This window comes from Hibiscus syriacus, unplaced genomic scaffold (assembly GCF_006381635.1).
Source record: "Hibiscus syriacus cultivar Baekdansim isolate YM2019G1 unplaced genomic scaffold, ASM638163v2 tig00111208_pilon, whole genome shotgun sequence".
NCBI classification, from domain to species: Eukaryota; Viridiplantae; Streptophyta; class Magnoliopsida; order Malvales; family Malvaceae; genus Hibiscus; species Hibiscus syriacus.
Window position 1 is genome coordinate 1995241 of NW_024063020.1, and position 55135 is coordinate 2050375.

The following is a 55135-nucleotide window of genomic DNA, read 5'->3' on the forward strand; positions in this document are numbered from 1 at the left end:
CTGCTCCAGCACGCTAGCCTCTCTCGAGGGCCTAGCCGCTACTCTGGCGAAGCCTGGCTATGGAGGAAGCCAAGAAAGGACAAAAGGGGAACTGTGGAGAAGAAGGTGTTGCAGCCACCTTTTCTAAAGATTTTAGGGTAGGTGAAAGCGGGATCTCTTAAATGGTGGGCATAATGTGCTATTTATAGTGGGGAATTTCTAGGGTTTAGTGCCCTTAAAATTCCACCAACTACCCTTCAATTCATGCCCATTTTGTGAGCAATATGGCAGCTGCAGTGGTCCAAAATCATTAACAGGGACAAGGGTTCACGTGAGGTGCTTTGGATAGCTGGCCATACGATATCAATAATTTTGTCTCTTACTGCGTCAGACTTGCAAGATAAAACTTGTCGCACTAAAAAATTCCTCACGACCATCATCTTCAGTTTCTTTGGCTCTCGCATAAAATTTTTCTCAGTAAATAACTTCTTCCTCGGTTATTTCCTATCACATGCATCATCATAACCAACACACAACCCTTCTCATCAGTAGCATCAGTTTTATAAAGAAAAACTAGCTGAGGCAAAACTTTTACACCGCATGCATGAAATGTCCTAAATGCAACTAAACTGCTATGGCAATGGCTTTTAGACAAACAATAACTTAAGTAAAAAAAACCTAAAATAGTCTTTTTACAGAGTTATTAGGTATCAATACTCAGGGTTCAATATTGATACTGAAGGTCAGTATCAGTACCAGCGGACAATTTTGGATTAACAATCTAATGGTTAGGGGATTAAACTTGAGGAGTCCAATAATATTAGTATATGAACATATAAAACTACAAGTGAATACAATAATTAATTTTAGAATAACTAAAACCAATAACAACTAGGATTACATAAAATTAGTCTGTTTGACACTCATGAAATAGCCAGGACACCCGGATCTCTTTAGCAGAACATGAAAGACAGTTGAATATCCCAATAAATGCCAAAGCAGTTCAATAGTTGACTGCACGCAGATACCCCAAGACTTGACGGAGTAAGTTGGTCAGGTTTATGTTTATGATTCAATTTGATATCTCACCCTAGTTATGTGAGGGTATCTTAGAAAGGTTAGAAGGGTGTGTGAGCTCTAAGATGCAAAACCCTCATTTGCACCATGATGCCTACTCAGCAGTTCATACAGTAGTTCCTATATTTATATACCTATACAAATTATATGCTCATATAGTGAATGGATATAGTATAGTATAGTATAATATATTTATTTTTGTGACATTGAGCTCGTAAGCTCAACATATGAAATGTGTTTTTGTACGCAAGTTCATATGTGACCAGTTCAGGAGTCTTATCGTCACCAGATATTCTAGCTCAACATAGATCATCAGAGTACGTCTTGATTTGTATTAGAGGGCATGTACTATTTATGGACCCTTATGTATTCAGTTGTAAGTCTTTTTGATTTAAACTTGTTATTGCATTATTTTGGTTATTTTGGGAGCTCCCCCGTACTTTTAAACTTAATCACTATGTTTTATTTTTTTTACTATGGATGGATTTTATCATATGGTTTTTAAATCAATTTTAAAGAAAAAATTTGGGTAGCCACATTGGTAGTCCCGTGTTGCATGTTAATCCATCGATCTTTGGGTCGTGCTGGATTAGGGTGTGTCAACAAATACACTATTACATCTAATATTTTTATTATCAATAATTTGATATGGAAGATCATAAGTTTTAAATTTTATATTATATTAGATTATTTTGATATTAACAAATTACTAACATTTTGTTACCAGACTTATTTATAAATTTTATACTTGTTCATATATACTACTTACAAGTCTCTAACAATTCATAAATAATGTTATTTTTAACACCCTAATCTAATACAACACACAGTCGACCGATTAGAATGCCACACGGGATCCCCAGAGTGACTAACCCAAAAATTTTCCTTTAATTACTTAATAAAACAAAGAATTTAAAAACATTTTCAAATAAGATAATTCAACACAAAATATATAAAGTTTACATCGGAGCTCCAAAAATAGTATATCAAATAATACAACCCAACATTTCAAAATAAAGGTACGACTTGAATATACAAAGGGTCTACAAATGATACATGCCCCTAAAAGAGATAACTCAAGATGTACTCTGCTTCACACTCGGTCTGGAATATTGTTGCTCAAAAGGCTCCTCGAATGCTCCTCCTAAATACCTGCGCATAGAAACAATTTTCAAACACTGAGCTCACTAGCCTAGTGCCACACTAACAACTAAATCATACTAAAAGTGTTCATCAAATGCTCATACTATTGAGTGCAATGCAATAATGAGTATAATCATATACTTCACTCTTTACTCTAGTGTAGACATCATTATGCGGCTGAGGGTTTTGCATCTCGGGGCCCACGTACCCTTCTAGTCTACCTAAGATATAGTCCGAAATCTCTACATTGGACACAACGCTCTCGACTAACCTACCCCTCGTGTGTGTTAGGCCTCGAGCCTTAGTTAGTTATTTAAACTACCTCGCGTGCTACATAAAGATATCCATATAATACTATTTCTCGACACCAATAACATTTACTAAAATAACTCAGGTATCATGATTGTTTCCTGAGCATCAACCAAGGCTAGTTTTATGTCACCCTAATTGATCTCGTTTATATTGTATTTGAACGTTACTCTTGTTTTGACTTGTAGTCTTATTTGAGAGTAATTATGGAGTTCTTGGGAAACCTCATTACTTCTTAAAATCCCTTTGAAATAATGCGCAAAAAAAGTACGTTGGTACCGATACTAGGCCTCTCGATATCAATACCAACCCTTGAGTATCAGTACTCTACCTAGGGTATCAGTACTCTACTACAAATTTTAACTTAAGGAAAAAGGGGTAGTATCAATACTCTTACACCAGTATCGATACTCCTAAGCTTAGGTATCCATACTATTCAGGGTATCAATACTAAATTTGGGTTCGATGTTTTAAAAATGACCTTGGTATTGATACTCTTATGGGGAGTATTAATACTCTACCCTTGGTATTGATACTTCCCTCAAATATCGATACCAAAAATGGACACTGGAAAAATGCTCTCTATAACACCCTAATCATATCCGACCCGAAGATCCATGGATTACAATGCCACATGGAACCACCAAAATGGTCAACTCTAAAATTTCTTTTCAAAATAGTTTAAAGCCATCAAAAACATCCACCATACCATATGTGGAATATAAATAAAGTTTACAAAGTACGAGAGTCCCTCAAATACGTATAAATACAATCCATGAGTTTGAAAATCAAAATAGAGTTGTGAATTGAATATACAATGTCCAAATAGAATACATGCCCTATACAAATACTAAAGACATACTTTGATAATCGGTCGATCTAAAATGGACAAATGTGATCCCTTATCAATCCTCTACTATTATACGCACAGTAACATATTCTATACGATGAGCTCACAAGCTCAGTGCCATGAAAATAACCATGTAATACTACATGCATTCATTTCATGGACATACTGAAGTGCTAAGTCATATACATGCAGAAGTACATAACAAATATGAGATAGGCCAAGTAGTGTGGTAGGAAGAATTTACATGCATCTCGGACAACACACTAACCTATCTAAAACGTGATAGCTTTGGGGTAAGAACTAGAATTTGCGTGCGTCAGAACTTATGCCCTCATTGTACCTCAATTCCTCGAGAGTCGAGGAGAGGTCCATAATTTATTGCATCGGAAGCTTACATCTCGTACCTAGTCGAGCATAGGGTACGGTTTTAAAAATTACATGCATCGAAATTCGTACCAATATGACACAAAATTTACGTGCATCGGATGCGTACCAAACAAACAATATTCAGATATTCACAAACAAAAGACGATCATCGCAATGCTAAAGTGACTTAGTGTCCTAGCCATATCCCAAGCACTATACAAAGACAAATCTTATGTCGTCCTATCATGCTTGACCTCTATGTGAGAATTGAGTTAATTTGTTTTCTTTCACTTTAATTTTATACTTAAGTCTTATACAAACTCAACCCACCTAATCCCGAGCACCCAAACAATTTAACCAAAAATTTTCAAAAATCACTGTGGGTATCGGTACTGCACCAACAATATCCATACACACCCCTTAGGGTATCGATATTCACCTGAGTACCAATACCAATTTTATTTATTTTTGAAAAATGCCTCGGTATCGATATTCTTATGGGGAGTATCGATACTCTACCCTGGGTATCAATACTCCCATGGGTATCAATACCAAATGTGGCTTCGATTTTTTAAAAAAGCCTCAGTATCAATACCAACCCTCCGAGTATCGATACTGGACCTCAAGTAACTATACTCCTTGAAGGGGTATCGATATTGCCCTTATAACATGCTTGATTTTTGGCCTTTCATGAAGAGCAATATCGATATTGTTCTTACAATACCGATATCAATGGACATGAGTGCTCTGCTTTGAGCACTAAATCATGCCCAAAACTCACCCATTGACTCCTCTAAGTCTATTAAACATTTTAGTCTTTTTTGACGTCTTAGAGGCCAAAAGGTATAAACTTTCATGCTTGAAATATACAAATATGAATTATGCCATGGATTTACTCCGACATGCTTTCATGAACTTAACATACCAAATATACACACAAAATGGCCTACATGTGGTAAAGATAAGTTAGAATCGTGTTACCTTGCAGCTTGGTGACTAAAACATTCTTGAATCACCCAATATTGAGCTTTTTCTTTCCCCTTGACTTGGAGCTCTCACCATTCTCTTACACTAATCAAAACCATGGGAAAATGAGTTATTAACTCATTCCAAAACTTAGGAAGGTGTTAAAACGATCCTACAACTCAAAACTCTCCCAAAAATGGATTAACTTCAAGATTCTATAACCTCTTAAAATATGTTTTTGGTTAACTTACCCAAATTTTGCAAAAGATGATTTAAAAGGAAACTTGAAATATGGAGATTGAAGTTCTTACCTAGGAAGACTTAATGGGGGATCATATTTCTCGAAGTTTTAATCTTTAACTCAACTTGGGAGATAAGATAATGGAGAAGAATAGAAGAAGAAGACAAGTCTGGTGCAGAAAAAGAGATGGGGGTGAAAACAGACGTGATATCATCCCAAATTAATGGGATTCAACGTCATATTTGAAAATTGGTCAAATTACTCTACAAACCCTTTTTTTTAAGCTGAGATTAAAAAAACCCTTTTTCAAAGCTTGTTGGGTTCACCGTTTGGGTCTAAAGCTTTATAAACTAAGGAAAATTATCTTAAGGTCCAAACGAATAAACTCGAAACTCTTAACCCATATTTTGGGGCGTTACAACTCTCTCCACCTAAGAAGAAACTTCGTCCTCAAAATTTTCCTGAATAGAATAGACGTGGATACTGAAGTTTCATATCCTCTTCAGGTTCCCATGTTGCCTCCTTAATGCTATGATTTCTCCATAAAACCTTTACTAAAGGTATCTTCTTGTTTTGAAGCTCCTTGATGTCTCTAGAAAGGATTTGGATTGGCTTATCCTCATAAGTCAGGTCTTGCCTCACTTCATCTTAATCAAAGGGAATAACATGGGATGAATTGAATTGGTATCTTTGGAGCATGGATACATGAAACGCGTTGTGGATGCGCTCTAACCCCGGAGGTAAAGCTAGTCAATGTGCCATTGGCCCAACTCTCTCCAAAATCTCATACGATCTGATGAATCTCAAAGTCAACTTACCATTACGTCCAAACTAAAGTACATTTTTCCACATGAAAACCTTTAGGAATACCTTGTCTCCCTCTACAAACAATATATCATTGCGCTTCAGATTGGTATAGACTTCTGTATGTCAGAGGCTTCTTTTAGACTACTTTGGATCAACTAAACTTTTTCTTCAGATTCTCACATCAAGTCGGATCCTACTATATTGTCCTTATCGGGTTTCATCCAACATAATGAAGTTATGCACTTCTGCCCATACAAGGCTTCATACGGAGTCATTTGAATACTTGCTTGGAAATTGGTTTTATATGCGAACTCCACCAAGGGTAAATGATCCTCCCAACTATCTTAAAGATCCAAAATGGCGCATTTAAGCATAACTTCCAAAATATGAATGACTCACTTGGACTGCTTGTCTGTCTAAGGATGAAAGACGGTGTTATAATGCAGCTTGGTGCCTAAAGCTCCATGTAATGATTTCCAAAACCAAAAAGTGAATTGCGGATCCCTATTGGATATGATTGAGATGAGAACTCCATGTAACATCACAATCTTGCAGATATAAAACTATGACAATCTCTCTAACATGAAGTCTATCTGAACCGAAATAAAATGAGCAGACTTGGTCAAACGGTCCATTATAACCCATCCCATGCCATGCTTGAATCTTGTCATTGGCAAACTAGTTACAAAGTTCATAATCACTCTTTCCCATTTCCACTGTGGAATCTGAATCGGTTGTAGAAATTCAGAGGGAACCTGATGTTTCACCTTGACTTGTTGGTATACTAAGCACTTGGCAACAAATTTGGACAATTCTCTCTTCACGTATGGCCCCCAATACAATGGTTGGAGCTCTTGGTACATCTTGTTGCTACCCTAATGAATGGAGAAAGGGCTAAAATACGCTTAATGAAGGATCTAGTCTCAAAGCTATCTGCTGGATGTCACATATAAATGCCTTCAAAAGTACAGTACTCATGTAACCCAAAACCTGGAGCTTCACCTCAGAGGACTTGCTCTACTCGGGCCATCAATTGGCTATCCAAACTTTGTAACCTCTTAACCTCACCCATTAACTCAGGCTCAACTCTTAACTCAGCCAAAAGACAACCCAAATCTGTCAAACTCAAACACGCTAGCAAAGTTCGCAACTCCACTACAATTGTTTTGCTTAAAGCGTCCATAACAATGTTCACTTTACTCGGATAGTAGTCAATCACACAATCTTAATCCTTCAAAAGTTCTACCCATCTTCACTGTCTCAAGTTCAACTCTTTCTAAGTAAGTAGGTACTTAAGGCTTTTGTGATCCATAAAGATGTGGCACTTCTCTCCAAACAAGTAGTGCCTACAAATCTTCAAGGTAAAAACCACTACGGCGAGTTCCAAGTCGTGAGTTGGGTAGTTCCGTTCATGAGGCTTGAGATAACAAGATGCATAGGCCAAAACATTACCCTCTTGCATCATAACACAACCTAACCTATTTAGAGATGTATCACTGAATATGGTGAAATCTTTACCCAATTTTGACTGGGTTAAAACAGGGGCTTGCGTAAGAATCTCTTTTAGCCGGTTAAAAATTTCTTGGTGCTTATCAGTCCAAACGAAAGGAACTCCGTTTTGAAATAACTTACTTAATGATGCCACAATCATGGAGAATTCCTTAACAAAATGATGGTAATACCCTACTACGCCTAAGAAACTATGCACCTTAGTGATATTCTTAGGTGGTTCCCACTCTAATACTACCTTAATCTTATAGGGATCCACTGAGATTCCAGTGGTTGCTACTACATGGCCCATAAATGCCACTTGGGTAAACCATAACTCAAAATTCCCAAACTTGGCATATATTTGATGCTCCCGAAGTGTCTGCAACATGATATAGAGGTACTGGTTATGTTCTTCCTTGGACTAAGAGTACACGAGAATGTCGTCGATAAAGACCACTAAAAACTTGTCCAAATAGGGATGGAAGACTCGGTTCATCAAATCCATGAATGCTTTCGGGGCATTGGTGAGTCCGAAAGGCATCACGAGTAACTCATAATATTTGTACCTTGTCTTGAAAGCGGTCTTGGCAATGTTGGCATCCTTAATTTTTAACTGGTAGTACCCTGACCTCAAATTGATCTTAGCGAACATACATGCGCCATTGACTTGGTCAAAAAAATCATCTATCCAAGGGAGAGGGTTGCGATTCTTGATGTTTATCTTGTTCAGTTGTTGATAGTTGATGCACAACTTTATCGACCTATCATTTTTCTATAAAAAAAAGGAATGACACTCCCCAAGGTGATACACTCAGTCTAATGAATCCCCTATTTAACAAATCTTGAATATGGTTCTTAAGTTCCTTAAACCATGTCAGTTCCATGTGACAGGGTACGATGAACATCGAAGTTGAGCCTAGCATAACCTCTATGCTAAACTTGATCTCACGGTCAGGCGGTAACCCTAACAATATTTCTGGGAATACGTTAAAGAATTCTCAAACAGTACAGATGTTCTCAAGCATCGGAACAGTGACTCACATATCTACCACATGAGCTAAGAAGGCTTTGAACCCCTGACTTAACAATCTATGAGCCTTGATTACCGAAACAACTTTGGTAGTATAACCCAAACTCTCACTGGTCATCATTACCTTGGTCACATTATCCTTGCGAAGCTTGAGTCATCTCTCCTTGCACCTCAAACTTCCATCATGCTCGATAAGTCAATCCATTCACAATATCACATCAAACTCGAGAAACATAAGCTCCACGGGGCAACGACAGTGAACCTTGTCCACTAAGACGTCTAATCCTAGGGAACTAGGTACTCTGACCCCTATTTCTAAATCCTCTGCTGAAATATTTCTCCATTGGACCAGATCGTAGCAAACATATTAGTAGGTGGAACCCGACTCTACCAAAGCAGTAACATGAATGGATAAAACTATAAAGATTCCTGAAATCAAATTAACATTGTCACACTCCTCTTGGGCTCTAACGATATATTGATATGAGGTCAATCTGGGATCTTGTACGGACTCTGATATGGTATTAACCCTACTGTACTACCCTAAACCTACTCTGACACTCCAAGAGGATCCTTGGCCTCGTTGTACAGATGGGGCAGACCTCTAAGATAATATGGGTGACAAGCTCTAAGCTTTGGGACAGTTGTTGACAAAATGGTCCAAGGACCTGTAGCTGAAGAAACCTCATATCGTTCAATAACACTCTCCAGGGAGTCTACGCTCACAAGTCGAGCACATTGGGTGAGATGGTGCCCTCATATTCAGAGCATTTTTCATACTTTAAATACATGCCATCTAAATTTTTCCAAAACAAACCAGATTATCCTATAGTTACTAACGAGTCAACCTTAATTGATGATATTCGTTTCTACTGCTACACTCCTTATTTAATTATCTCTTCTTGTACCTACGCGTGGAAGCAACACACGTTAAGTATTTATTTAGTGAGATACAATATTGTAAATTAATCTTTATGTATACATAAGTACGTCATGTATTAGTTAGTACTAAATCGTATATTCTTTAAGGATCCTATAATCCTCCTCAATTAATCCATATTCCATTCACAATTATCTATATTTTAGTATGCCATTCGTTTCTACTGCTACACTCCTTATTTAATTATCTCTTCTTGTACCTACGCGTGGAAGCAACACACGTTAAGTATTTATTTAGTGAGATACAATATTGTAAATTAATCTTTATGTATACATAAGTACGTCATATTTATTTAGTTAGTACTAAATCGTATATTCTTTAAGGATCCTATAATCCTCCTCAATTAATCCATATTCCATTCACAATTATCTTAATATTTTAGTATGCCTAGCATATCTATCTTTCTTTATATTTTTATTTTCTATTTATCTTTTTAGTCATGATTCTTTATTTTCATTGAGAGCGTCCATTCATACTTATAATGCAAAATTATGCATTTTCAATTATGACATCATTTTGTGCCGATAATACACCCATATGCATTTCATTTATGGCATCCTTTCATGCCTTTTATACTCTATTATACATTTCATTGATGACGTCATTCCATGCCTTTTATACATTATTATACATTTCATTTATGCCGTCCCTTCATGCCTTTTATACACTATTATACATTTCATTTATGGCGTCCATTCATGCCTTTTACACACAATTATACATTTCATTTATGGCGTCATTTCATGCCTTTTATACACTATTATACATTTAATTTATGGCATCCTTTCATGCATTTTATACACTATTATACATTTCAAAACCCATTTTCTATAATCTCTATTATTTTCCTCATCTCATAGTTTTAATCACATATAGTCCTTCCTTAAGCTTCTATCACGCTCAAGGCTTCAATAATTAACCAAAAATAAAAGGATAAACTATCAAATTGAAATCTCACTTTTTCTATAGGGGAAAGCTTTTCCACGGGAAAGAATAGAAAAGAGAGAGATAGCTTACTTTCCTCTTTTCCCCTTTTAAATCCCTAAAAGGGATATATTTTAATTTCAATGTCCCTCTTAAAAAACCAAAGTGCCATCTTTATTCATATTTCTATACAATTTAGTTCAAAACACTATTCTAAATCATTTTCTCATTTTTAGCATTTATTCAAATAAATCCCCAAACTTGAAATCTTTTCAATAAAGTCCCTTATCCAATATTTGGGGCATTACGATTCTCCCCCTTAAGAAAATTTATCCTCGAATTTAAAAACTTTATGTGTTTACCACAATACTACAACTAGAGGAATCATTTAGTTACACAATTTATGTATTTCTCTAGTCCATATTTGTATTATTTCTTTTTCGTAATTCAATTCTTATCGAATTTATATTTTCCCCATAACCCATTTTTTCATTCATGAATCAAGATTGATTGAAACAATTTAGAAGATACTTGATGTTCAACTATTCCTCTAAGAGTACGTCAGACATTTTGCAAAAATTTTTGTGATGTCTCTATTCAAATTAGGCCACTCAACTGACTCTTTAGATCTCAATACCTCTTGTTTCCACCTGAATGCATAGTCAACTGACTTAATGCTTCAACCAAATATCTTTTTAAATTCTTAATCATCAGAAATACAAAGTCTCCCACGATAATACGAACATCCGTCGAACCTGACCTCAAAAGTCATTAATCTCTTTATTTTCTACCTATATAATTATCATTAAGAAATTGTTCGTCTTTCCTGCCTCGGTTTCACTCTCTTCCATTCCACCAGTATCTTAGGCTTTTGTAATTAGCACCACTATAGTACCACTCACTATACATATTATGACGTCAATTCTTTTAAGGCAACTTGACTACTACCGACTCTAAATCATGCTTAGATAATTCCTCTTGGGAATCTTTGACTATATCGAGGCATATGCCATAATCTTACCTTTGTACATAAGCACCCTTCCTAAATTGTTGATAGATGCATCAGTAGAAACCACATAGATTTATCTGAAAAAGCATCTATCGATTCCCGATTTTGTGAAATTATTAAACAATTATACTTTAATTATTTGAGTTTCTATCACATTAGCTATAAAAGTTATATATATCTTCTGAACCTATACCCAATATAATCTTAACTCATCAAATGATAATTCTATGAGTTTCACCGAGAACATAACCCCTGGAATATTTATCAATTGTTTACTACCTGTCCAACTCACTTTTGTATTATGACCCACTAAGGTTTACTATTATCATCTCACTTGAGATTAAGTTAAATAGAATACTTTTATTTTTAAAATCTTTCATTTCCTCATTGAGGAAATCCGTGTAACTTTTCCAGATCCATTTAAAATATTCTCAAGCAATTGAAACATTTTCTCTCTCAACTATGAAAGTCTAGTTATCCACATCATTTAATAAGAAGACTTGGCAACCTTGTAGCAATAACTTCATAACAGTTAATGCTAAAAATTACATTAGTAACCAAATTTACTCTTAAACAAACTCATAATCACTTGATCCACTTATAATTCATCTTTCTATAGGCTTTTAGCAGTCAATGTATTTACCGCTTACTCCTTTCCTCTTACTCAAATTAACAACACTTTTAACAATTTAATGTTTCACTTAAAAATTTCTCAATTAATTAAGCTTACCTGAATAAATCTCGGAATCATCACTAGATTCAGAAATCTCCTCTGGATCCTCATCTGATTAAACTTCTCTTGTAAACCGTTCAAACTTTTCAATAGATTCCTAAAATGCAAAATCATCGTTAAACACTTAGGCATTCCTTCCATAAAATGGAGGAAAATCCCTAGCAGCTTCTACCCTTTTACGGCATGATACTGAAATCATGTCAGATTTACTTAGGTCGATTTTGATCTCGATCTTCTTTTCAATATCATCTACTTTCTTACCTTTGTACTTAGTTTCCGACATATATTAGAACATACATAAGAATAATGTTCAAGTTAATAAGGACTGACATCAATCACACTCTAATTGACACCCTATCAGTAACTTTGACAATCTTAATGGCATGTAATCCTTTTTCTCAATTCAATTAAACTCGATTTCGGTCGAGAATTGGCTAAACCTATATCTTTGATACCAATAAATGTAACACCCGTATCCCGTATACCTTTCCGTACACAAAATACATATGTCACATCACTTTTAAAATATTTTCTCTTTTAAAAACCCGTAAAATTTTGTTTCCAGATTTTCTTAAAACATAACATTTTTAAGATAAAGAAAAACACTAATTGGAATATGATGAGAGGTTCTACTTAAATACAATTCAGAGCATTTTTCATACTTTAATTACATGCTAGCTAAATCTTTCCAAAACAAACTAGATTGTCCTATAGTTGCTGACGAGTCAACCTTAATTGATGATATTCGTTGCTACTGCTACACTCTTTATTTTATTGTCTCTTCTTTTACCTACGCGTGAAAGCAACACACGCTAAGTATTTGCTTAGTGAGACATAATATTGTAAATTAATCTTTATGTATACATAAATATGTCATATTTATTTAGTTCATACTAAATCGTATATTCTTTAAGGATCCTATAATCCTCCTCAATTAAAATGTTTTCCATTCACAATTATCTTAATTATTTTTAGTATGACTAACATACCTATCTTTCTATATATTTTCCTTTTTCCACTTATCTCTTTAGTCATGATTCTTTATTTTCATTGAGAGCATCCATTCATACTTATAATGCACCATTATGCATTTTCAATTATGGCATCATTTCGTGCCAATAATACACCCATATGCATTTTATTTATGGCATCCTTTCATGTCTTTTATACGCTATTATACATTTCATTGATGACGTCATTTCATGCCTTTTATACATTATTATACATTTCATTTATGGCGTCATTTCATGCCTTTTATACAATATTATGCATTTCATTTATGGCATCATTTCATGCCTTTTATACACTATTAGACATTTCAAAACCTATTTTCTATAATCTCTATTATTTCCCTTATCTCATAGTTTTAATCACATCTAATCCTTCCTTAAGCTTCTATTATGCTCAAGGCTTCAATAACTAACCAAAAAATAAAAGGATAAACCATCAAATTGAAATCTCACCTTTGTTATGGGGGAGAGCTTTTCCACGAGAAAAAAAGAGAAAATTGAGATATAGCTTACTTTCCTCTTTGTCCCCCTTTTAAATCCCTAATAGGGATATATTTTAATTTCAATTTCCCTCTTAAAAGATCAAAGTGCCCTCTTTATTCATCTCTCTATACAATTTAGTTCAAAACACTATTTCAAATCATTTTCTCATCTTTTAGCATTTATTCAAATAAATCCCCAAATTTGAAATCTTTTCAATAAAGTCCCTTATCCAATATTTAGGGCATTACAATCTACCTAAGGCTCAAGGTTAAATCACGAAAAAAGTTTACCTCGTTGACACCAGTGTGCTCAGGCATCTCATGCTCGAAATCGGGGGCATACTCGTCACCGAAATCCCTAACCAATGAGGCACGACTCTCCTCGTGGCTCTCATGACCAGGGACGTCATCATCAAACATAATCAAATCCTACAAATAAAAGAAATTAGAGGTCATTATTTTCGTCCTAGAATCTTAAGTATTCTTAACACTCTAGGGGCATGTACTCACACAATTACTTATTGACTTTGACCCGTGAATCCTAAGAACGACTAAACTTAGATGCTTTGATACCACTAAATGTAACACCCTAATACAGTCTGAATCAAAGATTCATGGATTATGATGTCACACAAAACCACCGAAATAGCCAACCCAAAAATTTCTTTTCAAAACATTTTAAAGCCATCGAAAACATCCACAATACCATATGGAGAATAGAAATAATGTTTACAAAAGTACGAAAGTCCCTCAAATACGTACAAATACAATTCATGAGTTTGAAAATCAAAATATAGTTATGACTTGAATATACAAGGTCCATATAGAATACATGCCTTCTACAAATACACAAGACATATTATGATAATTTACCGGTATGAAATGGAAAGATGTGATAGGCTCCCTCAACGATCCTTTACTAACCTACGCACGGAAACACATTCCATACACTAAGCTCACAAGCTCAGTGCCATGAAAATAACCATGCAATCCTACACACATTCATTTCATGAACATGCTGAAGTGCTAAGTCATAGATGTAAAAGTATATAACAAACATAAGATAGGCCAAGTAGCGTGGTTGGAGGAATTTGTGTGCATCTCAGACAACACACAAACCTATCCAAAACATGATAGTTTCGGGGTAAGAATTGAAATTTACATGCATCAAAACTTATGACCCTTAGTCTACCTCGAATCCTCAAAAGGTCAGAGCGAGGTCAGAAATTTACGTGCATCGGAAGCTCATATCCCGTACCTAGTCGAGCATAAGGTACGATTCTGAAATTTACGTACATCAAAATCCATACCGATACGACCCAAAATTTACTTGCATTAGATGCATACCAAACAAACAATATCCATATATTCACAAACAAGAGACAATCGTCATAATTCTAGAGTGACTCGGTGTCTTAGTCGTTTCCTAAACAGCATACGAAGGTAAATCTTATGTCGTCCTATCATGCTTTGTATCCAGGTAAGAATTAGGTTAATTTGTTTGCTTTCACATGCATTTAAAACTTAAGGCTTATACGAACTCAACCCACCTAATCCTGAGCACCCAAACAATTTAACCAAAATTACCCAAAAATCACTGTGGGTATCGATACTGCACCAACAGTATCGATACTCAACCCAAAGGTTATCGATACTCACCTGAGTACCGATACCAATTTTAACTTCAATGTTTGAAAAATTTCTCGATATGGATACTCCTATAGGGAATATCGATACTCATGGGAGTATCGATACCAATTTTGGCTTTGATATTTTCAAAAATACCTCAATATCAAAACCAACACTTTAAATATCGATACTGGACCCCAAGTATCGATACTCTTTGAAGGGGTATTGATAATGCCTTATAACATGCTTATTTTTTTGCCTTTCATGAAGAATAGTATTGGTACTGTTCTTACAGTACTGATACCGACGGACTTAGGTTCTTTGTTTTGAGCACGAAATCATGCCCAAAACTCACCCATTGACTCCCCTAAGTCTATTAAACAATTTTAGAGTCTTATTTGACGTCTTAGAGGGCAAAAGGTATCAACTTTCATGCTTGAAACACACAAATACGAATTATGCCGTGGATTTACTCTAGCATGCTTTCATGAACTTAACATACCAAATATGCACACAAGATGACCTACATGTGGTAAGGATAAGTTAGAATCGTGTTACCTTGAAGTTTGGTGACTAAAACGTTCTTGAATCACCCAAGAGTGATCTTTTCCTTTCCCCTTACCTTAGAAAGGTGTTAAAACGATCTTACAACTAAAAAATCTCCCAAAAATGGATTAAACTTCAAGATTCCATAAACCTCTCTAAAACTCATTTTTTGTTAACTTACCCAAACTTTGCAAAAGATGGCTTAAAAAGAAGCTTGAAAGATGAAGATTAAAGTTCTTACCTTGGAAGACTTAATGGGGGATTAGATTTATCAAAGTTTCAACCTTTAACTCAACCTGGGAGATAAAAAAATGGAGAAATAGTGAGGAAGAAGAAAAGTTTGGTGGAGAAAAAGAGATGGGTAAAAGCATACGTGATATCATTCCAAATTAATGAGATTTAGCCTTATGTTTGAAAAATTGTCAAATTACTCTACAAGTTCATCCTCTCTTAAGCTGTGTCGACACCGTTTTTTGCCCAGGCGGGGAAAGGCCATTACCGACTTGGGGTTTTTCTTTGAAAAAGAATTTTGAAATGTAAGGAATCGCCACCAATCATTTAAGATGCGATTGGGAAACCATAGAAACCAAGTGATTTTAATAAAACAATTTATTTTTATCAAAATACCAAGTTTTACGGTCTGCGAAAATCCATAAATCAGGTTCAGGAGTCGGTTACGTATGGGGAAGGATTAGCACCCCAACAAGAACCCAAAAAATGGTACCTAGTTGATTACCCTATATTTAGAATTGGAAATTTTAAGTTCGAACTTTATTTAATTTAAAAATCATTACGGATGCAAAGCTAAAAAGAGTATTTGTTTATTAAGGCCAATATCATTCGCCCCTAGAACAAATTTGGGAGATCAACTATTGTGACCAGACATTGTCTTAATTTTAGAAATCATGATGTTATCTTGAAAAGGATGTCGACCTATTTCGGGAATCACCAGTAGTTACCCTCTGAGCATATTTGCGGGAGATATACCATTAATTCCCTTATAAGTGAATATTGCCTTAGGTTTGAAAATAAAATACAATCAGACAAATTGTTATTCATCCTAATTAAGCTAAGGGTAAATTAAGGTTTTTTCTAGCTTAAAGCGTCAAATTATGAATATTAAGAAACTTAGAAGCTCAAACCTAAAAATATAGGCTGTAATATTAACCCTATTTGATTTTTATATTAGTTATTGAATCGAATAGCCGAGATGGTCCCTTGAGCATTTAGGTGAGGGCCAACTCGAATTATTCCCTAAATTAAAAGAATAGTTTGAAATCTAATCTAAAATAGAGGTTAAATTTAAATTAATTTTAAGATTCGAATAATTAAATTGGAACCTCGAGAAAAAATGAGGACCAATTAAGAATTCTCCTAATTCAAGGACTAAATCTAAAATAAAAGTAATATAGATGGTGACTAAAATATTAAAACATAAATCAAAACAAGTTCAATTTAAAAGACAAATGACCTAACAAGGGCTAAGTTAAAAGGAATTTAAAATTGAAGGCCAAAATAAAAAAAAACATTTAACGAATATAAAAGGACTAAATTGCATAAACATTAAATTACCAAGCTAAAAAAGAAAATATGTTAGACATACAATAAAGGCTAAATTAAACAAAATTGAAATTTAAAAGGCTAAATCTAAATAAAATAAAAAATAGTTTAGGGACTAAAATACAAAAACACTTGGAAACTAAAGGAACTAAAAGGTAATTATACATTTTTATTTAAGCCTAAAATAACTTGTTTAACTAGAAAAGGAAAAATTACAAAATCAGTCCACATAAATTAAAATAAAATTAAAAGGTCACTACACATTACCGAAATGTAAAATCACACCTAACTTATAGAGACTAAAAAATAATTTTACCAAAAAAATATAACATGCATAAAAATGGAAAAATCACAAAAACAGTCCTTACATGTAACTAACATGAAAAAAAATACGTAAAGTAGGGGGACTAAATAGTAATTAAACCAAAAATTACAAAGTATAAACATAAATGGGTAAATTATGAAAAAGGTCCTTGTAAGTGGCTATTTTGTAAAAACATGGGTAAGTTAGGGGGACCTAAGTATAATTTCCCTTAACTTATTTTATAAATACTAACCTTTGATTTTTTTTCATTTGAAACAAAACACAAAAAACAAAAACAAAAACAAAAAAATGGACAAAAACTCTCCCATTTCTCATCGGTCAGCCCACTATCGGCCACCCTAAACCCCTCCTGCCACTATCCGATCACCGCACACAATGATTGAAAAACCCAAAATGACCCTAAAGACTAAAAAATGAGATCTATCCACCTAGGGCCTTGTTTAGGGCTAAAAATGGCCAAAAAAGGGCCCATAAACTACCCGAAACCCCTCGACTTCCCCAGACTCTGGCAACCCGAAGACGCTTCTCCTCGACTCAAAGGTAAACACTAAAAACACTCTCTATTTATTGCTTTGTTTGAAAACCAGAAAAAAAGTTTTTGTTACCCCTGGGAAAACTAAAAACACTTTCTATTGATATTCGATTCTTGCAAAAGAAAAAAAAGAAAAAAAGATTGATTAATACTCAAAAATAAAAAAAAACAATAACCTTGAGATTGTTTATTACTTCGAATGGGTGAAGAACCGAGAGTTTACAAGATTTTGGTTTGGGATTTTTATACCCATTTACAGAGGAAAAAAAATGAAATGATTGCTTTATCTTTTGATTGTTGTTTCTGCAGGAGTGGTGCAGAGTGCTGGTGGAAGTGGCATGTTGGAGCTGCCTTCGGGTATTGGGGCAGAGAAATGTGGCCACTGATTGGGGTGTTTGGGTGGCTACCCTAGGGGTTAGAGTTAGATTCGGGTCGGATCGGGGTCTGGTTGGGTTTTCGGTCTGGAGGCCCGGTTTGTGTTTTGTATGGGGTTTGATTTTATTATATTTTTGGTCTGGGCTTGAGGCCCGGTTGTAAATTAAGATAAAAAATGACAATCACAAGTTGAGATTAAAAATACCCTTTTTCAAAGCTTATTGGGATCACCACAAGCCCAAATCAAACCCGTTTGGGTCTAAAGCTTCATAAACTAAGGAAATTTTATCTTAAGACCCAAACGAATAAACCTAAAACTCATAACCCGTATTTTGGGGCGTTATAGTCTTGATACCAACCTATGGGTTTCGAAACCAAGATCCATTTTCAATACTCTTATAATGAGTATCGATATTATCTATATAAAACTCCATTGTTTTCTTTCCTCTCATACGAACAGTATCGGTATTGTTCTTTTAGTACTGATACTCATGCTCAAAATTACCCTGTTTGGGCACGAAATTAATGCTCAAACTCACCCAAAATATTCTATTGAGGTTTCCATACATTATTAAAGTTTTATGTGATATCAAGGGTCATAATAAGGGCTTTAAAACATGCTTAAACGCCAAAACATGAAATGTTCCATGATATGCCATATCATGCTTCATAACTCAACTCTCTAGCTATAAGATATTTAAATGACTCACAAATGGTATGATGAAGTTGTGAATGTGTTACCTTTATGTCTTAGCTGCTGGAAACTAATATGAATCAACCAAGGATCAATTTCTCTTTTCCTCTAGCTTTTGAGCTCTCCCCCACTTCCTTCACTAATAAAAGCAAGAAAATGAATTACTAACTCAACTAGGTGTTTGGGTTGACGTTAAGAACACTTCCTATAACTTGATTACACTAAAATAAGCTAGAATCACTTGATTCTCTTAAACCTTCCTAAAATCCTTTTTGGATCCTATGACTAAAAAACTTGAAATGTAGGGCTTAAATTGAAGCTTGAATGATGAATATTAATAATTTTACTTTTGTTAAACTAAACTTGAAATTCTTAAAGCTTTCATCTTTGCACAACTTTAGAGAGGAAAAAGAAGAAGAAAAGAGGAAGAGTGCTTGGTGAGAAAATAGGTAGGGGCCAACGTGATATCACCCTTAATTAAGGGTTTTTAGCTTTTGAAATGAACAACGAGTTAATTACACTTTTAGTCTTCATCTTTTTACTTTAATAATAAAATCATCCCAATCCTCTATCAATTGGGCCAAACTCAAGCCCAAATTTTAAATCAACTTGGTCAAGCTATACTATAATTCTATTGAGCTCGATTTCTAAGTCTCGGGTTAGCTCGAACTACTAACCTGGGATTTGGGGCGTTACAATTTTCCTGATAAATGTAAGAGATTGTCTGACTAAATAGTAAGAAGTCTCATGTTTCTTGTAATGTCTAGAGTGTTAGTAATAATACTATTGTAAAATAACATAATTAATATTGATTATCATAAATAATAGGATAAACTACGTGTTTAGTATCTAAACTATCAATTTAGCCCACTTTAGCATCTAAACTTTCATTTTTTTTTAAAAAATCACACCTAACGTTTACTTTTTGTTTTATTTTAGTACCTTGTCATTAAAAACTTAACTACACCTACTCTTTGATGTTGGTTAACCATTCATTTTATACATCCTTAGTGCACAATAATACTTAAGCTACAGGGCCAACCATATATTATTTAGGCAGCATAACCGACCATATATCAATAATACGGCAGAGCTGACCATATAATAAAACTAATACAATTGCACTAAGAACTTAAAAACAACTAAAGCTTAACCGAGAAGCTAAAGAGAAAAGAACATTTTATTGATACAAAATACAATTACATTATTACTCACTTATTTCATTACTTGTTTCTTTTTTACCTTTAAGCTCTTTTTCTCTAGCTCACACTTTTGACACTCTTTTTCTATTTTTTCACTCTTACTATAATGGTAAAATTCATTTTTTTCATTCTTACTATAATGGTAAAACTCACCTTTTTTCACTCTTACTATAATGGTAAAACTCACCTTTTTTTTTAAAGATGGTAAAACTTACCCTTATTTATATTGACCATTTGATTATTAACGCATGTAAACATCTTAGTCATTTAACAATATAAATTAATATTTAGATTCTTCTAATAGATAATTCTAAATTTAATATTAAATATTATAAATATCAAGATTTTTTTATGAATACTTCTACACATCTATAATTTTCATATTATTCTAGAGTATGTATATTAAATGACCTAGAATTTACATTGTACTTTAACACTTATCAATTTAGACATACATTCTGCGAGAAAAAGGGTAATGTGTATTCAAATTTGAGTTAAATGTGTTGTAGTCACCAGCTCTTTCCAATTTGTTGAAAGGAAAATTAAATATTCTTTTTTTCTCTAAATTAGAGAAGTACTTGGGAAGGAAGTCAAGTAGGATGAAGGTTAATGATATTAAATAGTTGAAATCATTTGATTGATTATTGATTATGTTAAAAGAATATTATTATAACACATTAAAAATTTATGTTGACACAAATTTAAATCATTTTGATATTTAAATAATTGATACTATAAAGTAAGTAATATTTTGAATAACTGAATATATTGGAGAGTTATCTCGTTTAGAACTAACATAATGATGTCAAAACCGAATAACTAATAATCGAAAAGACTGATAAATGGAGGTTCCTTAAGGGACAATTAGGAATTCATTAATAATAGTTAGTATTTGCCGTAAATGAATCGAGTCGGATTCGAGTATTATTGAGTTTGACCGGCTCGAAAAGTTTAAAGTTGGGCACAACTTGATTTGAAAACTCATGAGTTTAAAATTGTTAAACTCGATTTGAACTCGAAATTAAAAATTAAAGTTTGACACTTAAAATTTTCAAGCTCAACTCCAGCTTGAAATATTCTCAGACTTAGCCTGATTGAAGCTCAAACTTAATTTGATTCAAGCTCGAACTCAAGTTCGAACATGAACATTAATTACATGAAAGCTTTATATTGTATTTTTTTAAAAATAACATATAAATATTAATATTATTAATAATTTAATTTATTTTTAAATTTATAAAAGCTGATGGTTAAATTTTAAATTGTGTGATAATTTTATAATTTTTTTATAGTCAAGGGATTCAATAAATTTACTCTATAATTCAGGGATCATTTATTTATTTTTACCCGTGATTTTATTAGGATTTAGGTCATGGGAGGAGCGTGTAAAACTACTGTTTTAGATTTTAGTATACTTAAAGAATAAATATTACGAATTCGAATGCAATTCAAACAATCTTAAACTAGGACAGCGTCTCTGCTCCCAAATAAATAAACCCGTTGGGTTTTACCCGACTCGAAATTCTTGATGGAAGATGATAGTGCCGTTGGCGTTGGCGGTGGCGGTGAGCCCTCGAGAGTGGTCGCACCGAAGGTGATGAAGGCTGGTGACCGCCAGGTTTTCACGGTTGAGCTCCGGCCAGGAGAGACAACGTTTGTTTCGTGGAGGAAGCTTGCCAAAGACGCCAACCGAACCCATGGATCTTCCCCCGCTGCCGCTACTGCATCTCTGGTGGCGGCGTCAGCACCCAAGCCGCCGCCGAATGCCCATCCTAACCTCCATTCTCGCATCGCTCCAGTTAGAACCGCCTATTCAACCCCAATTTTACTTTTATAATTTATGTCCTTTATTTTAAATGTTCTTAATAGGCATCATGGCTCTAACTTTGACTTAGTAGTTTTGTGGTAAATTATTTAATAAATTGCCCTTGAATTTTATGGTATATTTGAATGCGATTGTATTGCTTGTCTGCATAGAAACCATTGGAAACTGGAAGAAAACCTGGTAACTGCTTTTAGTATCGTCTGACTGCTTAGAAAATATGGGAAAGTGGAAGAAAATCTGGTAATTGCTTTTTTGTCCCTTTTTACCTGTTCTTAATCATGTTTGACGTTATTCAGGGAGAAACAGCTGAACAAGAAGCGAAAGATGAGCCAGCCCCAAATCGTTTCAGTGCTGTTATTGAGAAGATTGAACGTCTTTACATGGTATTGCATGTTCTATTGTGTTTGCTAGAATTGTGAGTTTCACTTTTAATATGATAATGTGAAATTTTTTTTCAGGGTAAAGATAGCAGTGACGAGGAAGAACTGGATGAAACTCCAGATGATGATCAGTATGATACAGAAGACTCTTTTATTGATGATGCAGAGCTGGTAAGTACTAAATTTTATTACTTCTAGTTTTAAGCAACTGTAGTTTGTGCTATTCTTATCATAACAAGGGGTGTGGAATGTATTTTTATTGTTTTATAACATTGATTCGTTGGTCGTTATGCAGGATGAGTATTTTGAAGTTGATAATTCAGCAATAAAACATGATGGATTCTTTGTTAATAGGGGAAAGTTGGAAAGAATGTGAGTTTCTTTTAACTGTTTTCGTTCGTCTTCTTGTTCACCGATTGGTGACAGCTTTTGTAATGATCCTGTTTAGATGCCTATAAATATGCATCCTATGGCATACCAGGAACAACCATACACCATACATCCCTTATTGGTTAACGTTTGGTTAATTAATGAGTTATTTTCTCCTAAATAGGCAGAAATTTGGGTTGAAGGTCAAAACAAAATGGGATTCACAGTTCGGCTTTCAACTTTGGTTCCTGATATCACAAATGTTACTATTTTAGTGGTTGTCAAGGACCCCTTGCCCCTTTTATATCATATTTATTTTATGTTTCTTTATAATTGGAATATAGGTGAAGCATTATTTTACCTTACCAAATTCTAGCCTTTTACTGTTGAAAGTTCATTCTTAGTGGATTTCTTCTAAGTTCCCTTCCCTGATTTGTTTTGCTTCTTTTCCTTATTTTTTCAAGAAATGAACCTCCTGTGGTACCTAATGAACGGCCCAAGAAAAGGCAAAGAAAAGAAGCTGCAAAACTTACCACTGAGAGCGGCAATGGTCATTTGTTAAATAAACATGTGAAGGCAGCAAAGATGATGTCAGGGAGGGCTGAACCATCTCCTCTAAAGAATAATTCTAAATGTTCTCAGAATTTGACTGCATTAGAAGAAAAATACAGGGATGTAAAAGGTCAGAATCAATCATCAGTCTCTGGTGTTCCTTCCAAAAAGAAGTCTTCTGTGACAAGACTGGCATTGGATACTTTTTCAAATTTGAATGATCCAAATGGTGGCACTTCTTTACCTTTGGCGGATGTCATGGATATTGAAAGCTTAAATATGGGATTTCTGCAGTCAGAAAGTGTTGTCGGTAACAACTTGAAAGATGTAACTGGATCCTCTGATGTTTTGCATAAGAAATACCATGATAAAAGTGCTGTCACTCAATCCAAACCTCAACATGGAAAACTAAGAAGCAATGTTGATAAGCTTGAACAATCGGTTAGAACAAGAGAAAACAATGGCATTCTTGAATTGCCAGACATTAATGTTTCTGAAGGCATACATGCTGTGCGTACAGCAGTAAGTTATTATATTTAATCTTAAACTTCTGTTTTAATCATTTGTTCCATTTCTCAAACTTTCCATTGGCTGTTTTTTGTTAGTCGTGATTAGTAGCTGCCCAACCTAGTTAAGAGTTTTGAAACTAAGACAGTTTATGTTAGTGACAACCTATAATATCTGAAACACTAGGAATTAAGTAGCTTTATGTGTATGCATTACAGTAATAGAAGTCTCTAATATAGACACACGTGATATCTATTCAACAGAAAGATATTAGTATATACAGAGACAATAGAAACAGTTCTGAGTTAATTTGTTCTAGTCCCTCAAATTTATTTTTAATGTGTGTGGACTACTGGAAACACCCTGGAACGTTCAGATATGCCTTAAACTTCTCTTTGTGAGTGTGTGCACATCTGTGTGTTTTGCAAGAGACTAAAGTAGAAGGCTAGAAGCTACGTGTTTTTTCCAAATTATTTTCCATCAGAGAGACACGAGAAATTAGTTTTGCATTAGATATTAACGCTTTCATATTGAACTTGGTTTTATGTGCAATATGCCTTGCAGAAATCTTCACATATGATGAAAAAGGATGGTTCTACTCTTAGGCCCAAAAGTTTCGTGCTTGAAAAGGCCATTAGAGAGCTAGAGAAGATAGTTGCAGAAGGTAAGTGTATACGAGTCTTGTTCAATATAACCATGAATAATTCCTTCTAATGTAATATTGTTTTTCCTTCATGTCTAAAATTTCACAGCTAGGCCGCCTGCTATGGAAAATCAAGAGGGTGATGCAATTAAGAGGAGATTGCCTAAAGAAATAAAGCTCAAGCTTTCTAAAGTTGCTAGATTAGCGGTATGGGACTGTTTTTCACATTTTTATGTCTTGTAAAGTAACTCATTTTCAGATTGTCATTTTTTTCCCAATGGCGTGATGCCTTCAGGATAGATTTAAGTTTTACCAATTTCATTTTGATATTTGTGGCAGGCAAGCCAGGGGAAAGTTTCCACGGAGTTACTGAATCGCCTGATGAGCATCCTTGGTCATTTAATACAGCTAAGAACCCTTAAGGTATCAGGCACCTACAATTTTTCAGTCACGATTCAAGAATTTTGCACTTAATCAAGTTCATAAAGGGCTTGGAATATTATCATTTGTTGCATGTCAACATACCAATAACACTCAAATCTAGAATATTTTCTGTTAAATCTCCCTTTCTACTGACATAGCTGTTGCTTTTAATTCATGTGATGTAGTTTCTTTTATTTTGATGAAGAAACTTTTCCTTGTATTGGACTACTTGTGACCTTTGGAACTGCAATTATGGTGGCTCTCAAATGTTAGTGCATATATTTTGGTTCTTGAATCGTGCAAATAAATTTGCGTGATCTTGAAGCATATTTTTGCTTGTCGTTAAAATCCAAGTTCTGTATGGAACCTATTTTAGAGCAATACTGCCTGAGAGATTATTTGTTGGTTGTCAAATATGTGACGAAGTTTTCTGGCTTTTGGAAGAGTTCCCATGCTTTATCATCTTCATGATTTGAAATGCAGCACTGGTAAAAGAATTAATGAACCGAGACTGTGTTAACATTTTGTGCATTGCTTTTCTTATATATTTTATTTATGAAAGATTAGACCTGATTTTTGCTCTCAATATTCATTTCCGATAAATTCGTTAAATCAAATTGGGTCATCTTTCTCAATTACTCATTTGCGAATTTGGGACAATATTTTGGATGCAGAGGAACCTCAAAATCATGATTAATATGGATGTGTCACCAACAGCAAAGCAAGAAAAAGCTGCTAGATTTCAACTGATCAAGAAGGAAGTCTCTGAGATGATAAAAGCGAGACTTTCTTCTTTTGAGACAAAGGTTTGTTTTACTCTCTCCCCCCTCACCCCTTGTTATTCTGTTTTTTTTTTTTTTTACTTTCTCTTAGTTTTTCCCAACTCAACAAACTTTATCTTTTTGCCTCCTCATTGTGATGAAATATAGCTTTTACTCGGCTTTGCTTAAGATTAAAAGCAAAAAAAAAAAAAATCCCTACACTGTTCCGCATAGAGCCTGCACCCACATTCTCACCCTATGCTATTGTACTTCATTTTGTATGCTTATTTCCCTGTGAATTTTCTCTAGATACTTCGTTGTTGATTCCATGACTATTCTTCTCTCTCCTATCTAGTATATAAAGGTCATGGAATTTCATCTTGCTCATAACAAGTACTCTATATTATCTATGGAAATTGGTATATTTTTTAATGAAAAAATGCATATTTCCCAGATATTGGAACAGCAACCCAGAGCTTCTGATGATTTTCAAGAACTTGGTTCTGAAGAAAGAGTTTTCAGAAAAAAAATTAGCATGGACGCACCATTGGAGAACAAGATTTGTGAACTTTATGACCTCCATGTCGATGTATTCGCATGTCCCATATTTACAAATTCATCTTTGTTGGGAAAATCTTATTCATATTTATCTTATCTTCACTTTTCTATCGTTTATCTGCTGCAGGGATTAGATGAAGATGCTGGTCCACAAATCAGAAAGCTTTATGTAGAGGTTAGGCACTAATCAATTCTTTCTCTACGAACTCACACCTTCAATTAACAATGAAAGACAAAATTTGTAATGAATTCTTATTCTTCTGTCTTTCCCTACTTCCCCTTTCTTTTTTCTTTTGTACCCTTCACTTGAACGACTACGCCATCTTCCCCTTCGATCACATTTATACCTAAAAGATGCCTTCAATTTCTCGTTGCTCAACAGAATTCATAGATTTTATCCTACATTGTCACTATTGTTCTTTTTCAAATAATTTGAATCAATCTTGTGAAGTTATTCAACGCATTTCCTGTGTTAACCTTAAATGGATCTCTCGTTATTTAATTTGATCATTTTCCTTTTGCTTTTAGTTGGTGATAAAGCTATATTGGTTATTGTTCTTTATGCTTGGTTATGGTTCTACGTTGTCCGATATATTATATCATCTTACATTCAGAGTACATCTTTGAACAGCTTGCACAGCTGTGGCCAAATGGTATGATGGACAACCATGAGATTAAGCGTTCAATTTGTAGGGCAAAGGAAAGACGGAGAGCAAGGTACAATAGACGTAAGGTATGTACTCTTCTCAGCATTTCACCATTGTTATGATACCACATTTTTATCATTGTTTATATGTTTCCAAATTAAGTGGCAAGTCTTATGCAGACTGAATGCAATCCATCACGAAAAGTTTTAGCTTCGAAGTTTTGTTAGGCTTGGCTATTGAGAATCTTTCTTTTCCAAACATTTAGTTCAACCTAGCCCTTGTTTGCAGTTATTCTTAGGGTTTCAGATTCAGATGAACCAGAAGTTTTGATTGCCATTTTCGACGGATCTCCGATTTATTGATTGTTGATACCATTCTCATCAGATTGATTGACGTTTGCTTATTTGTGTTCTTCTTTGTCTTCTTTAAAGGATCAGGAGAAAATCAAGATGAAAAAGATGTTGGAACCAGGGGTGGAGGAGGGCGTTCGAGAGGACTCTGCCTCAAGTGCACATTCACAGCACACACAGGAGAGGTCGGCTGGTGATCCCGGTACTCGAGCTTTACTTTCAACTAACAAGTCACTTTCAAACACAACAGCAGCTGCCGTCCGGGTTCCGAGTCCCTCGACAAATGATTGCAGTTTCGACGGACTAAAACAGGATAAGTTAAAGGGAATCTCAAGCAGTGCCATGGATGATGAAATCAAGATGGCGGATGCTTCACTGCCAAAGAAAAAGGTAAAAAGGAAGCCGGAAAAGCATGAGTTGGGTGAATCACATTTCCAGCCCGAAAAGTTAGCTCCGCAACAGGACATCAATGACCAGCACAAGTCCGTCAAACAGCCGATGAATCTTCCTTTGAAATCAAAGGTTCCGACGACTGCTCTAAGTTCCGAGCACTAGAGTTAACATCATAAACACTCAATTCTTAGCGTTTTAGTTTTTTTTTTATTTACTTTCTGGAGAGCTTCATTGTTTCTTCCATTTTTGTAAATAAATGTTCTTCACTAACTCGTGTTGAGTAGGAGATAGCGAAAAGTTTGTACGGCAAGTATAATTTTCTAGGCTTAGTCAGCTTTTCTTTCAGCTTGAACAATTTTAGTTATATATATATATAATTAACGGATTAAATCCGATTGAGTACAGCAGTAATTCATTATGAGGATATCTTTTTAATCTAACATATTTTATTTATAATGTCAAGATTCGGATCTTTAATCATATTTAGATGATTTAATATTTCATCCTACTGATAACTTTATGATTTTAATGATACGAAGCTTGCAACTTTTATTAATTTAAATTTTCATTTTTTATTACACCCATATTTAATTTCCCATTAAACCAAAATTAATTTGTATTAAATAAGTTTCAAATTTTTCTAACAGAAATATTTTCGTTTGAAATAAGATTTATTTGAATTATGTCGGTTAATTGGTACCAAATAATTTTAAAGAAATAATTAATACTTTTATAAATATTTTATTTTTATATAATTTCTAAATAAAATATTATACATTATTATTTAATCAAACATGAAATTTTTAAATATAAATCAATTATCATTTCTTAAAATACAAGATTTTATACATGTGTTTATACTATTATTGAGCCCATCAGTTTAACCATATCTATTATCAAATTTAGAATCTGAAATATCAACTATTCCTTTAATTTACAAAACCAACTGGGACAAGAGGAAAACGGCGTTTAGTTGGATGGAATCCCTTGAAATTGGTGGGAATTGGAATCTAATTCTACCACTTTCTCATGTTTGGTTCAAGTTTTTCAAGGGAATTGGAATCCATGATGGAATTCAATTCCATCAAATGAGGGAAAGTGAATTTCATCCAAAAATGAATGAAATTCAATTTCCTTGTTGGAGGGAATTGAAATTTGACCATACTACCTTCATCAATCCTTTGGTAACTTATTCATATATTGAATAAAAATATTATTTTATTATTTCGGGTCGGGTTTCTAATTCATATATTCGGGTCGGGTCGGGTTTTTTAAATGTGATATTCAGGTCGGGTCGGGTTTGGGTTTAGGGTAAAAAAACGGGACCGACCCGAAAATATATATAATTCAGGTCGGGTCGGATTAAGTCACTGTTTTTATTAAATAAAAATATTTTTTTATTATTTCGGGTCGGGTCGGGTTGGATTTCTAATTCATATATTCGGGTCGAGTCGGATGAAACTTTATTTTGTTCGGGTCGGGTCGGGTTTTTTAAGTGTGATATTTGGGTCGAGTTTTTTAAGTGTGATATTTGGGTCGAGTCGAGTCGGGTTTTTTTAAGTGTGATATTCGGGTAGGGTCGGCTCAGGTTCGGGTTTAGGGTGAAAAAAATCGGACCAACCCGAAAATATATATAATTCGGGTCGGGTCGGATTAAGTCACTGTTTGTATTAAATAAAAATAATTTTTTATTATTTTGGGTCGGGTCGGATTTCTAATTCATATATTCGGGTCGGGTCGGGTCGGATGAAACTTTATTTTGTTCGGGTCGGGACGGGTTTTTTTAAGTGTGATATTCGGGTCGGGGTCGGGTTTAGGGTGAAAAAATCGGACCGACCCAAAAATATATATAATTCGGGTCAGGTCGGATTAAGTCACTGTTTGTATTAAATAAAAATAATTTTTTATTATTTCGGGTCGGGTCGGATTTCTAATTCATATATTTGAGTCGGGTCGGATGAAACTTTATTTTGTTCGGGTCGGGTCGGGTGTTTTAAGTGTGATATTCGGGTCGAGTCGGGTCAGGTTTTTTAAGTGTGATATTCGGGTCAGGTCGGTCGGGTTCGGGTTTAGGGTGAAAAAAACTAGACCGACCTGAAAAAAAATATAATTTTACCTTATATATTCAGGAATAATTACAATAATACCTCTCTATATATAATTTTTTTCAATTAAGTCAATGTTTTTATTGAATAAAAATAATTTTTTTTATTATTTTGAGTCGTGTCGGGTCGAGTTTCTAATTCATATATTGAATAAAAATAGTTTTTGGTATATTTTTTGGTAACTAATTAACATACTCCGATTGGAATGTATCGAAATATTGCTCTATCTTTTGGTAACTTATTAACATATTTTGATTGAGATGATTTTAACTTATAATGTTTATTAACATAATTTTTATAATTTATTAAAATGAATAATCAATCAATAAAATAAAAATTTAATATTTTTTAATTTTTTATAATATATTACTACATGTAAGTTGTAAAATAAACTAAAATAAAGCAAAAAAAATAAGAATGGCAATTCTGTCATTTTACATTACTGAAATCAAATTCATCTGACATGTCTGCGAACCAAACAGAATATGGAATTGGATTCCAATTCCATTTCCTGCCAACCAAACAGAATATGGAATTTGATTCCAATTCTTACAGATTCTAATTCCTTCACAGATTTCAATTCCCTCGTAAACATTCCAGTGAACCAAACGCCACCTGAGAAGTTATAACCTACGGCACCCTTAATATACGGTTAAAAAAATGGTATCGGTTTTGTTATTATTTAAATAAGAAAACCGGTAAAAAATTACTTAAAACATTATTATTTCTACCTAAAACATCAATGTTTTTTAACATTTCCGGTAAAATACCCAACAATAACAAAATCGGTAAAAAAATAATAAAACCGATAACACTTTATCGGTTTTGTTAAGAAACCCGGTAAAATGCACAATAATAACAAAACCGGTAGAAATAATAATGTTTCTGGTAATTTTTTACCAATTTTATTATTTAAATAATAACAAAATCGGTAGCACAATTTTTTAGTTGTATAATAAGGTGCCGCACGTGATCATTTCCCCATACATATGGATTTATATGATTCGCAGTTTTTAAATAAAGTAATAAAATACTCAAACATAGCACCGCTCTCTAGGTTTCTTCTACCGTTTTTTTTCTTTTAGGATTTGTATAGTTTTCTATAGATCAAATTAATTTTTTTCTTTAATTTTATTTAGTCGATTGTGATATTAGTTTTGATATTAGTCGCCGATTGACGGTTCTATTTTTTTCTAGTTTTTAATAAGAATAATTTTATCTTTGAGGTACGTTTTTTTCTATCTTTGTGACATATTTTTTGTCTTGTTTCTCGGTCGTTTGGTCGTTTCTTTTTATTTTATGTTTTTTAGGGTTGGAATTGACAATACTACGACTGATTAAGATAACATGTATTTATATTATTGCTGATCTCTCTGCTCTTGACCCTCATATTGAATTTTGATATACAATTTTAGAGTTGTGGATTGTTTCTCACGATGCTCGGCTCTAATTTTTTGTTCTTGACGGTCTTTCAATAGCTTAATTCTCTTTTATGGTTTGTTTGTCAATACAGTCAGATTTATTTGTATTTATTTATCGTTCGAGTCTTTTGATTGACTTATTAACCTTTACCATGTATAGTTACTGTATAATATAAAATGACTAGTTTCTTGTTTCGATGTTATAAAAAAATTTGAATTATATATTTAGTTTACAATGTTAGTTGTAAACTCTTATTATAATTTTGAATATTTTCACATTTTAATAAGATTAACTATTTCTATAAAAAAAATATTCAAACATATATAACAATTTATTAGATTCATGTAGGTGGAAAGTTACTCAATAATAATAACAACAAAATAATCAATAAATCTAGATTTATATACCATAATTCCATTTTTTTTAATTTTATTTCTTTTCATTGTTTAAAATTGAAGAAAAATGATTCTTCTTTCATAGATTTGGTTTTCTGGTCCATGTTTTCCACTTTCTATTTTTAATGATAAAGTTAAATTAAAAATATATTTTTTTATTTAAAAATATTTTGAATCTATTTAATTTAAATGATCCATGAACTTATAACTCGTGGTTACTCAAATAATATTTTATTAATATTTTTAATGTACTTAATATATGTTAGTTAATATGATGATCTTGTAGAATATATTTTAGAAAAAATAATCCCCAAATAATTTGAGGGGAAAATATTAAAAAATTTAGAATTTGTTTGGTTCTAGAAAATATTTTCTTTTTTTGCTTTATGTTTTTATTTCTAGAAAATAGTTTTCATTTTCAGTTTTTTAAAAATTAGAAATGTTTGGTTAATATAAATGAAAACTTAAAATCAAAAATAAAAATTGTGAAAATATGTTTAGTATCTAATTTTTTAAAGTAAAACTGAATAAATAACTATTAAATAATTAAATTAAAATATAATTATTAAAAAAATTCATTATATAAATTTAAGTTATGCAAAAACAATAAAATTGATAAAAAAAAAATCTATAACACAAAAAAGCTATTTAATTTTTTGACCAACTTAATCAAACCGTCAAGACTATTACATGACAATTCACAAAAGTTTACATAATAATCTACAATATTGATGTGACAGTACATTATGGATAATGATGTGATAAATGAGTTTAATTGATTTTTTTAAGTTTGATGGCATTATTAATATTTTAGAAAGTTTGAGGACTTATTTGATTTTTTTTAAATTAAGTATTATTTAAATTTAAAATATAAATAATTATTAAGACATTTAATACCCTAAATATAAAAATGCTAAAAAAATTAAATAATTTAAAAAATAGTTTAAGAAGCACATTGAGAGTAAAAAAGTTTAGGGACCAATTGATTTTTTTTTCAAAAGTTTGAGGGTTCTAGGATAAAAATATTATTGCTAGAAGGATTTGAACATGTGTAATTTAAATTAAAAATTCTAAATTTTGTATTTCAAAATTTTTTAAATTTCTAAAATAAAATTAAAATACTGAAAATATCATATGGGTTACCGATATCTGGTATTCACTCCATAATCCGGTTAACATAGTCTATATATTTACTCACTTAGCTAGAGAAGAACTTCAACATCTCTCTGTATTGGTGTAGTTTTCTGCACAAAGGTCATCTGCACCGCCGTCTATGGGAACATTGATTTCAGGGCTTGCTAACAGCTAAATCCCAGACAAGAAACCGTTAGGCTGACGAGAAACCTTGATCACCTCCCCTGATAGTTAGTACACCTGCAAGTTGAGATCAGTGTTGACTGATTCAGCATTTCATCCATGGTTGGTATGAAACTGAACAAAACAGAAAAACAAACGATAACCACGAGCAAATCTCATCTCCGTTGTTGGTTATCATCTACATGCATAGGTCTTGAAGCCAATCTGTCGAACATCTACTTCAACATTATCTCCTGCTAGTTCCTGCAAATCAGTTATACCAATGACAGAAAAAAATGCTCAATACTTAGAATAAAGTGTGCTCAAAGGTTTTCTCCATCCTAGCAGAGCCTACTTCTCAGGCAAACAAAGACTAATTAGTCAAGCCTTTGTTCTAACCTGTGCCTTGATGGTTCGGTCCCAACTACCCGTAAAAAGCCATTTTCCGTCCAAGCTAACAGCGAAAATGGCTCCATTGTGTATTTGCATTGATTTCCGAAGCACATCGTCCCCCTAAACTGGAAAGAAGCATGAAGAATGGAAATGATCTTATTACCAAACTCGAGAGAAAAAGGAAAGGAGGGGGCTGAAAAGAACAGCTTATCGGCATCCAGCCTTTTCAAATGGACAGGAGAAGCTAATAGCAACATGACATTTCAAGTTTATACCATGTAATGATAAGCTATCATTCGGATAGTGTGTCATCAATTCATTTACATGAAAACAGTAAACAAATCAATTTTGTGAATCAATTGTGCAATGGAAGAGACTCTGCTTCAATTATCAAAAAACAAATCAATGATACTTGCCACCCAGGCCTTGAACTACCCACCCCCATTAACAAAAGGAAACCTTGTAATGTGGACAATAAGTAACTATACTTGGACAAGAAACAATGTCCTTGCAACAGCGAGCGCGAAGTTAGTTTTTTTTCTTTTAGCAAATGCGAGAAAAGGTGACAAAGTTACCATAGATTAGATGAACTTATGCTAGTAAAGTTTCTAAATATAGAAGCCATAACACAATAAGAACCTTTTCCACCATTTGGGCAGGAGATGTTCCTTTAGGTTTCATCGGTAGCAAGGGGATTTCCCCTTTAACCATTGCTTGGTACTGAAACAATTAGGCCCTGATGCTAAAAAATTAATAAAGATAGCACTAATAAAAAAGATGCATTTAACTTTCGGCAATACCTTGCAATTTCTTCTATAACAAAATTTAGGCAGCAGTCAAATGTCCTGAACTTGAAACAGCATATACAATATAAAAGAAGAGAAAATAACCTCAGTGACCAAAAATCCCATATAATATACGATTTTAACCAACTTTTTCCGGATTTGCCAAAATAACCAACAAAATCGCAATGCGATCGCTAATTCGCAACGCGATCTCCATTATCGCAAATCAGTTTCCAGATTCGCAACGCGATTATTACTATCGCAATGCGATTTTCCAATTTCACGTTGCGATTTTTCCAATTCGCAATGTGAATAAGTAAATCGCAATGCGAATTTGGAAAATCGCAATGCGATACTGACTAACGCAACGCGATAATACAAAATCGCAACGCGATACTGACTTTCGCAACGCGATACTGACTTTCGCAACGAGATAATACATAATCGCAATGCGATTTTCAAAGCGCCATTAATATCGCAAAGCGTATTTTATTTTCAAATTCCAAACACGAATATTAATATATTGGAACACTGAACCGTCCACAGTATATCCCGTAATCGCAACTCATAACCTAAAACCTAAAATCACAACTCAGTCCCATCTCTATCTCTCACTCTCTCACCCATCTCCGACGAAATCCATCCCCATCTCCGGCGAAATCCGTCTATCTCCATCTCTCAGAGCCACCCTCACAATCAGAAATGGAAAATCAACCAAATCAACCACCGAGGGTTAGTTTTTTAATTATTTTCTTTTTGAAATTTTTACATTATTATTAGGTTTTTCATATTGAAATTGATGATAAGTTTACTGGTAATTTCAATAATAGATTAACCATTTCACTTAGATTCCTTATTAAATCAACCGAGAATCGCAACGCGATTGTCATTTTCGTGTTGCGATTTTCATTTTCAGAAACTATTATTCTTCTGCAAATTGAAACTTGAATGAATTGCATTACTTCAACCAAAAAACAAAGACAAATAAGAAATTCACAATGTTGCAAATTTAAGTTTGAAGAATAAACTACTACTCTTTATGTTTATTATTGTTTTTGGTATATCTTCACAGTGTAGTTTTTGGTATATCTAACTTAGTATGTTTATTGTTTTTGTAGAACTTTTATTCGGCTCAATTGACCTTAAGAAATAAAGTCAGCCTGGCCAAAACAATTGCGTCGAAGCTTTCACCTGCACAAAGAAAAATGTTTGAGGATACTTGCTTCGGGCCATGGTTGAAAGTACAACATCCCGGTGGAGATGCGATGTTGACACACCTGTTTCTTCAAACCATGACTAGGGATCTACCAGATACTATACAACGTCGTGATGAAGAGATATAGTTTGATTTTCCACCGGCGTATACGTGTTTTGGGCGGGAGGAGTTTTGCTTAATCACCGGTCTACGCTTCGGACACGATGATGTAGGTCGGTACACTAGACACATTACCCGCCCATCATGGTTATCCCGGGTTTTTCCTGAGCTGGAGAGGCCGAATCTACACCTAGAAGACCTGACGAGATTATTGAATAAGAAAGATAGTTTTACTCGGATGGATGACGTCGATGTTGTCCGAGTATGCCTTCTAATACTTTTGCATGCCGGCTTTTTAGGCAGAGAGGCTAGACAACCTATTCCGAATGATCTAATCAAATTGGTAGAAGACCTAAATGCGTGGAACCTGTTTCCGTGGGGCTCGTATTTATGGAAAGCTACATGGAATAAGTTATCGTCTGCCTTGGATGATCGAAAAAGTTTGCATGGCGATGGTTCCAAATACACTTTGACAGGCTTTATTTGGGCCTTTAAGGTAAGAATTTTTATATAATGTTTCCAAAATTATAAGTAATTATTTAACAATTACTAATGTTTGTTATTATATTGTTTGTAGATTTGGATATTTGAGGCCTTTCCCGCCATGAAGACATATGCAATAAAAACTTCAAATGATATTCCCAGGGCTATTTTCTGGAAGAAGAAACGGACCTTGCAATGGGAAGATTTACTATGGTATACGATAATAAATAATGTAAGTTAACATAAATACTACCATATGTTTATAAACAAGTTATTACTAGTACACGTTTAACTTTGTTTGAGCTTTTATATTGTTAGGAGGCCAACACTCCATTACAGAGGCTGACACCCACGGAAGCTGCGCTTGCCACTGATTGGTGGCAAGCTAGTAAGCGTTTTTTTGATGGCACGGATGATGAGCAGCCTCCACTTCGGAAGCCATCATCTCACCCAGAGCTATCACCTCACCCAGAGCCATCACCTGATCGACCCGACTATACACCTCCACAACGACAGCCATCACCTATTCTGTCACATCATCGAGCCTCTTCTCCACCATCACCGCAAGATAGGCGAGCGTGAAGTTAGTTTTTTTTCTTTTAGCAAATGTGAGAAAAGGTGACAAAGTTACCATAGATTAGATGAACTTATGCTAGTAAAGTTTCTAAATATAGAAGCCATAACACAATAAGAACCTTTTCCACCATTTGGGCAGGAGATGTTCCTTTAGGTTTCATCGGTAGCAAGGGGATTTCCCCTTTAACCATTGCTTGGTACTGAAACAATTAGGCCCTGATGCTAAAAAATTAATAAAGATAGCACTAATAAAAATGATGCATTTAACTTTCGGCAATACCTTGCAATTTCTTCTATAACAAAATTTAGGCAGCAGTCAAATGTCCTGAACTTGAAACAGCATATACTGAAGACATAAGAAATTGTACCTCCTACAGCTAATCCGGAAACCCGATCAAGATAGCCTTGCAAATCTTTTGATTTAATGCTTCCCTCAGCGAGACCGTTAACCATGTCCGTTGCACCGTTTGTTTCATTTCCTTGTGTCTCTTCTTTTTCCTGTTTTTACAGGTCTTTCCCCAGACATCAGACACAATTTTCCCACAACCAAACATCGTTCTCCATTCTCATCATAACTTGCTCCATCCAATTTCACCAATTTATCGGATTGCAGTTTAATAACTAGCTCTCTAATACATTTCCATACATCTCTCACCAGTGAACGATGCTCGGGATCAAGATCCAAGCATTTACATAGAACCTGTTGCAAAGGCACACATTCTGACCCAAATTTAGTTCCGAACAAAGAAATAACTTTCTCCATGAAACTTGTATAGACACTCAAACAATCAATTTCACTATTCTCACTTCCTTTCACAATAATATGGCACATATAATCAACCAACTCGTCACTAAAAACATCCCCATTGACAATCCTAAGCAGAATACAACTTAACAACCAAGCATCCGAGCTATATCTTATTGAATATCTTGTGCTACCACGCTCTAACCCGATACCCTTTTTATCTAAAAGCTTAAGCAACACGTCAGGGCTAACAAATACATCCCTTCTCAACAAATCTTAAAACAAAATACCAATTTCTTCATCAATAATCTTTTTACCACTAAAACCAACATTTACAGCATCTTGCATTCCCCTTCCAGTCAATAACAACTCATTCAAATCAATATATATATGCCCGAAATCATAGGCAAACAAAGCTTAACAACCAGCAATCAACCCTTCTCGATGCAAAGAAACGACGGCGTCACATATTACCATACCGATCATTGCGAAATTAAAAACCCCATCTTTGTCAAAACTACCCAAGTTCTTATCCAAAACACTTCCCAATTTCTGCTTCTCACTTACTAAATATAAAACTCCATCCCAAGATCACCCCACAAACCCAAAATTCTACAACTTTGCTTAGTAAATGCTCTTAAAACTAAACCCAATTATTCTCTTTCATCCTCTTTCATTTCACGCATGCAATCCATAACTTTAACGAGATACCCAGCATTAAACACGGAGCCATCCTCCCCACCAGTTGAAAAATACCCAACGGGATAAAGACTCACTTTGTTTCTCTCAACGGCGTCATCACGGAGGAGGTAGTTTTTCCAGTTGGAGTAAAACTTGTCGGACCAAGATCGGGGGAGGAAAGGGACACGGGAGACATTTTTCGGTTCGTTGTCGGGTTTTCGGGGATTTTCAGAGGCGGGGATGAGTCTAAGGAGGTCGATGTTTTTTGGGAGAGTCGTCGGACATTCCGTCGGGTACTTGACGAGAACCGTACAGGCGGGGCATCGGATTGCTCCGACGGGATCGTGCACGCGCCGTCATACGGTTGCAAGCAGACCGGACACTCCGGTAATTCCTGCGACGCCTCCATCACCGCCGGACAGAAGAAGAAGAAAAAGAAGAAGTTTCTCGTCCTCTTGAAACGCCGTACCCTCCAGAAAAACTCGTTTCACTTTGACTATCTTCTGACATTTTTACCCCTATAGTTTCCAAATAATACCAAAATCACTCTCCTTTTTAACTGTAGATTCTAGCATGGCATCGTCCATGTCCATGTGAACATAGGTTGAAGAACTCTAGTCTTGCAACTCTAAAATACCGTGCGTGTAAGCTATGTTACTATGAAATGAGTACAGTTGAGTATATCACTATATTATTAAAAAAAAATAATTGAATAATTAATGTTAAATTAAAATATTTATTATCTTATATTCATTCTAATTAATAAAAAAATAAAAAATATTATATTATATTCATATATGCTTCGTAAGATCTATCTCGTGTATAAACCTTTTAGATAATTCTTTATTTGGTGAAAGCTGATCGAAACAAAGATCTAGCGAGACTCCAAGAGTTCCTTCTGCAGAAGCAACACGACCTCCCTCGGTGGTTCTTGGAAAATCATAGTACCTACAGGAGCGCCACGTTCCATGACCGCCAACTTATCTGCCACACCATTCTGCTTTCTTCGAATGTGCGAGACTTTAAAAGTCCAATCTCGATCACGTGACTCTTGGATGGCAGTGACCAATGAATTACCAATCAACGCATCCGACATGTTACTGAATATATGAGCCACTTCAATGTTATCCGTCTCTAGCTCCACTAGTCTGAAACCCAATCTCCAAGCATACATTAGGATATCATGAGCTGCCCAAAGTTCAGCTGTGATAACTGAACATCTGCCTAGACTTCGAGTGTAGCCGAACAACCATTCTCCTTCATGGTTCCGAAGGGTACCCCCAGAAGCAGCGTTGCTTCCAGCCTGACGAACCGCTTCATCAGAATTGGCTTTAACCCAAACAATAGGGGGAACGTCTCCACTTTAATGGGTTGTGGACGGGTTGCAATCTTGATCTATCTTCACACTCGTTCGCTCTCACTATCTCAGTAACAAGGCCATCGCACCGAGTAAGAAACCTTCCTTTTCCACATACTCGGGATCGAAAATTACCTGACATCTGTATTTCTAAAGCTGCCAGCAATATATAGCAAAATTAGTAGGCCAGTTCTCAAATTCTGAAACAAAGTTACTTGGCATCAGGGCCGATCCCGACTATTTTTAAATTTGGGATAAAAATTAAAAAATAGCCCCTAATATAAAAAAATTAAGAAATATCTAATAGAAATATTTTATTAGATTTTTTAAAATTAAAAAATAGAAATTCATTACAATATAAAAGATGTCAAAAAATATATTTAAGAATACAAATATTATAAAAAAAATATTGCATTCGAATATTTTTATGCACAACTATTGATGATAGTGTCAACATCAATGATTTCCAACATATTTTTCTCAATACATAACATAGATTTTAAAATGAAAGAATGATCTTATTTAGAATTTGAAAATATATAAAATTAAAAGAAAAAATTTGAAAACGTGATATACCTAGAATTTTAAGACCAATCTTCAATATTATTCAAGCACCATAATTGATAATAAACTATTGTGACTTTACGTGTGATAGAAATATGATAAATTAAAAAATGAGAATAATAATTTTCAGATGAATCATGAAACATGAAAGAGAAAAAATGTTAATTATACTTAATTTTTTTCTCTCATTAAGTTTTGAAAAAAAATAACATTAATATTTTTTTCATTGATATGAAAAATCGGGAAATAGATTTGGTGAATTGATAGTGGGAATTTGGAAAGATCAAAATTAAAGAGTTCAATTGATTTTTTTTTAAATTTTGAGAAATAAATATTAAATTAGAATTTTATGGAAGAATAATTTATTAATGTTAATATAAAATTCAATAAAGATAATTGACACCTTAATAAATTCATAGGACCTATTATTTTATTGAGTAAAATATGTATTTAGTGCCTAAATATTAGTTTTGATCTGTTTTAGTACCTAAACTTTAATTTTTTTCAAAACAATACGTAAAGTTTAGTTTTTATTTTATTTTAGTATTCATTCAAATTTTAACATTAAGTTTTAATTTTTTTTGAAATTTTAAGCACTAAAATAAATCAAACTGATAGTTAGGCATTAAACGCGTTAAGTTTTTAACGACTGATACTAAAATGAAATGAAAAATAAAGTTTAAATATGATTTAAAAAAAAATAAAAATTTAGATATTAAAACGGATTAAAACTGATAGTATATGTACTAAATGTATAGATTACTCTATTTTGTTTTAAAAAAATTTAATTTATTATTAGAAAAAAAATAAAAATTATTATACTAAAAGAAATTATTTTGTGGGTCTTGGGCGGGTGCCCCTCCTACCCTTGCCCAGGGCCGGCCCTGCCTGGCGCCTGCAGATTCATCCTTATCCACTTACAATAAGGAAAGCATCTTTGGCCAAAGTCCAGTTGCCTGGTTGCAGCGACGAAGTGTATGATCAGTATCTTCAGCTTGATACCCGCAAACAGTGCAGACAACATCGTTTGAGAGGTGGTGTCTGGTCCGCTCGACGTTAGTAAGCAATCTGTCATGGACTACTAGCCAAAGAACTATTTTGACACACAGCAGGACTGCTAGTTTCCAAATCATATGCATTTAAATTGGATCGGCTCCTCCATCGTATCTGTAATAGCGTTATAGGCAGACTTTGCTGTGAAACGTTTATCATCTATCAACCGCCAGCAGGGAACATCCGGGCTGAGATGGTCATAAGCTAATAAGACCGTCACAATTTTTTGTATAATCTGCGCTGGCAGTATTAATGACATTCTCTCCGGATTCCATGCACCCGAGAGAAGCACTATATCACAAACTGACAACGACATTGGTGATTCATTACCCTTACATGCAAAGACAAGTCTTTCCTCGTTCTCCAACCACTGATTGTACCAGAAATCTGTATTTTTACCATCGCGAATACTCCACCAAATATACTTAGTAAATTCTCTCCAAATGCATTGAAGCCCTTTCCATAATCTGGATCCGTTTGCATTTTCTATTGAGAAAGGAATGGTGCCTTCTCATTTATATTTTGAGCGAACTATTTTCACCCATAGAGATTTGGTTAGGTGACTAGTTAAAATGCAATTTTCATCAAGAAGGCCTTGTTCTAATTTGAGAGGCTCTTTAATCCCATACCTCCATTTGCAATAGGTTGTGTAAGCGTATCCCACTTTACAAGGGATATTGCATTGCTGTTGCTTGCGTCCCAAATGAATCCGGAAATAATTTTCTCCATTTCATCACAGATGCCTTTTGGAAGCTACGAAGACTGCATCACATATCCCGAAATAGCCTGAAGGACCGCCTTCGCCAGGGTGATGCGTCCGGCTAATGTCAAGGATCTTGCAACCCAACCTACTAGTCTTTTGTTCATTCCGTCTAGTAGGTAAGCGTAAGTAGCTTTGGTGACTTTATTATGTAATAAGGGAACCCCAAGATATTTTCCTAAATCTGTAACCTCCTCAAATCCAAATTGATGTGCAACGGCACTTCGGGTTTCACCAGTACAGTTCTTTAAAAAATATATTTGGGTTTTCGTCGGACTAATCCGATGACCAGATACCTTGCAAAAATCATTAAGCACCAGTCTAATTACATTACACTGAGCTAGCTCGGCCTCAACAAATAAGACAAGGTCATCAGCAAAGAAGAGGTGCGATAGACCCGGTCCATTCCTTGACAGGTGAATAGGCTTCCAACCTTCGCTAGAAATTTCATTTGTGATAATCTCTCCATGCAGAGCACAAAATTGTAAGGAGATAGAGGGTCTCCCTCCAAATCCCCCGCGTGATTTGATATCAATTATTATTACTACTACTACTACTATTATTATTATTATTAAATAAAAATATTACTACAAAACAAATTACATGGGGTCATATTGTAATCCCAGGCCCATTACAACAATAACCCAACAACTTGTTTAGAAGCCCAAGATTAGAAGGCCCACAACTCAAGTGTTTTGGGATGAAACCCTAGCTAGGGTTGCCATTCGCCATGGCTTCATCCTCACTGTTGGATCAGATCTGATCCAACGATCTAGATTTGATGGAACTAGGGTTTCACACTAAAATTATTGCCCAGGTCGCCGCCTTCACGCACTCGTTGATCTGTTAATCGTGTAATCCCGAGGATTGTTGCCATCACCGTCTCCGGATTTACCGTCGGCCACCACAGAAAAACAAAGAGGCCTCAGGTTTATTTTTTACTATGTCCTTTCGTTTGCATCACCGTCGCATGCCAAAGCACCATCCATGGCATTGTCCCATCCTCGGCCAAAGCACCAAACACCATAAAAAAGGAAACAATAGCTCTTTTTCTATTTACATGCAACACAAAAGATCAAAGAAAAAGGGGGTTTCACTATAAAAGAGAACAAAAATAGTAACCATTCAGGTATCAATCAAGCAACACAAAAGAGAGAGAAACTTTCGAACAAAAAAAAGAGAAAAAAAAACAAAAAAAAGAATAAGGAAGAAGACACGAAGGAGAAAGAAGAAGCTTACCACCATTCATTGTTCATCGGGAAGTCAAACGTTATCGAAAAATCATTTTTTTCCGAAGGTAAAACTCTAGATCTAGGTCGATCGGTGAACTTTAGGCATGAAAGAGTTTGAGTTTAGGTTTAGGAAGAGGAGGGGTTCTTTTAGGCATTCGGTTCAAGTTTCAGCCACCGTGGATGACCAACGGTGTCGCTGGCGTGCGGTGGACGGAGGCTTTGTGCCTCATTCGGTGAGGAAGAGTGAAGAGTTGAGAAAAAAGGGGTTTCTTTTTCTTGGTAAAATATAGAAATGAAAAAAATGAAAGGGTTAGGCCATTTTTGGCCTTAGTTTTGGGCTTTTATATCCCATGTCAAACGATGCGTTTAGGGGTAAATAGGTGCGTGTTTTAGCGCTTAGGTTTACCACATTTTCAATCACTAGCACTTTGTAACTTTTTGATTTAGTTACCGAATGAAAGTTTCGCCTGTTCGGTTTTGAGCTTTAGATCTAATCGCCTTTACACTTTAGTCATTATTTGTTTGTTTGCATGCATGGGATAAATGTTTGATCTGATTCTAAATTTTTTTATTCATTTCATTTTAGCCCTTGTTGTAAGAACATGCTAAAAAACCTATTATTCCTACTGTGAGACATCGTAGTTTGCTAGGTTTACATTTTAGCCATTGCCTGGGTTTGATTGTCACATGGAATAAGATAGTTTTAATACAAGATGACCCCTGTAATTTCTCATTAATGTAGATCTGACTTTTAATTTAAACTTTTTGATTTTATGAATCTGGCCCTTGTTTTCCTACTTTATTTTGTTTTAGCCCTCATACTATTATATATAAGTATAATAATACATATTGTTGCTTGAAATGGTGAAGTATCCTTTTTAAATTTTGATAAATGATCATTAAGTTTATTTCGTACTCGTATCAATTTTCAAGAACGCCTTTTTGTAGAATGGGCGCGAAAAGTGTAACTTGTTAGAAGTAACATGATTCAGTACGACATTCGAACGAAAACTGAACTTGAAAAATATCGAGTATGCTTTGATAAAAATGAAATAATAATGAAATCATCATTTAGTTTTAGTAATGACAATGTGTTTTTTTAGTATGTTATTGAATTTTTTATTTAATTTATATTCGATTCATGTTTAATATGAGGTTTTAAATAAATAATTCAAAGTAGATTGATGAATTTTCAATAAAATGATTATATTTTAAATTGCAACTCGAATCTATAAGTTCCACCACTACGGCAACATATAAGCGATCATGTTCCAATTTTGGGCGTTGTGAGGGTGTTAATCCTTCTCCAAATGTAACCGACTCTCGAGCCCTTAAAAACAAATCTTTGGTTAGTGCATACGAATTTTTGTCTTTAAAATTGATTTTTCTTAAAATATGTTTTTAGATATTTGACCTACCTAACCCTAAAAGTCGATGACGACTGCAAGTTAAATCGATTTCGACTCCCATCATCATTTTGAAAATGTTGAGTTATTTTCTATTTTTATTTGGTAAAAAAATTGAGTCAACAGCTTGGTGACTCTACTGGGATAAATTTGAGAGTCAGGCCATTAGTCATTTATACATTGTCTTAGGGGTGGAAATTGTGGATTCAAGTCCAAAATTAGCTTATAATTCTTTTCATTGAACATTGGTTAATTTATTATTCACATCTTTATATAAATAGTTGTACTGATGTTTGAATTCATGTTTGCAACTTTATTAAATTTCCCTTTGTCAAAACTGCTTTTATCTTTGTTTTGTGTTTGGTCAAAATATTTGTATTTCTTTCCTCATACATCACTTGTTCACATGACATAAGCTATATATCCAAGATTCGTTTGAATTAAGTAGGGGTGAACACTATGTTTTCATGGTGAATTTATTCCTCGTATGAGCTATATTTACTAACCTCTAAGACACACACCTTGTACCTCTGTGGGAATTTACTTCCTCGTGTGGGTACAAAGAGGTGGATCTACTCAAATTGAACTCGTTCTATTTGAATCCTGTAATGAATGAGGATCAAGGGTTTTGCAGTCCAAGGGGAACCAACATCAAGGACAGTTTGAATACCTTTTCCCCTAGAAGTGAAACCATGAATATAGAGAACCATAGATTGGTCACCCTAGGTAGAGTCGTACCAAACCTCTGTTCGTCAGTAGTTACCAAGGTGTGTGTAGCTTCTTAGGGCTTTTAGGATATTATCGTCATTTCATTAAAGGATTTTCTATGATTACAGCACCGATGACCAGGTTACTTCATAAAGGGGTTATGTTTGTATGGAACGAAAAGTGTCAAAAGAGTTTTGATTGACTAAAAGAAATCACCACGCAAGCCCCCATTCTAACACAACCGGAGTCTGAAAAGGACTTCATCGTATTTAACGACGCGTTACTAAATGGTGATGTGTTATGATGCAAGAAAGAAAAGTTGTGACTTATGCATGTCATCAATTAAAGACAGACGAATGAAACTACCCTACACATGATTTAGAGCTTACCGTAGTGGTTTTCACGTTGAAGATTTGGAGACACTACTTATTTGGGGAGAAGTGTCACGTCTTCACGGATCATAAGAGTCTTAAGTATTTGCTTACTTAGAAAGAGAACTTGAGACAGCAAAGATGTGTAGAGCTTTAGAGATTTTGAAGGACTATGGTTGTGTAATCGATTATCACCAAGGTAAAGAGAACGTTGTTTAGATGCTTTGAGTAGGATGACCGTAGTAGAGCTGATAGCTTTATTAGCCCATCTAAGTTTGTCAGATTCGGGTTGTCTACTAGACAAGTTAAGAGTTGAACCCGAGCTAGAAGGCAAAGTTAAGAGGTTGCAAGGTTCAAAAGACCTATTGAAGACTCGAATAGAGCAAGTCTTCCGAGGTGAGGATCCAGGTTTTGAGCTCCGCGATGGACGTGTACTATACTTTCGAGGACATTTATATATGTCATCTGAAAAATAACTTCATGACAAGATCCTTCATGAGGCACATTGTAGTCCCCTTACTGTTTATTTGGAAAGCAATAAGATGTACCAAGAGCTTCGAACATGGTATTGGTAGCAGGGCATGAAAAGAGAAGTGTCTGAATTTGTTGCCAAGTGTCTAGTGTGCTAACAAGTTAAGGCGGAGCATTAGGTTACCTTTGGATTACTACAACCTATTTAGATTTCGTAGTGGAAATGGGAGAGAGTGACGATGGAGTTTGTAATCGGTCTATCGATGATGAGATTTTGGTACGATGCCATGTGGGTCATAGTAGATCGATTGACCAAATATGCTCATTTTCTTCCAGTTCGGATGGATTTCACGTTAGAGAGATTAACAAAATTCTATATCTGTGAGATCGTGAGGTGCATGGAGTCCTCATTTCGATCATATCTGACAGATATACGCATTTTACCTCTCGATTTTAGAAGACCTTGCATAAGGCTTTGGGTACTAAGTTGCACTATAATACTGCCTACTATCCTTAGATGGATGGGCAATCTGAGCGTGTCATTCATATTTTGAAAGATATGCTCCGATGCATCGTATTGGATCTGGAGGGTAGTTTGGAGGATCATTTACCTTTGGTGGAGTTTGCCTACAACAATGGTTACCAAGCAAGTATCCAGATGGCCCCGTATGAGACTCTTTATAGGCGCAAGTGCAAAACTCCTTTGTGTTGGATAGAGCTCAATGAGCAAGATAGAAGGCCCCAAATTGATCCGAAAACCAAAGAAAAAGTTTAGGTTATCTAGGTTCGTCTAAGGAGGCTTCCGAAAGACAAAGATCGTATTCCAATTTGAAGCACAAAGATATTGAGTTCGAGAAGTGAGACAAAATGTTTCTCAAAGTCTCCCAATGGAAGAAAGTACTTCGGTTTGGGCACAAGGGTAAATTAACGCCTCGATTCATCGGACCATAAGAGATTTTAGAGAAAGTTAGGCTAGTGGTTTATCGTTTAGAGTTGCCTCCAGAGCTCGAGCGCATTCACAATGTGTTTCACGTCTTTATGCTTTAAAAGTACCAATCTGATCTGTCACATGTTATCTCCCTTGAACAAGTCAAAGTGAGACAAGATATGACTTACGAAGAAGAACTGATTCGAATCTTTTCCAACTATGTCAAAGAGCTTCAAAACAAGAGAATACCTTTAGAAAAAGTTTTATGGAGAAACCATGGGGTCGAGGAGGCATGGGAACCCAATGAGGATATTCAGCTTCTATATCCATACTTTTTCTATTCAGGTAATTTTGAGGATGAAATTTCTTCTTAGGATGAGAGAGTTGTAACACCCCAAAATACGGGTTAGGAGTTCCGGGTTATGTGAATGAACTTTAGAATAAAAAAATTCTATAGTATATGAAGTGTTGGATCTAATTAGATTTGATTTGGGCTTGGGATGAGCCCAACAAGCTTAAAAAGGGATGATTTTAATCATGTATCAAATGAAGGAGGACTAGGGAAGTTGTTAACCCAATTTTTAAAACAAAGGTTTAATCCAATTAATTAGGAATGATCCCAGGTTTGATTTTTATGTTATCTATTTTTCTTCACCATTGCTTTGCCTTCTTCCTCTCTACAATTAGCTTTCATTTCTCTTCAAGAACCAAACAAAGTTAGCATCTTGAACAAATTCAAGCCTTCATTGTGAATTCTAAGGTAAGATTCACCATCTTCTTCCTTTAAATTTTCATTCAAACTTTGGTAAGTTTTGGCCAAGTTTCACAAAAACATGTTTAGTGGGGGTTTATGAGATTCTAAGTTTTAGTTCGTTTTGTGGGTTTTGATTGGTAAGAAAACGTTATTGGCTTCTCCCTAAGGTTAAAAAAATGTTAACAACTCATTAAACTTGTTTTGATTAGTTCAAGAACAAGGAGAGACTTTCAAGGCTAGAGGCAAGGAAAAACTTACCCTTGGGCGATTCAATGGTGTTTTCAGTCACCTAAACTCAAGGTAACTTGTTCATTCCACATGTAGTTCATTGTATGTGCATTATGGTTTGTTTAGTTCATGAAGTATGCTAGAGTAATTTTCATGGCAAGATTCGTATTTGTGTGTTGCAAGCATGAAAATTAGTACCTTTTGACCTCTAAGACACTGATAAGATGTTAAGCATGTTTTCTAATCTTAGGGGAATTTTTGGGTTGATTTTTGGGTGTTTATCGGTCTTAAGTAAGTCATTCCTAGAAAAAAAAGATTGATCCCTCGACCAAAGGGATCGATCCCAAAGTTTCTGTCCAACAAAGGATCGATCTCTTATCAAAAGGATCGATCCCTCAGGAAAAATGATCGATCCCTCGACCAAAAGAATTGATCACAGACTTTATGTTGTGCATAGGATCGATCCCTTTTTCAAAGGATCGATACCTCAAAAGAAATGATCGGTCCATTCTTTAGGGGTCTACAGTATTGAGAAATATGGTCTTAACCGTAGGATGTTTGAATGAATTCATTTTGGTCTATTAATTTATTTGCTTAAATACTTAAAAGCTTAATTCAGATATCATCAATAATGAACAATTCGACTAATAACGTTATGAAATAAAGTGACATAAAACTAACCTTTGTTCGATTCTCGGGAAATGGCTAGGACACTCGAGTTACTCTAGCATTATAATGTTTGTCTGTTATGTTATGATATGTTATGTTGATATATGGATATCTTTTGTTTGGGTACACATCCAATACACATAAATTTCGGGTCGTACTGGTATAAATTTTGATGCACATAAATTTTGGAATTGTACCTTATGCTCGATTACGAACGGTATGTGAGCTTCCGATGCACATAAATTTCGGACCTCCCCGACCTCTCGAAGATCCGAGGTAGACTAAGGGCTTTAAGTTCTGATGCACATAAATTTTGGTTCTTACCCTGAAGCTATCACGTTCTAAATAGGCTAGTGTGTTGTCTGATATGCGTGTAATTCATCTAACCACATTACTTGGGCTATCTCATGTTTGATATGTACTTATGCATGTTTATGATTCTGCATACTAACATGTTCATGTAGAGAATGCATGTAGTATCGTTTAGTTATTTTCGTGGCTCTGAGCTTGTAAGCTCAGCGTATGAAATGTGTTTCCGTGTGCAGGTTAGTAGAGTGGATCGATGAGGAGGCTTTCGCATTCGTACATTCCATACCATAAGATTAGCATAGTATGACTTGAATTTATTTTAGAGGGCATGTTTTCAGTATAGACCTTGTATAATAATGGCATAACTCTATTTTGGATTTTTAAAGTCTTTAGTTATGTTGTACATATTTTGGAGGACTCATATATTTTGTAAACATTGGATTTGATTTCCATTGCAAGTGTGATTTATTCTGATGATAACAATTGTTTTCAAATAAATTTTTGGGTTTGACCATTTTGATGGTTTCGTGTGGCATCTTAATCCATAGATCTTTGAGTCGAAATGGATTAGGGTGTTAAAATCTTATATGTATTAACTTATTTTTTATTTTTATGTCATTATTCACGTTTTTACATCACGTCATCATAGCATAATGCAAAGATGTCGATCCACAATTGGATATCCAAGTGGAAATGTTTCAAAGGGAGAAAAAAGTTTTCAATCAAGTAACCACATACACAAACATGAAATGATGGCTAGGAGAAGCTCAAAGAAAACAAGGAGGAAGCTCACTCGATGAATCAGACATCAGAGTTTATTGATAGCTTGGTATCCAAGATTGGAGTGTATCGATGGGACATCATCTGAGATGAGCCATACTTTTAATGAAGCCTCTACACAAGCTCAAGAGGCCATAGAGCACTTAAGAGACCGAGTTTTAGAGGATGATGCACCAAGATATAGCATCGGTGTACTTTAGACCATGCATCCAAACGAAGGCATGTCTGTAAAATAGACTACTTTGTAAAGTAAAGACTTTAATCTCCAATGAAACTTTTTCTATGATATTCATCATTGGGATCGACACCATTTTCATTTTTCATTGGCATCCACATCCTTTTATCTTTGCATTTGCATCTCTACATTATACACTAGCATTTGTTTAAGCATTTTTTGCATGCATCATTCATGAAAACGTGGAGTTAAGCTGTGGATGACTCTATGGCAGGTTCTAATTGTGCAATCTGATTCACACTACTGAAAATTGTAGGGCATCGAAGCGTAAGGTTCTGAATTTGATCAATTCAGGGGCATAGACCTTCGATTAGTAATGGGGCATTCTAATGTGAATCGAAAAAAAAGTCATTGCATCCATTAGGAATCCTCATTGCACTTGCAATTTTATTGTCTTGTTTGATTTTTTTTCTTTCTTTTTTTCTTTTAATAAAGTGTAAGTCGTTTGAGTTTTAAACACATTAAATAAAATGCTACATTCTAAGGTTATGAGCAATGAATTAAACTCTTAATCTTTCAGTTCTTTGAATATCAATTGAATTAAAATCTCTTTAAATAATTAAGGTTATAAATATTTGACAAAGTGACAAGATTGAATCAGTGTAAAACAAGGACCCTTGATTCTACTCCAGAAGATATACCCGAACATCATACCTTTTTTTTGTAGGGAACAAGATAGCATTCTCCTTGCATGAAAAGACATTCATGAGGGTTTGACATCCAGGTATGTATAGGAGCGAACAAAATGGGGTACATTGCATATAAAGTTGCAAAATTAACTAGAGCACACTTTTGTTGAGAACGTTCAGTAATGATTCTAATCTTTACAGATGGAATAGTGGAGTAGATGAACTTAGTTTTGATCAGTTGCTTGGGAAGCGAATTCTAAAGATGAGATTTTCTGACTTTCAACGACACCTAGACTATAACAGGTTCTTCTCAACAAGATTAAGAAATCTTAAAGGTGAATACTCAAAAAGTTAATGAAATAACAATAGGTGAGTGTAATAAAATGGGCCTACTCCGTTGAAAGCATTGAGCTAAAAACTTGGAGGTAATTCCAAGCAACCATTAAGGTAAGTCTAAGCTTCATGAAGTGGTTATATTCAAACCGTGACATTTACTGTGACGCGATGAATTCCTCGAGGTGAGGGAAATAAATGAAAAGAAGAAGAAGAAGAAATGAGTGACTAAAGAAAAAGGAGTTTAGGTAATAAAGGAGGTAATGCCTAAGGTTTAGATTAAGGAGTATTAGTAGATGATGGACTAAAGGAGTCAAGGAACACCTATTATAGTCAAATTCACACGAGCATTCAAAAAATTTATATTTAGACCGATATCTCAACACTGTTTTTACTAAAGGAGTCTATGAAGCTTGAACAAATGGAAGATTTCATAGAAACAAAATAAAAGTGTTCTAAAAATATTGGAAATTAAATATGCTAGTTACATCATTTTGTCTACATCTGATTAAAATATTAGGCCGAAAATGAAGAGCGTGTCATAGTGTTCACATAGACAAAAACAAAAAAACAGTTTAATGAATGAAACTTTAAAATTTAGGAAGCCAACCTAAAATCAAATCATCAATCCTGACACTTGTCAAAGGAATATAACTTTGAAAATTTTGAAGAATAGTTGATTCTTTTGATATTAGTGAACTCATGTTCTGTGAATTGTTTCAATTATGAGTCTAAATTAAGGGGTGCCATTTTGTTTTATATAATTCTTTCAATTCTAAAAAAAGATAAGAAAAGAAAATATTTTCAAACATGATAATCTCTCAAGAATGAAGGAGGTCTTGAAGTTGATGAGGATCATTTTGCCTTAAGCAAAGAAGTGAGAACAACAAACAGAAGTCAAATCAAAGAAATGAGCAATGGAGAAGCGACGTGAATAATAAAGCCAAAAAAATCAGAAGACCCCAAGAATAAAACTCTTTACAATCTTTTGTGATGATGTCAAAATCAATGACCAGTCAGAAAGCAAACGACACACTGAATAAAAAGGGACATGACTTATTATGAGATTTTTTGACATCTCAACTCATAGAAAAGATTTGAGGCATTTCTGTCAAAAGTATTGATCACTTCTTAAGTATCCATTTGGTTTTGAGATCTTATAAAAGAGAAGCCCCTAAACCATTTGATCTGAATAAGAAAAAAAAACACTTGATTTTGACATCATCACAAAAGATTGTAAAGAGTTTTATTCTTGGGGTCTTCTGATTTTTTTGGCTTTATTATTCACTCCGCTTCTCCATTGCTCATTTCTTTGATTTGACTTTTGTTTGTTGTTCTCACTTCTTTGCTTAAGGCAAAATGATCCTCATCAACTTCAAGGACCTCCTTCATTCTTGAGAGATTATCATGTTTGAAAATATTTTCTTTTCTTATCTTTTTTTTTAGAATTGAAAGAATTATATAAAACAAAATGAAACCCCTTAATTTACACTCACAATTGAAACAATTCACAGAACATGACTAATATCAAAAGAATCAACTATTCTTCAAAATTTTCAAAGTTATATTCCTTTGACAAGTGTCAGGATTGATGATTTGATTTTAGGTTGGCTTCCTAAATTTTAAAGTTTCATTCACAAAAAATAACAAGATTCGGATAAAAAAAAAGAACACTAGGAATGACCATTTCCACTTGGAATATCAGGGGTAGAATATGAAAACAAGAAGATTTGGTCTTGGAAAGCAAACCATTCATGCTTTAGTTCGCATTAGGATCCCAAACAAACAAGCCAGATTGAGCAATTAAGTTAGGGACAAAAATGGCGTGAAGACCATATACCTGACCATGACAAAATTCAAGAGAGAGAATACTTCTTCCAAACTTTATGTTACATGTAACACCTCCAACCCGTATCCGACCCGGATACGAGTCAGAAGTATTACATTGACTTTTCAAACCATTTTCTTATTTCAAATAGAGAAATATTTAAACTTAATTTAAAACATGCTAAATGGTTTACATATAACTATTCAAAACGTTTACAAAACTGTTCAAAGCTTATATAATTTATTCTTTTAAATACATGCCAACTAGATTTTATATACTAAAATACATATTATTCATCTCTCTTCTGATCTAACCTTTGGTAAGGAGAACTGACATGTCTTGTTTCCCATCGATCCATAAACTCTTCAAAACCTACGTATGAAACACTCACACGCTAAGTCGTGGACTTAGTGAGCCATATAAAAACCAATATAAACTACAACTAATTCACACATGTATATACATATATTGTGACACAACACAATGTTTTAAAAATCACTACTATCACACAGATTCACATAATACTTCATATAACACTTGAACACATACAAATACATAATATCCTTATCATTATTCCTATTTTTATTGTGATCAATATTGATTTTCATTCATTCCTTTAATCACGTGGTCTTGTCCATCATATTCATACACACCATGTCATATCATACATCCATCATCATATAAATCATGTAATACAATTCATATCACAAAGATCTATACGTCACATGTAGTATGTTTACCACCTCATTATCTCTATACATATACCTATAGAGTTCACTACATTTCTCTTGTAATTACTTATAATAGATCATATAAGTTTATTATGTTCTCTTATATTCAGTATATCATACAAACATATTTCACATAGAAACTATATCATGTGTAATAAATGCAATCCATATACTCATATCCAAGTGCTCAATCACATATAATAATCATATTTAAGTTTATTTATATTATCTCTTTGTTATCCCATGTACACATATGAGAACTAAAGATATGCGAGTACTATGAGGTTGTGCACACATATGTTGTCACCACAGCTCGTATAAAATCCACTAAATGGCATATGAAATCTATGTCACAAAGGACCTATCCATATGTTCCAAAGAACATAGGTAAAAGTCCATATGTCCTGAAGGACATAGGTAATCATGTCCATATGTTCCGAAGGACATAGGTAAAGTATCCATATGTCTCGAAAGACATAGGTCACCCTCGACTCTTGGCATGCCAACTATACCTCTAGCTCTCCTGAAACTTAACATGGGCATTCTCTTTTATATCGTTTCACATAATCGCATAGTTATATCTCATATGCTTATAGCTTTGATCATATCATTCACATCATATTGCTTATCTTTTGTGATCATGTAATCATATCACTTATACAGGTACTCATATAACTCATATCGTTTTTCATTTAATCACATAGTTTATTATAGTACAACTCATGTAACTTTTTCATATTCACATGTCATCTGGCTTATTTCTTATTCTTATATATATATATTCTTATATACATGTAAGCACATATTTTCTTATCTTATAACATATATTACATATGTACGTAATCCTATGATTTATTATCAAGTAGCTCAAATAACATTCTTATATCATTTCTTATATGTTCACCATGTTATATCATATAATTCATAGTTAGTGTCACATAACTTAACTTATATCATATTATCATGTGTTCACATATATCAAGTACTTTTATATAGCTCTACATATCTTTAGCATATAACTTATCTTATATGTTCATATCATTACTTTATATTCAAGTTTCCTAATTGATATACTATTCTCATTTCATTCTATAATTCAATCTTATTTAGTTTCTTTAATTCTCTTGAAATTCTATAACTCTATTATACTAATTCTCATAATTAATCATATTCTCCTATTATTACATACTTTATTCCATAACCATATATTCACATAGATCACATAGCACGTATACACTCATACAATCAAGCATACATACATTTCATATTAATCACATACTTGTAATCCCAACTTCATGTACTATACTATCGGAAATAGACTTATCGCAAGTCAAATTTCCATATAATCCTATGAAATAAGATGAACTCACCTTATCCTTGCTTGATTCTAGCATTTTCTTTCTCTTGATCGTTTCTAATTCTTCGATTGTTTCGGAACAAGATTATATTCAGTATCTACATAATCATACATGGATCCATATCATAATTCTAATTGATATACTCTAATCTTTCATTTCTTAGACTAAAAGAAATGTGAAATTCATTTTTCTATTTAAAGTAGGTATCGGTACCCCCTATAGGGTATCGATACATCCCTTAACTGGGGTATCGGTACATTGCCTAGGTATAAATACCCATATTGCATTATGTAATTTTTTATTCAATATGGTATCGATACCTTCCTTAAGGTATCGGTACCCATGGGTATCGATATTGTTCTTCAAGGTATCGGTACCCATTGAATTCCTTATTAATTTTATTCTTAAGGTATTTGTACCTGTTGAATGGGTACCGATACCCCCTTGCCCATAAATCAATTTTAAGCACGAAAATTTATTCTGTTCTGCTTCAACACTTTATGTTTCCTCCTCTTTCATATACTAAACTCAAATACACCTACTTAAGCTCATTTATACTCATTCAATACATCTTTAACTTCAAAATTTTATCCTCCATATGTAATTC

General features: G+C 34.2%; 2 protein-coding genes and 1 long non-coding RNA gene across 5 annotated transcripts; 1 reads left to right on the top strand and 2 right to left on the bottom strand.

Moving 5' to 3' along the window:
* Nucleotides 1–7014: 7014 nt before the first annotated feature.
* Nucleotides 7015–13777, bottom strand: LOC120155917 (uncharacterized mitochondrial protein AtMg00860-like). The gene is made up of 2 exons (XM_039167372.1): nucleotides 13649–13777; nucleotides 7015–7608 (listed from the first exon to the last, which is right to left on the bottom strand). Exons 1-2 carry the CDS (start codon nucleotides 13775–13777, stop codon nucleotides 7015–7017), a joined length of 723 nt encoding a protein of 240 aa, XP_039023303.1.
* A 7877-nt stretch (nucleotides 13778–21654) lies between these two features.
* LOC120155801 (ubinuclein-1-like) lies at nucleotides 21655–27977 on the top strand. 2 transcript variants are annotated; one of them, XM_039167265.1, is made up of 13 exons: nucleotides 21655–22018; nucleotides 22342–22428; nucleotides 22504–22596; nucleotides 22721–22797; nucleotides 23259–23868; nucleotides 24418–24517; nucleotides 24606–24703; nucleotides 24836–24919; nucleotides 25594–25725; nucleotides 26135–26269; nucleotides 26366–26413; nucleotides 26870–26971; nucleotides 27317–27977. In XM_039167265.1, exons 1-13 carry the CDS (start codon nucleotides 21749–21751, stop codon nucleotides 27788–27790), a joined length of 2310 nt encoding a protein of 769 aa, XP_039023196.1. In that variant the 5' UTR covers nucleotides 21655–21748; the 3' UTR covers nucleotides 27791–27977. The 2 variants fall into 2 exon arrangements, with proteins under 2 accessions (XP_039023196.1, XP_039023197.1); XM_039167266.1 differs by lacking the exon at nucleotides 27317–27977 and adding an exon at nucleotides 27184–27226.
* Nucleotides 27978–32705: 4728 nt separating this feature from the next.
* Nucleotides 32706–38389, bottom strand: LOC120155841. 2 transcript variants are annotated; one of them, XR_005519007.1, is made up of 3 exons: nucleotides 36767–38389; nucleotides 33246–33364; nucleotides 32706–33110 (listed from the first exon to the last, which is right to left on the bottom strand). It is a non-coding gene; the product is annotated as an uncharacterized LOC120155841 (long non-coding RNA). The 2 variants fall into 2 exon arrangements; XR_005519008.1 differs by lacking the exon at nucleotides 36767–38389 and having other exon boundaries at nucleotides 32706–32924; nucleotides 33011–33110; nucleotides 33246–34173.
* Between the last annotated feature and the right edge of the window lie 16746 nt (nucleotides 38390–55135).

Bases quoted from the DNA above. Each gene is read 5' to 3' on its own strand.
- LOC120155917 (XM_039167372.1), bottom strand. From the start codon at position 13,777: ATGTTTGATGATGACGTCCCTGGTCATGAGAGCCACGAGGAGAGTCGT. The intron at 7,609-13,648 runs GTAAACTTTTTT...ATCATGTTGCAG, and splicing joins AGCACACTGGTGTCAACGAG to ACACTTCGGGAGCATCAAAT.
- LOC120155801 (XM_039167265.1), top strand. From the start codon at position 21,749: ATGGAAGATGATAGTGCCGTTGGCGTTGGCGGTGGCGGTGAGCCCTCG. The intron at 22,798-23,258 runs GTGAGTTTCTTT...TATTTTTTCAAG, and splicing joins AGGGGAAAGTTGGAAAGAAT to AAATGAACCTCCTGTGGTAC. The intron at 26,270-26,365 runs GTATTCGCATGT...TATCTGCTGCAG, and splicing joins TTTATGACCTCCATGTCGAT to GGATTAGATGAAGATGCTGG.